The 72089-nt window shown below is 36.7% G+C and overlaps 3 protein-coding genes, 2 long non-coding RNA genes and 1 pseudogene across 8 annotated transcripts; all 6 read left to right on the top strand.

Moving 5' to 3' along the window:
* The first annotated feature begins 7822 nt into the window (after positions 1-7822).
* On the top strand, positions 7823-8795 carry LOC137707732 (uncharacterized). Its single transcript, XM_068446645.1, has 2 exons — positions 7823-8327; positions 8459-8795. The coding sequence occupies exons 1-2, from the start codon at positions 7940-7942 to the stop codon at positions 8536-8538; spliced, it is 468 nt and encodes a 155-aa protein (XP_068302746.1). The 5' UTR covers positions 7823-7939; the 3' UTR covers positions 8539-8795.
* Positions 8796-27531: 18736 nt separating this feature from the next.
* On the top strand, positions 27532-29592 carry LOC137715632 (uncharacterized). Of its 2 annotated transcripts, XR_011065578.1 has the most exons (5): positions 27532-28218; positions 28304-28540; positions 28648-28771; positions 28975-29085; positions 29223-29592. It is a non-coding gene; the product is annotated as an uncharacterized lncRNA (long non-coding RNA). The 2 variants fall into 2 exon arrangements; XR_011065577.1 differs by having other exon boundaries at positions 28648-29085.
* An 11834-nt stretch (positions 29593-41426) lies between these two features.
* LOC137744570 (uncharacterized) lies at positions 41427-44026 on the top strand. Of its 3 annotated transcripts, XR_011069608.1 has the most exons (5): positions 41427-41822; positions 42176-42282; positions 42861-42915; positions 43362-43571; positions 43694-44026. It is a non-coding gene; the product is annotated as an uncharacterized lncRNA (long non-coding RNA). The 3 variants fall into 3 exon arrangements; XR_011069606.1 differs by having other exon boundaries at positions 41427-42282; XR_011069607.1 differs by having other exon boundaries at positions 41427-42282; positions 43681-44026.
* Positions 44027-47206: 3180 nt separating this feature from the next.
* Positions 47207-50091, top strand: LOC137736028 (heat stress transcription factor B-1). Its single transcript, XM_068475376.1, has 2 exons — positions 47207-47785; positions 48839-50091. Exons 1-2 carry the CDS (start codon positions 47582-47584, stop codon positions 49523-49525), a joined length of 891 nt encoding a protein of 296 aa, XP_068331477.1. The 5' UTR covers positions 47207-47581; the 3' UTR covers positions 49526-50091.
* Positions 50092-52028: 1937 nt separating this feature from the next.
* Positions 52029-53984, top strand: LOC137709909 (red chlorophyll catabolite reductase, chloroplastic). Its single transcript, XM_068448894.1, has 2 exons — positions 52029-52436; positions 53259-53984. The coding sequence occupies exons 1-2, from the start codon at positions 52089-52091 to the stop codon at positions 53871-53873; spliced, it is 963 nt and encodes a 320-aa protein (XP_068304995.1). The 5' UTR covers positions 52029-52088; the 3' UTR covers positions 53874-53984.
* Positions 53985-63569: 9585 nt separating this feature from the next.
* LOC137718028 (abscisic acid 8'-hydroxylase 4-like) overlaps positions 63570-72089 on the top strand; it is an 8903-nt pseudogene continuing 383 nt past the window's right edge.

The raw sequence follows: 72089 nt of genomic DNA, 5'->3' as shown, positions 1-72089 counted from the left end.
GTTTTTAATTTTCAGGGACCGAATCTAAACATTTGAACATTTAGTTTGCCGAATGATTTCAAAATGAATGATTCGAAAATTGTTTAGATTAGAGAAAAAAGGTAAGAGTTTTATGGGACTAGTGCAATGGTAATGTTCTGGATGGGTTGTCTAGAAAGAAATACCAGGATGTTTAAGTATAAATTTGGAGACTAAATTAAAAAATAAAGGATAAGTATTGGGAATTGTTTTGGGTCTCGGTTTCTAATGACTTAAAGAATGCCCTTTCTTGTTGAATGTGAACGTTTTCTTCGATTTCTCTTGGCTAGAGGGTTATGTGTCTTTTAACTGCATTTCACATTCTTTGACACTGTCTAACATTCAATTGAAATAGATTCCTATAGTTGCTACCCTTTTTCTCAAGGGTGGCCACATAAAATGTTGCCTTTTTTAATCGCTAAACTTTTCTTTTTGGGATGACAAGGCGGGTTTTCCCAGACATATGTTGTCATTCATATACTGAAGAATTAGGTCTCCATCTTTCTAATACAAATAACATAAAAGAACCAACAAATTTGATGGGGATTGGCACCAAATGATTCCATTAGACTTTCAAAATTACCTTTTCTCAATACATGTGGAAGGTACATCGATTTCGTGTTCCATTCATCAAAAATGATTTTTCTCAATCAACATGTTTGTAGTTTCATTGGTTAGAGTTTCGTTCAACAATAGAGTGTGGAAGGGGTTTTGCTAGTTGAATAAGAGAAATAATACGCTAAAAGTGATTTGGGGTGTATTTAGATTTTTTTTTTTTTTTTTTGAACCTAATAATGTCAAAATTGACATTGCATAGTTGGGCAAATAAGTTATTTAATATTAAATTTTAATGTGGGGTGCTAATATAAAAAGCCTCAGAATTAACCATAGTTTCCTAACCAAAATAAAATAATAATTACTTACGTACTATTTTAATTTCTTTACATGCAAATGTAGCTAAAATTTGAGCAACCCTTGTTACCCACTCCATCAACATGAAAATGATATAGAACTAAATTGCAAGATGAACTACATTGAAAATGAAACAAAACTAAACTGATTAGCAAGTTACTTAATTAATGTCATAAATGAATGTACCAATTGAGGCATGTTCCATCATGTATCGTGTGTGTCAAGTTATCTTCATTGTGAATCCAACCCCAGCTCAAGCTCAATCTACCCTGCAGCTTTACAACAATTTCAGCTTCACCAGTTATTAGGTTTTCAGTGTGGTTACCTAAACATCCATCCCAAGCCAACCAACTTTGCGTAGGTAGATTTGTCATGCATACATATGCGTAACTTCATCTTAAGTATTATTAATTAATTTTTACAACATTAATCATTTGAACCTAATCATGATATTTTCGAGTCTACTCTAACTAGCACAGGACCTTAAGATTTTCTATAAAACCATAAACCCTAATTATAATAGTAATTTCCACACTCAAAATTTTTCCCGAGTACTTCTTTAATTATCCCTTGATTTTGGAAATTAGAGTCTAATCCTTGAATAAGATCAACTTTTGATTAATACATGGTATAAGATTAAGAATTGAATTTAGTCATTTGATCCGCTTTACATGTCATCATGCATATTCACTACTACAAATTTTGACTTTACCTACAAAATTAGTTTGTCGGCAAAAGCCAAAATTTGTCGGCCATTTTGTCTTGCAAAGCATATCGTCTAAGAGTTTTCCCGACAAATTTTGGTATTTTGTTAGCTAAGGTTCAAATTTTACCGACAAACTCTTTTTTGTCGGCATTTCCACATGTCCCGACAAATATTTTCGTCGATAAAGGGCATTTTAGCAGACAAATAGTACTTTTCAGCCAATAAAATATCTTTGTCACCATCGATATTTCGTCAGCATAGTCTTCTCTGTCTCAACAAAACTAGTTTTGTCGGGAAGGACATTTAATTTATGAAATATGTTACACAATTAAATTATCCTACTCTCATTCCTCAAAATTGGCTGCCATGTAGCATCACAAAACATCCCGCACCTGCAAAAAAAAATTTGTTACAAAACATAAACATAACCAAATAGGTACAAATTGACAATACAATTAGCGATAGACTCATAATCAATTTTAACAATGAATCTAAATCCTTTCTATGTATTCCTACATTAGTCTTAATACCAAAATATTTGAAAATTATTACACTACATGCCAAATTGAGCAGTTGAAATAAGTTGTTGGACCAAAAGGGAGGTGGCTTATAATCAAACCATTTGGTACACCACGACGTTTCAATAATTTCATAAATAACCTGCAAGATTTGAAAAAAAATAGAAATCAGTAAATGCTCAACTATGGAAAAGAACCAAAGCATCAGAACATTCATGGTAGGCACATTCTTAAATGTCATCATGTTCTCAAGTGAAGAGGTCAATCTAGACATAATTGTAAACAAAAAATGATGACCAATGTAAAAACATAAAAATTCACTCAAAATACTAACTAAATTAAACACACAAACTATCTTCCCACAACTCAACGGTTGGGTAATGCATGTTGATTCATAAGAAGTGATCAAGCAGCATCAATTTAGAGTACTACTCTATCTATCTTCTAGTGTCTCTAGTTAGATGGAAAAAGGCAGAGGTTTTAACACAGTCAATGATCATTAATAGTTAGAAGGCTTATTGAAAAAGTGCACCAACCTGGCCACCACTATTTATTTGTAGCACATTGAGAAAAAAGAGTTTCACTTCTTGCACCAGTGTGATTCAACGACAATCAATAATCAACACCCGCGTTGTATAATATCACCAAAATGGACACAAGTGCAACAAAAACGACAATCAATAACCAACACAGCATGATACCACCGAAATGAACACAAGAGTGAATCAAAACTGATTTGAATAATGTGATAAGTATCGAAAAAGGCTAGGTCAACCTTTGCAAATTGTAATAGTGGAGCACTCGGGTCCCAGGAGGTAGTCATAAAAAATTTTCGGGTCTCTTTAAGATGCGTTTGTATACGTATTGTTAATGTGAGCTTGGGAGTAAGATTCAAAAATGAAAGCCATGAAGAATCAACAACATAACTAAATGAAAACCTAAACAATTACATGTTCAAATTACCACGCGATTACACAAGAACTTAAAGACAGTGATACAAAAAAAGGAACTTTCATATATAATTGATCATATATACATTATAGACTAGAGAGATAACAAACCTTCTAGAGCTTCTTTGATCGTGCGCTTCTTGCATAGAGCAAGCATTGTTTGCCTCCCAAGCTCTTTCTGTACAAGTACTATTTTTATAGAAGATTAAATAATGCCAAAGAAACACCAGTGAAAAATGAATCCAAATCACCAAACTGAATGTATGCCGTTACTAAACATTTCTACAGATACTGGGATTAAAATCTAACTAGTTAATGATGAAAGAAAATTAAATAGTTACTAAACATTTATTGACTAGAAAATGAATCATGTACCAGATGACTGGTGTAACATCCCACATCGTATAGGGAAGTGATCCTTATATGTATATTCCCATCTTTATCTAGCACGAGGCCTTTTGGGAGCTCACTGGCTTCGGGTTCCATGGGAACTCCGAAGTTAAGCGAGTAACGCGAGAGCATTCCCAGGATGGGTGACCTGTCGGAAGTTCTCGTATGAGTTCCCAAAAATAAAACCGTGAGGGCGTGGTTGGGACCCAAAGCGGACAATATCGTGCTACGGTGGAGTCGGGCCGGGAAGTGGTCCCGCCCCAGGTCAGGATGCGACAATTTGGTATCAGAGCCTAACCTTGGCCGCGTGTGTGCCGACGAGGACGTTGGGCCCCTAAGGGAGGTGGATTGTAACATTCCACATCGCCCAAGGGAGTGATCCTTATATGTATATTCCCAGTTCTATCTAGCACGAGACCTTTTGAGAGCTCACTGGCTTCGGATTCCATGGGAACTCCGAAGTTAAGCAAGTAGCGCGCGAGAGCATTCCCAGGATGGGTGACCAATCGGAAAGTTCTCGTGTGAGTTCTCAAAAACAAAACCGTGAGGGCGTGGTTGGGGCTCAAAACGGACAATATCGTGCTACGGTGGAGTTGGACCCGGGAAGTGGTCCCGCCCGGGCCGGGATGTGACAACTGGTGGTTGTCAAAACAACGAGAACAATATACCCGAGAACAATAAAGGATTGCAACAGAAGAATTAGACCACATATCAAATTTTTCATGAAATATACAGCCCAGTTGTAGAGATATCTACTACTAGAATATTAATTCGATTAAATATTGGAACTTTAAAAGCAATAAAAACCAGGGAGAGTAATGGGAAAATGACTGATTTCTCATAACCTTAACCCGACAATTTAATTAGTAACATGACCCTAATTTCAATTCATTAAACATAGGAATTGACTGATGTGGTGCAAAGACTCACAATCGATTATGACTATAAAACCATAACTGCATTTTGATTGCAGTTTCTCAGAAATAAAAGTTAAAAGTAATTAAAATTCAAAAAGTGGATTAATCATCCTCAAACTCAGGCAGGCTAGAAAGAAATTACAAACCTAACTTAGATTCTCAACCAAATTCATTACCTAAAATCCCTCAAAATTACAGTGGAAGAACAAATCTAAGAAAAGCACCATAAAATTGAAACTATACAAAAAGCTACGGGGAAAGAATAGGGTAGATAAAGATTGAGAACTTACCCAAAGTTTTAGAGAACGAAATGCAAAGAAGCACCCTGCATTAGAAATTTTGGAGTTAGAATGGTCGGGCACTTTGACGATGACGCGATTAGACGAATCGACGGCGATGTCAACCACACGGAGCGATGGCGATGGCGATGTCGAGCCTACGGAGTGACGATGAGCAAATGGAGCGAGATCGGAGAGCAGAGAGTTACGATTTCAAAGAGAAACAGAAGGTTGGGCTATCGACAGTTAAGATTAGTGTTCAATGAAAATACAATGATTTTTAAAGGGGGAATTTTTCGATAACAAAAGAAGAAGCGGGTGAATCAAAAAGACCAAAAGACAAAAGGCGCGAGAATAAATTAGTCTGTGCCCCTCTTCTGATTGTTAGAGATGACAAACTTGCATGCTTTCTCGAGTGTCATTTTATTTGTCGGTATAAATATTTTTCGCCAACGAAAATATTGTCAGCACAAATTCAACGACTATGAGCTTACAAATTAAAAATTTTGTCGGGGAAGGTGTTTTGTGGCAATAAAATTTTACTTTGTCAACTTAGAATTTGTCTGCAAAATGATATTTTCTAGTAGTGATTCCACATCATATGTACCCATTTTACAATGATTTTATGGTCTTTCTTCCAATTCTATCCTCGTGAACAATAATTGTTTTTATGAGAGATGTTGCAAAATTTATTACTCATTTGAAATTCAAATATTTGCATTTAATTTATTACTCATTTGAGAATTTTTGTAGAATTTATTACTCATTTGATATAAGGTGATGATCCTCTCAATCTCTCTCTCACTCTCTTCCTCCCTCCCTCCTACAAGCTAGCCACCCATACTGCTCCACAGTGAATCGGTGACCACAACTTCATGAATTTTGATTTTGCATCTTCTAGTTTGAATTGCCTCAAAAAATTCTATTAATATGAATGGAACTTTCCATTTAGTGATTGTTATACCTAAATATATGAAGGGTTTTTTCCATTTTTCATAACAATAGTGATCTCAACAAGAAGACTTTTTTCGTATAGAACTATACATGTACATACATTTTGATACATATACTTCGTACAATGTTTCGGTACACATATTTAGGTACTATATTTCAGTACATTTATATACTTCGGTGCTAATCATTTTATCATTGTTTGGTATATACTCTTTACTTTGCAACTTGCGTAACGTCAAACTTTATGTATTTTGCATTTTATTTCTTAACATTTCATTAATATCTTTTTGTTACGGTTTTCCATTCAGGTGCATTTATTAATAGAGGAGGTCAAGGATGGTGGCAAAAAATCTGGATCAAATTAATCAAAAATTTAGTTTGACAAAAAAAAATCAAATGTTTAATATGGCCATTTTGGGAATGAAAAAAACGAATTTAAGTATCTAATAACAATTAATTATGAATTTAAATATAAATGCTTATGTGGATATCTAGTCAATGGACTATAATTAATATTTGATCTTACCTTAGGTTTTAATTGAATTTCAATCTTATCAAATGATTAATATTCAATTGCCCCATTAGACCATCTCTGACACACCCCGACCTGGAACGTCCACCTAGACTCCAAATCGAGCTATAATGGCCGACATCTGGAGGGTGACGAAGTCATAAAGTGTTGTGATGTGGAAATATGAATAAATTTAAACATAAAAGTGCCTAAATACAAGAGTGCTCTGTGAGTGGGAATGAACCCAATTCACACATGATGACATAACATAAATACAGTACAATAAAATAAGGTGAGAAAGTATACTATCGAAGGTAACTGTCTACCTCAAGATTTGCCAAGAATCCTCGTCGATATGAAAGCTCAGCTACTAAAACTTGGAGGGGCGAAAAACAAGGGTGAGTGAGCCTGAAAATAAAGTTTTAATAAAAACCTTTGAAAATGTTTTAACCCCTCGCCGTAAAACATGTATAGTTTCCAAAATATAAATACTACGTATAATACGAAAATACTTACCGTAGCCTGCAAAACGTAAATAAGGATGACATCCCAAAATCACAAAATCTCAATAGTAATATAACTAAAATCAGGTGCTCAACAACCTATGCTAGCACATTAGTCGGAGTCGCCTAATTCGACCTATACAACTGCACCTATTGCTCATCAATATATGCTAGCACACGAGTCGGAGTCACTTAATGCGACCTGTATGACAGGACTGGGTATAATCATAATATACGCAGTAGTGCTATAATCATGTGAAGACTGGGGATAATCATGGTCACCTACGAGTCGGAGTCGCCTAATACGACCTATACGACAGGACTGAAACCTATTTGGATCCAAAGTGAGCGTGTGGTGCAGGGGTGAACATACACATGAAGGACTGACCCTAGCCGGGGGCGAGCACTAACAATAGGGTGCAGCAATGATGAGTAGACTACATGAATATAAGCATGCCACAGTGATTGGATAGTTCTAATCAACATACTAACATTCATAGTCGTAGATATAATTATGGCATCAAAGATTATAAGCATACTTGTGCGTCAAAGCCAGGCGTACGTAAGGAATACTTTTTCAAATGCATAAATGGAAACTATCAATCTCACACACACACACACACACACACTATAAAAAGGAAAAGACTCACTCAACTGAAATCTGTGCTACAACTTCCTAGCACGAATATTGAGGCGTCACGAATGATCGGCACCTAGAATTTAGCTTTTAGCTTAGAATTGGGTTTGGTCTTATTCTATTGTACGAATATAAAATTGGAAAGAGAGTGTTAGAGCATGTATAATCACACTCATTAATCCCTCATGCATATCGTAATTACCTTAAAACTAAAATACAAGGTGGTGGGTATAACCACAAAAACCAATATTCACTCATGTGAAGCATCAATGACGAACACAACCCCACCCTAACACACAAACCCCCCTTCCCCGCCGAACATTTTTCCGCGAATCAAACAGAAAATACATATACCAAAACACGCAAACAAAGGGAAAAAAAAAAAAAGAAAAAAAAAGAGAAGTTTCCAAAAACTAGTGAAAAATCAGCAAAGGGTACAGGTCATGATGACGAGGACCAACCCAAGCAAAGTCTCCACCGGGCCCTACTATCTACCTCCCCTCCTATTAAACCCTCCTCCTTCGTAACAAACCCAAAAACGCCAACCAAGCCATAAGCGCTCTCAAAGAGCCCCCAGCGCGCGAGGTCCTCCGACCTCCGCCGCAAATCCCCCCACCCACCACGCCAGGGGCGGTGGATGCGCCTATGTCTGAACCCCACGCGCCGCCTCCTCCACCGCTCTACAAGCAGCGGTCGTGGTCCCCGGACGCATACCGCGACGAGGCATGGCACCGCCGCAAGAAAATCAACGGCAGATCGAACCTCCAGCGGAGCAAGAGCGTCACCGACGAAGATCTCGACGAGTTGAAAGCCTGCATCGAGCTAGGGTTCGGGTTTGACTCGCCCGAGTCCGATCAGCGACTCGCTAACACTTTTCCCGCGTTGGGACTCTACTACGCGGTTAACAAGAGTTACTGTGACTCGGTTTCTAATAAGTCTACTAGGACTCCAACGTCGCTGTTTTCGCCGACGCCGTCTGAGTGCGACTCGGTGCCCTCCCCCATCGGCAGCCCCCATACCATTTTCGGACCCGGTATGTATATTTCATTTTTCACGTGATTTTAAAAACTTGGTTTTGTTTCTTCTTCAAGTATTCATCATGTTTATGAATCAAGTTCCTGACTTTCTGTTTGTTTCTCGGGAAAATTGGAATGTTGGGTGAAGGAGATACGCCGCAGACGGTGAAGACGCGGCTGAGGCAGTGGGCACAGGTGGTTGCTTGCACGGTGAGGCAGAGTTCGTGAGGTGATTAATGTACCGAACCAGAGTTAAGAACGTAACCAAAACGTCAACGTCAAACTTGTCAATGATTGTTGTTTATGATTCCAAATTCCCCACCCCCACCCCCACCGACTTTGCTTGCATGGATTAAAAATTAATAACCAGAGGGATTAAAATTCTAAAAAGTAGTTGTTAATGTGAACCAACTTGTATTGGGAATGGATTGACTTTTTGCTTTTGGTTTTTCTTTAGTATGTAATCTGGCAATGTTCTCATTCTATTTGTCTGCTCTCTTTTTTTCTCCTTTAGTTGAATTAGTGTCTGAAGGCAAAAAAAAGTCACAATTCGATGTTTGTTTGAATGTTTATGTCCGACACTTTGATTCTGTTTGATTGTAATAACAAATTATAATACACAAAACACTCCTACAACATGTCTTCTTTTCCTTTATTTTTGTTTTGTTTTTCAACTAATGCACGCCAACTCTAGCTCAAATAGCACTTCCAGAATCTGGTTTAGATTTCTAAAACATCTTCTCTCTTTTTTTCTGTGAGCTTTCATGTTTTAGACAATAAATAAATAAATTTTAGGTTAACTACATTTCACATCCTTTAATTTAGAATCATTTTCAAAATGAGCCACAAAGTTCTAAAATTTTCATATTGCATCATATGTTATTGTAATTGAATCAATTCATATTGACCCTTCAACAAATTAATGACATGATGAGCATGAGACTATATATGGGATAACGTGTAAATCACATTAACAAAACAAAATTCATTAATTTATTGGAGGATCAAATGTTCAAACAAATAAAAAGTATATATTGATAAAATTTCAAAACCTCACAATGTAATGTGAAAAAATTGGACCTCGTGATCTATTTTAAAAATCATCTCTAAATTAGAGGGTATAAAATTTAGTTAGCCTTAAAATATATGTAAATTCCATGGACACTTATAACCCCAAGGGATATTAAATTTGTTTTTTACTTTTGCATGGTATACTAGAGAAACTGAACAAGAAGGCTCTACCTCTCATACTTTTTATTAATGGATACAGCTCTACTCATATTCTTTCCTGAAGAGGAAGGCAATGGAAGTAGAACTGTAGAAGATTAATTATGTTCATATATACTTTCATCTTAATCCTTAAAGTTTAAGATACCTTCAACAAATCATTTTAATTGGGATGATATAGCGTCTACTGTATGGATATTTTAGCTTTACTTGTCGTGGATTTTACATTAATTTACTCAACAATGCTTAAAAAGCCATTCACTTCAACAATGTCATCAAAATTGAAAGTGATTTTTAACTTAGTTGATTAAAAATTGTATTTTTGCACTTGAGGTTTTATTGAAATCCTTTCTTATATAATATAATTAAATTTAATGTAACTTATCTTATCATTCGTAAATAAAAGAAAAATTAGAAAGCAAAAAAAAAAATAATGTCAATGAACTGAGTTTGAAGTGTTTGATTTGAATTTGAATCTAAATGGTAACATGTGCATGCTGCATTGGCCTTTTATTATAACTAATGAATTTAGGGGTGGATTGAAATCAAAGTGCAAAAAACAAGCTGGCTCCAACAAGCACCACTAAAAGCACTAAGCGTGGCCTTGATCCTTGCCAGTAGTATGAGAATTTAAAAATATGCATCATGTCATTTAGTACTACAAATTATTGGTATTTTTTATTATTTATAAATGAGAGGTTTTAGGTTCAATTCTCATCAACGGTAAATTCGAACAAAATTATTATAACTAGCTCATTGTAAGGTTTAGCTTACTTCCCCATTCATTAGTGTTGATAATATCATATGCATTAAAAAAACATGAACCATGCAAATTGTCGATGCAAATTTCTGCCATCTTCAGTCTTAAAGAAAATGCACCTGCAAAACAATCAACACCTTTGATCAAAGACCTAAGTCTCACGCGCCCACAAGGTAGGAGGCAGGGTTAGGTCAACGGATTTCCAATGCCTAAGTTAATTTATCTGAGAGAGTAAAGTGTTTAGGCTTTTTAGGGTTGCAAAAGCCCTCTAAAATTGGTAGAATATGGGGTATTTATAGGACTAGGGCCGGCCATATAGGGTTTAATGGAGAAATATTCTCTAAATATTCCCAAGATATTTAATAGGAGATAATATCTTGAGATAATAGGGTAATAATCCTTAATTTATTTAAATTAGGATTACTTACTTGATTGAAGTCAATCTTCAATTAGGAATGTATTAAAGATAGGATTTGGGCAATTAATCATTATCTTTAATTCCTTGCCAAGGGCAAGTGAGCTGTGGGCAGCTGTGTTCAGCTGCTGAGTCCTCCGGGGATGTGAGCTGCAAGTGGGAGCATATGAGAAGCTTGCCCATTTATTGAGGGCAATCTTGTCTTTCTCAAATAAAAGTTCACGTGTCGCCTCTAGAATTTCCAGGATTATTTTAGACTCCACAAATGCCCCCACACCTACTATGCTGCATGCATGGAAATGGCAGTAGGTGTAGTAATCACAAGCTGCTTGGGTTTGTAGATTTGTTACCCAATTTGAACTTGATCTTCTTTCTTGATTTAGAGATAGACTTCTTCTAGGAAAAGGAAATAATTGCCCCAAATACCTATTTAATTCTACCTTAAGCAGGGGATTAAATAAATTTGGAGAACAATCATTATCCCAACAAGAAAAAAAGGCCAGAGAATATTTTTTTTCTTCCCCCTCCCATAACATTCTTCTTTTCTTGCCTTTGCGAATAGTCGTTTCTCATTGTTCTTTTTCTTCTCTGTGCCGCACCAAGGTAAGAAAAATTTGAATTTTCTTCTTCTTGAACCTTTTTGGGAGTCTTGGGACTTGAAAAATCGACTTGGCAGGGGCTGTGAGTGTGGGTAACACGGCATGGGAGCCTTAGGGCTGCTTGGTGGCGTGGCACGGGTCGGTTGGAGTGGGCCAGGTGGACGACTCAAATCAGGCAAAGGGGATTGGCGCACTAGGGCTCGGGGAGACCAGCTTGGGCAGGGTCTTCAAGGTTGCTGGGCACGGAAGAAAGATGGGAAGGAGGTGCGGGCCTTCCCCCATGCTGCGTGTTATCCAATAGGTGATTTGCTCCTTGAAATACGCACCTGCTTAATGTTCCCCAAATGCAGTTCATGCGATGGTGGGGTTCTTGAACTTGAGCAGGTTCTTTGATCTTGGCTTAACCATAAATGTGTTATGGTACTTCCTTGAGATCGGCCACAAGGAAGGTGTGGGGCAGCTGAGGTTTCGCCATAAGCTGTTCAATGCTTCTAGAAAAGACGATCATGGTTGGGTGAGAGACACCTTGGAGGTGAGCGGAGAGTGGGAGTCTGACTCTTCTCTTGATTTGCGTGTCCCGACTACCTTTATCAGTGGTAAATGAACTGCTTCATTCTTGTCCTGCTTGAATTTTTGTTGAGCTGCTCCATGACTTCAATTTATTGATCGTTTTTCTTACTTTGTGTAGATTTGAAGTTTGGCTCAACTCCAAGGACTTCGGCAGATATGAAGAAAATGCACGTTGCCTTGGGCATTCTAGTTAAGTACCGTAAATAGCGTTGGCTGCTCAGCCCTCTTCGCCGGGAGAAAGGTAGCTTGCCCCCGAGGGAAGAGATAAAGCGGATAAAGGACGAGGCGTTAGCTCGCCCAATCGTTGTAAAACCTACTGCTAATGGTGGTGAAAAGAAGAGTTCTTACCTACTGCTAATGGTGGTGAAAAGAAGAGTTCTTCCTCACTTACTTGTGAGCCTTCGGTTGAGAAGAAGCCAATGACTTCTTCTGCTACTTGTAGGAGCTCGTCTGATGCCGAGAAGTTTGTCATTGATCTAACTTCCCCCAAGGGGGCGAAGATGACCGTTGAGCCTGAGCCTGTGAAACCTGTTGCTCTGAAGGTGACCACATCTATTTCTGAGAGACTTGCCCAGAGGAAGAGTTTGGTGGTGCCTCCGATATCTGGGTTTGTATCAAAGCGTCCGTCGAGAGCTAAGTCTAGATCGGCCTTTAAGAGGCTCGCTGCTATGAAGAGTCGGAAGGTGGATTCTATTGCTAAAGCAGCACCTGGGCCTACTCATCATTCTGTCGTGACTGACTCGTTTGCTGAAAGGGGGAAATCTGCTCGTACATGCAGTTGTGAAAGATCCACCGAGTCTGAAGCTGGAGAGTTTCCTGAAGTTTGTACGCTACTGAAGGCTGACCTATATGAGGACGCAGATACATGCACCAATTTTGACAATGTTAGGGAAGTTATCATCCGTTCAGACTCATTTTGCGAAGCGTCCTGCATACTCGATGAGGTCCTCCTTGATTGCTACAATGCATAAGACTTTGATCCTGGCAGCTGAGTCTATACGCGTTGATTAGGATGCTGTCAAGTATGCCAAGGAGGCCGAAGTGGCATTGGTGGCTCAGCTTCACTCGGCTGCTGAAAAGATCGAGAAGCTCGAATCTGAACTTTCCATTTTGAAGAGGTCTGATGTCTTTGCCCCCACTTCTTTACAGTTGGAGATTGCTCGTGAGGAAACCGCCCATTTGAATGCTAGGCTTAGTGTGACTCAGGCGATGTTGAAAACTGCAGAGAAGGAAATCTGTCGTGTTTATCTGGTGGTCAAGGACTTTAAGCGTGTCAATTCGAAGCTACGATCTGCTTGTTTTGCCAATGACGATGAGCTTATCTTCATGCATGCTGAAGTGTCTTGTCTCAAGGAGATTGCCAGTAAGCTTGAGTCTAAGGAAGTGGATCTGTAAGGTGCGCTATCTGCTAGCGAGAACATGAAAAATAAGCTGGATGAGCTGCAAGGTGCTCACACTGGGCTTGTTGAGGAGGATGCGCAGCTGAAGAATGAGAAAGCTAGTCACAAAGTGGCGTTTGCTTCCTGTCAGGTCAATTTCTACAAGCTTAGCTATGTAGACTATCTTTAGGTCAAGCCATCGAATTATGAGTTTTCTGAGAAAGACTTCGAGACCTTTTCCATTTCTCCAGTTGATCTGCTTGATTTCTCATTTGAGGCTGCCTTTGGTGGACTAATTGAAAGTCAGGCGGTCTAGGCAGGGACGGCTGAGGATGAGCTGATGGAAGTTTTAACTGCTGGCAATGGCACGGCTGCTGAAGGCATGGCAGTTGAGGAACCAATGGTTGCACATGTTGCCAAGGAGTAGTATTTTGATAGAAATTTGTTAAACAGCTTTCCTTGTTTTTGCCTTATCCTTCCATTTCGCCATGTCTTTTGTGAAACTTTACCGTAGGATGGATGGTTGGGTGAGTTGCTTCAATGAAGCAGTTGATCCTATATCGTCACTTAGGTTTTAGTTTCAACCTTGGAGCTTCGGGATCCTTGCCTGCAAAAGGAAAAAAAGCGAGATTTCTAACTTATAAAGCCAGCGGTCGAACTCGTTGTCTTCATAGGAGGCAGGCAAGTTCGCGTAGCTGCTATAATTGTGAATCTTGGCTTTGGGTAGCTTTGTGAGCTTTAGCCCTCTCGGGGCATATTGCGAGATTTTTTACTTATAGAGCCGTCGGCCGGACTCGCCATTCTTGTAGGAAGCAGAGGAGGTTCGCGTAGCTACTATAGTCGTGACACTCGACTTTAGTGGCTTCTTGAGCCTTGGCCCTCCCGGGGCACGTTGTGAGATTTTTGACTTATACAACCATTGGCCGAACTCGTGTTTCTCACAGGAAGCAGAGGAGGTCCGCGTAGCAATTATAGTTGTGACACTAGACTTTAGTGGCTTTTTGAGCCTTGGCCCTCATGGGGCACGTTGTGAGATTTTTGACCTATAGAGCTGTTGGGCGGACTCGTGCTTCTCGCAGGAAGTAGAGGAGGTCCACGTAGCTACTATAGTCATGACACTCGACTTTGTCCCATCAAAACTTAAACCATAGACTGTCGGCCGAAAGTTTTGCTTGTAAGTAACCAGGCAAGTTTGTGTAGTCATAGTAGGAGTAAGTCTCAGCTTACAGGTTACCTTGGGCTTGTAGTCATAGGGTTAGCGGCTGGGCGTCTTACTTACAGAAGCAGACGACTCGCGTAACCATTTTAGGCGTCATCCCTGGCTCTCGGAGGCATTTTTTGGCATGAGGTGTAGGCGAAGTCGCTCCTCAGAAACCATATCCTTCTGAATCGTAGCTTTGATCCGGTAGGTCACTTAACTAGTAGTGCAACACTTTGAAATCAAGCCACTCATGAAGATTTGGACGTCGAGGACGGACCATCTTGTCACGCAAATTCTTTCATGGGCAGGGGTCTTGCACTTAGCGTCTTTTCTGGTTAGAGACCCGAGATCCCACAAAATTGAATCCTTTAGTTGGCTAAGTCTATTCTGGTGGAATGACTATCGTGGCCAATTCTGGGAGTCGTCCAGCGCAGGTTATTGATGCATTCAGAGGGACCTGAGCAGTCATATAACCCATCCACGTTTGGATATTTCGAAGTGGTTTACCCTCTCGCGCTGCTTACCCTGAAGGGTGTCGGGGAATTAGTTTACCCTCTCGCGTTGGAGAGCTTACCCTGATGGGTGTCGGGGAGTTAATTTACCCTTTCATGCTAGAAAGCTTACCCAGATGGGTGTCGGGGAATTAGTTTACCCTCTCGTGCTGGAGAGTTTGCCCAAATAGAGCTTTGAGCAGTTGTTGTAGGCAACAGTTGAGCCAGGTTTGTGAATAACTTCTTAGATCTTCATTGAGAATAAAGAAACACATCAACTATGCCGGAACGTAGAAATTGCATAATAACTGGGATAATCCTCGGCTTGCGAGGTCTTGTTCGCTGAATTGCTTGAGACTTCAAACTTATTGGGAGAGGTATAAACAGAGTTTAGGAGGTGATGGGAGATTTCTCCAAGCATTCATTCATATTGCTAATTGTGGACCGAGAGTGCTCTGACTTGGCAAATATGCCATTAATCCGCATCATCTTCAATGGGGGTTCAGTGTCAACTTCTGTTACTTGCGTAGACCGAGCAGCTAGCTTATCGAGGTATTCGTCGCACCGGCATTTCTTCGTCAGCTCCTCGAGGTACTATTTCCATTTCAGGCAACCATTGGTAGTGTGACTTGGCCCTCAGTGGAATGTGCAATACTTTGTCTAATCCAGTTTGGTAAGATCATCCTTTATGGGTGGCAGCAATTCGAACCATGGTTTATTCTTAAGATGACGGAGAATCTGACCAACCAAAACTGTCAACTTGGTGAATGCCTTAGGCACTGAGTCATCTCTGTTTTGAGAATGATCCATGCGCTTATTGTTTTGCTCATTCTTGCAGGACTGCTTGGCCTCATCCTACAGTGCGTGCTTTTCTGCCAAAGCGTAAGAGCTTTCCAGGGTCAGGTTCTCGTCCATGATCAATTTTTTGAAAAGTGGGTGATCTGCTAGGAGCCATTTTCGGAATGCTGAGCATGCAATGTTGTCATCGTGTCTGACAATCTTCGCCTTTGTTGCCTTGAATCTTTTGATGTATGTGCGGAATGACTCATTCAGATCATTCTTCATGTTGAAGAGGTGGTCAGACTTCTTTTTGATCGAGCGGTAGGACGAATATTCCTTAGTGAAAACCAAGGAAATTTCGCTGAAATTTCGGATTGAACATGAAGGTAAGGTGTAGAACCCGTCTTATGCCTCGCCTTGGAGTGTCATGGCAAAGATTTTGCACATGAGCGCGTCATTGTTGGTGTAGAAGGTAATGGCACTTCGGTAGTGCATCAAGTGTCTATCCGAATCTCCATCTCATTTGAACAAGGCAAAATATGGCAGATTAAACTTCCGCAGTGGCTCTGTCTGCTCGATCTCGTTTGTAACGGGTAACTTACTCAGGTTGGCCACGTTTCTATGGAGGGCATCGTCGCTAGTGTCAATGCGTTGGAATCCGCACGGCTACTTTGCTATGAGCATTTGTACTTCCTCCTGGATTTACGCCTGGTGAGGGCAGCGGAGCCTCTAACTGCCCCCATTGTTAACATGCCGGTCCATGTTGATCTTCAACTCATCCTGCTCGTCTGTGCCTCGGTTGCTGTGCATGTAGCACATGTTGTGCTGTTTGCTATCGTGCCGGGCGAGGGCTGCCAATAGAACTTGAGCCAGATTGCTCACATACTCTTCTCTGTGCGCCATGCAGCTACCTACTCCATTACCCCTTAGGTCAACGAATCTCCGATACCTAAGTTAGTTTCTCTGAGAGAGTAAAGTGTTTAGGCTTTTTAGGATTGCAAAAAACCTCTAAAATTGGTAGAATATGAGGTATTTATAGGGCTAGGGCCGGCCATATAAGGTTTAATGAAGAAATTCTCTAAATATTCCCAAGATATTTAATAGGAGATAATATCTTGAGATAAAAGGTTAATAATCCTTAATTTATTTAAATTGGGATTACTTACTTGATTGGAGTCAATCTTCAATTAAGAATGTATTAAAGATAAGATTTGGGTAATTAATCCTTATTTCTCTCTCCAAAAGCAAACCCTAAATTTGCAACCAAGCCCAACCGCGGGCCCTTTGTTCTTAGCTCCGCCCTTGCTGGCGTCCCACCCTTTTTCTCCTTTTTCTTCTTAACCTTTATGTATGTATAGCAAAGAAATGCAGAAGAAACGCTTGGAGGAAAAAAGAAAGTTTTAGAGAGAGAGGTAAATGGAATTCTTGTATTTCACTCACTGAATACCAAATGGCATGTATACAATGGTTATATACCTACAATTCATATTACAACAATGACCATAATACCCTCTAACATTTTTACTCCTGACTAACTCCATTTCCAACTAACTCCTGATTACAACTAACTCAACCTCTTACAAATTAACAAGTGTCACCATCTTGTTATATCTAATATGCCCCCCTCAAACACTGTTGGGATCGTCACAGCAGAGTTTGAATAACCAAAGAAGAGTCTGATGGATGAATTGATGACTTAGAATGTTTAGACGATGAACTTGTAAGGTTGATTCCATGGTGACTTTGTGAAGATTGCAAATCAAGAACTCCTATATGAAGACTCCTGCAATGTTTGAGATACACATGGATATGTAAACCTTTAGTAAATACATCTGCAACATGATCTTCTGTTGGTATATATTGAACTGTCAAATCTCATTTCTGGACCATTTCTCGAACAAAGTGATAATCGGTATCCAAATGTTTAATCCAAGAATGAAAAATTGGATTAGAACATAAGGCTAATGCAGATAGGTTATCATAGTGTAATATAGGATGAATAGGTATGAACTGATGAACATCCTTATATAGTGATCAAATCCAGAAAATGTCAGCAGCATAGTGAGCAAGTGCTTTGTATTCAGCTTTTGTGGAACTCCGAGTCACTATTGATTGTTTCTTGGATTCCCATGATATGGGGTTGAATCCCAGATATACAACATATCTAGTGATGAACCTCTTTGTGTTAATATCAACTGCCTAATCAGAATTTGAAAAGACTAATATATGAAACTCATTTGACTTTGTTTATTGTAACCCACAGTCCAATGTACCTTGCAAGTATCGTAGTATTTTCTTCACAAGATGCATATGCAACTTGGTATGACATGTCATATATTAACATACCACATTCACTGCATGAGAGATATCTGGTCTTGTAAAAGTAAGGTATTGTAAAGCACCTACTAAACTGCGATAATGAGATGGGTTTGATAATAAAGTGTCATCAGTCGTAAGTAACTGAAAGTGAGGTTTTGAAGGAGTTGATGTTGGTTTACAATTATCCATGCTAGCTTTCTTCAATAATTCCTTGGCGTATTTTGACTAATTGACAAATAATGAGCTATTTCAATTGTACTGGATTTGAAGCCCCAGAAAGTATGTTAACATTCTCATGTCTTTTAAATCAAAAACTTCTGCAAGCTGTGTAACAATTGATTGAATCTTTGTAACAGATGAACCAGTGAGTATAATGTCATCCACATATAACAAGAGAAGCATCACATCCCCTTTATCAACCTTGACAAACAAATTGGAATCAGATAAAGAAGTTTTGAATCCCAATGCTGGTGAGAAACTTGTAAATTTGGAATTCCATGTTCTTGATGCCTGTTTTAATCCATAAAGTGACTTAATTAATCTACACACATGATTTGGATGTTTGGAATCCACAAAACCCTGAGGTTGCTTCATATAAACTTATTCCTCAAGGTCTCCATGCAAGAATGCATTTTTAACATCAAGTTGTCTTAACTGCCAGTTGAATTGAGCTGCCAAAGATAAAATAAGTCTCACAGTTGTATGTCTAACACCAGGGCTGAATGTCTCTGAATAATCCAAGCCTTGTTCTTGGCTGAAACCTTGTGCAACCAACCTTGCCTTGTACTTAGACACTGTCCCATCAGGATTTCTCTTCACTTTATAGACCCATTTACTTCCAATTACAACCCTATATGAAGGAGGCGGAACTAATTTCCAAGTTCCTTATGATTGTAATGCATTGAACTCATCCTGCATTGCATTCTGCCATTGTATAATACTGGAAACATTTTTAAAATTCTTAGGTTCATCCACATCTTATGTATCAGCAAGAAATGAGAAGCCACATATATTGTTCCCAAATATATCCTCATCATTGTAATCATGTAGTTGCAGTGAAGATAGTTTAGGTATAGTTGTCAAGAAGGCTGAATAATATTTTCTAGTTATAACACATGTCTTCAGTCTCGTTTGAATACCATTGCCTGAGATAGGTGCACTAGATTGTATATCAGAAGTAAAGATAGGAAGAATTACCTGAAGTTGTGTAGGATTGAGGACATGAAGCAAAAGAGAAGTATCATTTGTAAAGGAAAAAGTAGTATTTGAACTTGGCAATAATTGTGCTTTTCTCTATTGACTAGCAAGTGATGATTGTGAGTCCACAACTTGCTCATCTGTAGGTAATGGAGAATTGTCTATATGTTGTTGCATCTCAGAAGACTCTGAATGAACTTGTTGACCATTTGAGGATACTGAATTTACTAATGGATTTTGAGATGAGACATTAGTAGCTGATGAACTACTCAATGGAATTGGAACTGGTACAATTGTGTGTTTAATAGAACCGGTACGTATAGTAAACTATTGATTCTGCAATTTATGCTGAAACTTTGAGAATGGAAAATCACTTTCATAAAAAATGATGTGTCTCGATATTATACCCTTTCTTGTGACTGGATTGTAACAAATGACTCATTTATAACCTCTAGAATATCCCAAAAATACACAGACTTCAAATCTAGGTTGCAATTTATGATCATTATATGGTCTGAGCCAAGGGTAAACTGCAGATCCAAACACTCTTAAGGTTTTCAACTCAGGTGGCTTCTTATAATTGATATATGGAGAGTCCAATGATAATGACTTACATGGCATCCAGTTAATTAGGAACAAAGCATGTGCACATGCATAATACCAGAAAGAACTTAGCAACCTTGTTGTGGTAAGTAATGTAATTGTTGTTTCTACAATGTGTTTGTGTTTACTTTATACTAAGCTATTCTGTTGTAGAGTATATGGACAAGAAATTAACTGTTGTATTCCTTTTGCTTCAAGAAATGACTTGAATGAATGACTAGTGTACTGTCCACCCCCATCAGATTGTAATTTCTTAATAGAGATAGAAGTTCACAAATATTGCAAAGACATTTGATTTATTGCACATGGAAAATATCTAAACATATCTTGTATATTTATCAACAATGGTTACATAGTATTTGTGACCTTCTAGAGATTTTACAGGAGATGGTCCCCAAATATCAGTGTGGACCTTTTCAAAAGGGAAAGAACACTTATTAGTCCTAGCAGGAAATGAAAGCCTAGACATTTTCCCTTTGATACATTAAGTACACAGACTATGTTGACTGTCTATTTCTACTGGTGTACTATACTGCCTTTTCATAGCAGACATTAGTTCATTAGTTGGATGACCTAATCGTTGATGCCATATACTGGATTTTACAAATTGTCCAAGATAAGCAGCTGAACTCTGAACCACATATTGCATTCCCTTCGAGCTCTTGAGTACTGGAATCTAAAACAGTGCTTTGGGCATACTCTTTCCTTGATACAGAACCTCCCTTATCTTTTTGTCCTGCACAAAAAATTGATTTTCATCACAAATAAACCAGCTATGATTATCAGCACATAACTGTTGTACTGATAGTAAACTTCTTGCTATTTTTGGAACATGAAGCACATTTTTAAGAACAAGAACATGTGAATTGGTTTGAAGAGTTGTAGAACCAATATTTGCAATATTTAAACTTGTGCCATTCCCAATTGTGATTCTTTCATAACCTTCAAAAGGTGTAACATTGTTCAAAGCATCCACATCAGCTGTGATATGATGTGATGCACCAGTGTCAACAACCCAAGAATCTTGAGGAACATAGTGAGATGTTTGTTGTGCAACCATAGCATTTAGAGATTGAGGTGGAGATTGACCTTGAAAGACATAATTTCCCATGTGATAACATTCTAGTGCAGAATGTCATCTCTTACCACATATTTAACACTCAAGCATATAACCAGTAGATAAAGTATTGGAATTCCTATGAAAACAATTCACAGTTGTATGCCCTCTTTTTTTGCAGATTTGGCACTCTATAACCATATTAGATCTGTTCTTAGTATTACCAGACCATGTTCCATTACCATTTTGCCTAGAATTCCAAAAAGAAGAACCGTCAGTGAACCCTCCATTGAAATTCTTGCCTTTGAAACCACCATTTGCTCTGTAGTTATTTCCACCATTTGATCTGTAATTGTTACTACCATTTGATCTGTAGTTATTGCCTCTATTATAATTATTGCCCCCATTTTGACCAAACTGTTGTCTTGCATTTGTATGAGAGGCATTCTCTAGGAAACCAAAACCAAATGGTGGATGTGGATAGATAGGAAGCTGTGGAACATGAAACTGTTGTGGCAATTGAGAATTATAGGGCTCAGATGGAAACTGAAGTTGAGATGGATTGAGGTATGAGGATGGAGCAATTACACCACCTGTAGTGGATAGCAAATGACAATGTCCTAGAGGATTAGAACCAGAAGTAAAAGATGACCCCTGTGAACTACTTGAACCTTAAATATACAATGCATATAGATTCTGAGATAATACATTTGTTTCCCCTTCTATCTATTTTTCAGCACCCAACAATTGAGCTCTAAATTCCTTTAGAGTTATAAATGATTCTCTAGCCAAAATTACAGTTGGAATTATGGCATATTCTTTTGGTAAACCAGCAAGCCCTGCAATGATCACATCATTATCTGACATAGATTCTCCAACTGCAATTAATTGTTCCTTGATACTCTTCAGTCTTAACAAGTACTTATCAACATAATGACTTCCTTTTTGTATAGTATGCAATTCAGTCTTTAAATGGTTCACTCTGGATTTAGACATAGATGCATATCTATCAACAAGATTGGACCAAGCTTCAAATGCAGTTTTGCAACCAAGAACATACTCAATTGCTTCATCAAAAAGTGCAGTAATCAACAAACTCAGCAATGCCATATCCATAGATTCCCATTCAATATATGCAACACTAATTTCATCAGTCACTCCTTTCTCAGTATCAATTACAAATTTAGGTGGACAAGCAGTATCCCCATCAAAATGACTAAACGTCTTAAACCCTTTCAAGACTGACTGAAATTGAAATGCCTATTTGGCAAAGTTATCATCCTTGAACTTTATAGTCAGCATCCCTAAAATATTCTCAACTTTTATATTTGTATTAGCCATGATCAACAAAATTCAAGAAAGACTAAAACTTTCATAGAGAATTGCAGAAATCACAAAAGATTGACACTTTCATATTCAAGAAAGATTGAAACTTTCTTCCAAGTAACTTTTATGCAGAAATCACGAAAGATTGACACTTTCGTATTCAAGAAAGACTGGAACTTTCTTCCAATCAAACTGTAAACTATTCACGAAAGATTGACACTTTCGGATTCACCAAGAAAGATTGACACTTTCTTATATTCCAAGAAAGAATGACACTTCCTTGTAGATATCTCCTTCACAATCCAACTTTTAAGCAGAAATCAACCAATTATCATGTAGATAAATTGAAATAGAAGGAAAAATGCAGAAAACCCTAAATTTGCATATCACATAAGCTAACACCTTGAATCTGTAAATCAATCAGCTACACAGAAAGTGAATAACACTGGAACAAAATCACCTGAAAAATTTCTTCGCTAGAACAACAAAACTTCTGCCCAATTTCAGCTTCCATCCTTCCAAGAATTTCCGATAAATCCTCGTTGAAGAAATTACAGAACCCACGATCGCTAACACGAACACGAACACCGACCGCAACCCATGTACATTGGAAGAACTCCTAGAATCGAAATCAGCGATGAACCTTTCCCAGTGATGATACCATCTTAACCTTTATGTATGTATAGCAGAGAAATGCAAAAGAAACGGTTGGAGGAAAAGAGAAAGTTTTAGAGAGAGAAGTAAATGGAATTCTTGTATTTCACTCACTGAATACCAAATGGCACGTATACAATGGTTATGTACCTACCATTCATATTACAACAATGACCACAATACCTTCTACTCCTAACTAACTCCATTTCCAACTAACTCCCAATTACAACTAACTCAACCTCTTGTCAAATTAACAAGTGTCACCATCTTGCTATATCTAATATTTCTTTCACCCCATTGGTGTTGCCCAACATTTACATTCTCCCCTACCACTTTGGCAGCTATTTTTTCTTGTTGGAGCCTTCACTCCAATTTCGTGATTTGCCCACCCAGCTGGATTTGTGAACTTGGGCTGGTTTTTTGGTTATCGGTGGGTAAGAATCCCCTCATATGGTTTGATTTTTCAAGTTGGAAATATTCTTCTTAATCAAATTGTGGCGACACTGCTTTACCTGGCCAGATCATGGCGGCTTCGCTTTGCTTGGCTTGCGGTTCCGGCCAATCTCACAGAAGCAATAAAGTCACAAGTTAAGATGAACGAACCTGTGGAGATGAGCAGATGGGTGGATTCCATTTTCGGATTACGGTAGGTTTTGTTTGTACCGCGTCTAATGGGTGATGTCTTACTTAGCAAGTGATAAGGCCTCGCTTACCAACTATGATTTGATGTGGTCTCACTTGTTGCCGATGACATTGTGTGTGCTTGGTTTGCGTTCGTTGAGTCTGTCGTATTTGTAGTGGATCTAAACCAGTGGCTTGTGCTAATACAAGTAGTGCTTGTGGTAGCAATTAAAGATTACTTTGTATACTTATTTGTGCTAATTCTTTCCGGATCATTGAATTGATCACTAAAAAATATAGCCATGTGGTAACTTTTGTAATTTGTTTATTTATTAATGAAACTATTATCACTTCTAGTCAAGAAAATGGGATCTCCAATTCTAAATGCATGATGACTATTGAATAAAATTTGGAAAATTTACCATTCTATTATTAAGTTATAAGGCGCAACTTCCTTGGAGAATTAAGTATTTTATGTTGAAGACATCATCACCTCAAGGGTAAATTTTGCAAGTTTCATTCAGACATATCTTCCGAGAATCAAACATGATGGCAGAAGTGGTTGCTGATCTTGGATATTAATATCATATTTGTATTTGGTTTTTACGATTTTCTAGTTCCATTGCAAGATACATGTACTATGATTATGTCTATAAAGATCACTCGAGGATCCTTACTATAATTACAGTTTGTTTGAAAAAAAGAGAGGGCCTAATTGGATTATTAGTTCCCGTGGTGATAAGGTAGTTGGAAGATAACTCATATGGTAAAAAAAAAAAAAACCTAGATTTAAGCTCTTGTGGTGAAGTTTGTTAGGATTTATGCCCAAAATTGAAAATTTCGCCAACTTTCTATTAATTATTAGCACGTGAGCCACACATATTAGGCTCAAACGGAACTCTCTATTAGTTGTTAGCACATGGGGCTGGCTCACGTGCTAATAATTAACCGAAAATTTACAGAATTTTTAATTGTGGGCATAAATCCTAATAAACTTCACCACATGGGCTTAAATCTTAGTTGTTTTTTAGGACAAGGGCTATCTTCCAACTACCGTGTCATCATGGAAAATATTAATCCAATTAAGCCACAAATAAAATAAAATAAAATAAAATAAAAGCAACTAATTGCCTCTTAACCCTCTTGAAACCCATATCCATGTATATAGTTGGTCGTCATGATTTTGCCTACTTCTCAAGTCTCTGCAACACAATAACGTTGTACACTAAAACTTGGAACCGCATGTTGAGTTCCTGCTGTGGCGGTTGCAGACTTGCAGTGATCATTTTGAACACATGCGACATGCGTTTGATTATAAGATCATATATATGAATGCCCATGGCCATCTGTGTTCTGGCTCAGGTGACATGAAAAGATCTAGGGTTTGGTTCTTAATTAGCGATCGATGGTACTAATTAAGTTCTATCCTCTGCGAAACAAATATCATTCCCACCTTTTTTTATGTGTCTTATTACTGTGTTCATAATATTTTTTCAAGTAATAGATTCACCCTATTGAATTTGATCTTCCTCTTGCGCCCCCAACTTATATTTTCTTTTTTGATATAATTAATGGGAAGGGGCATAAAAATTTGAGCAAAGTGTAAGTACAACTGAGAAGCACACATATTTTTAGGTCAGTGAGGACCAGACCTAATTAAGCCGAGCAACTCAACTCAAAGACGGTAAGCGTGTGCGGGTCGTGTGTAACTGTATATAGCAGCTCATCTTTCTGCCCTTTAAGATTCATGCTTCATTAATCATAGTTGACTAAAATTATACATACATTCACATATATAGAGTTCCATTTCGTTGAGAGATCCCTCAACACATTACGGTGCTCATTCTTTAGCTTTTTCAACGATCTAAATCGTCTATATTTTAACGCATATTATCTTTACAAAAAATTAGACAAATCTAAAATCACTAAGCCATCCAACTGTAGTTAAGAATATAAATGAATACGATTTTTCAATGTTGACAATTTGACAATAATATAATTGACAATTTAACAATACATACGTGACTCTCTACGATTGAACTTAGCTACCAATTTCACACTTGTATTGTTTTATTTACAAATCAACGGATAGATTCAAAGTTGTGCAAGAAAGTTTTCTTTTCCTCGTATAAAATTGCTCAAGTTGTTATAAAAATAACCCTTACTGCTAATTTTAGAGGCTTAAATCATTTTCCAAAACTTTCAAAGTTGGTGCGAGTTGACATTCTCTCCTCGGTTTCCTAATTTATTCCTTTGGTTGGAACCAATACATGGTACCAAAATTTACTTCAACAAAGTTTCAAATAGTTGATCAGGACATCCTTGACAATTATGCTATTACTAAATGACACACGCATCCTCAAACACAAATTTTTCCCAAAATATTTGAGAAACTACTATAGTCTACAAAGTTGAACTTGTTGTCGATCCTAATAATTAGGATAGATATCTTTGAACCTTCATCCCAATTTTTGGCTCTCTTATAGACTGATTCAGATTGCCTCTGTTTTCTCCTGTTTATCACACAGCGTACTAAAAAGGAAGGCAGATTGTCTGCCCTCCTGTTTGGGTGTCTTTCCCATCATTTCCTATTTGTGCGGTCATGGTTAAGTCACGTCAACATTTTATATTCAAATTGCTTTTTGTTTTATTATCTCTATAAAAAAAATCAATATAAAATATTAACGTGACTTAACCGTGGCAGCACAAAATAGAAGGGGATGAAAATGATACTCAAATAGGAGGGCAGACAATCTGCCTCCACTAAAAAGATGATCAAATTTTTTAAAAGTGTTTTCTCCTGGTCGTTTTTGTTCTTAATGAAGGCTAATAATTTGTTGTTCCGAGACGCGTCTAACCATGTGTTTTTGGAATTTCTACATATCTAACAGTTTGCAGCTCGCTACAAGAATTCATTCAACTAATTACTAATTAAATATGAAAAATCTGTCTATACCATGGCCTAAAAGTATATTTTGTTTATACACTTAATTAAAGAAGTGATTTCTGTTATCTCAAGGCACGTCGATCGGTCTCCACAAGACCGTTTCAGCAGTCATAGGTCTGTTCTTGATTTTCGGCCTTTTTCTTGTTATCTCCGTCCATCCATCTCTAGATAGATCTCATTTCCATCAACAAAAATGGTTGGGGTGAGTCAAACAAATGTTTTTAGTACGTAATTAGGATTTTTTAATGAGTAATGTTATTCATATCATGTTTTTATATCATATTTCTATACTACTTTAGGTGTAAACAGTCATATTATTTAAAGAATTTGTAAAACCCATGGAGAGGAAGGACCACTATTATCATTTAATTAACTAGTTTTCTTAATTATTAGTTTATTAAATAATGAACTAATTTTAAAAATCTGATTAATTCAAATGTGTGGCTGTCCACATCAAGTGTCACCTAAGGTGGTATGAAAATGTGGTACAAAAACATGGTATGAATAACATTACTCTTCTTTAATTTATGAGTAATGTTATTCATATCATCTTTTTATACCACATTTCTATATCACCTTAGTTGACATTTGAGATGGACAACCACATCATTTGAAAAATTTGCAAAACTCAAGGAAGGAGAAAAACTCCTCGTATACCACAATTGTCATTTAATTAACTAGTTTTTTTTTTAATTATTAGTTTATTAAATAATAAACTAAATTTAAAATTTTGATTAATTCAAATAATGTAGTTGTCCACATCAAATATCACGTATAAAAATGTGGTAAAAAATAATAATATGAATAACATTACTCTTAATTTATCAGAATTCTTTAATTGTCTCTTATTCTTTAAGTTATGTGAAGCCTGGTATATATTGCCTCCGATAAAGAGAAATGTACAACAACAAATTATATACATATACTAAAACTCAAGAAAAAAACGTTGTTCATCAACAGTGAACGGGCGAAAATGACCTCCGATTCCATTGTATTCTGATATTTTTCCCTTGTTTGTACAGTGAAATGATGAACTTGACCCTGCTGTCCACGCGTCCGTGTGCTTCTACAGGATGTTGACGCGTTGGTCTGCTTTTAGAAATTCTGGATTCTTCCTTCCATCCATTTCGATCTCTCTCACAAACCCTTCTGTTGCTAAAGCTTGCCTTCTCTAGCTCTCCGATCGCGACTCCTCTCTCTCTCTCTTTCCTGCTGAAAAAAACCAACCGAGTATAAATTTTTCCAGTTCTTTCTCTTAAAAACTACAAATCACAACTGCCAAACTCCAAAAAAAAAAAAAATTGAATTAGAAAAGCCATTTACTTTTCCTTGGATTTGGGTTTTGCTTCAATTCCTACACTGTCCAAAACATTGCCGGCTGTAGTGGAGGGGTTTAGTCATTCATTCTTAAAGTTTTTGAGTTCCATATGTTATATCTGTGATGACTGGGTATTTTCCGATATGGGTTGCTGTTTTTCAATCCGTTAAGTCCAGAATATTTCGCGGTTTTTGCGTTTGTTTATGTCTAATTTGCACCGATTTTGGTCAGATCTATTACTGGGAAGTTAATTTTCCGAACTGAAGTATGTTTTCTAATTGCTATGTTTTGGTTAATTTTGGATGGAATTGTAACCATTTGGTTTTGGGTTGCCTCTGATCCTGTTCTAGGGTTCTCTTGGCTAAGAGGATATTTTGCGGTTTGGTTCCTCGCTTGGTCAGTCACAGATTTACCGACAGTTCCGGCGGTCCTGTTATTTTTTGGGTAAGTTTTTTCTCTTTTTGTTTTTTCCTGGTTTGATAACTCCTTTGTTGGTGTTAGATAAAATGTGTGTGTAATTTTTTCGAAGAGATGAGGGGGGTGATTGGAATGTTTGGAACATTAGAGTTGCAACAAAAGACCAGTGAGTTGGAACATTAGAGTTGCAACCCCGATGGTACTCTATTTGGTAAGCTTGAATACGATCCACGGTAGCTTTTTCTAGGAAACTTTGCAATTGTTCTTTCAAACGGGAGTTGCATGTTCTAAACACATTATCCAATTATGCGCTTATTTTGGTGGGAATGAGATTCACCAGCATTTGGTGGTAGGTTCTGCATCTTTTACCTTTTCAGTATATTTCATTTTGCTGTTCTCTTTTCTAATACTTTTATCAATTTCCAACGTTTCATAATCTTTCTTATTCACTTGCAGTGTGGAAAGGTTGTTCATTATCTCATGACCCTGGCCTTTGTTGCTGCTACAAGTGATACACATTTCAATTCACTTTCTGCGAGTAATGTGTCAATCATTGTTCATATTTCACACTAAATTATTAGTAAGAATTCATTCTGCTAAGCTTTTTTACACGTGCAAAAGTGTTGCATGCATAATATTAATATCTCATTAGCATGGCCAAGATCCGCTTTTAGTTTGTTTGCACCACAATTTTCTATTAGCTGAACCTGAAACTCAAGTTAACTGCTCCAATTTGTTTCTAAATTGTTTAAACTATTGTTCTCATGTTTTGGATCTTTACAGAGGGCTATTACATAAGAGATGATCAAAGAGGCAGTGGCAAGTACATTACAAATGATCAAGGCATATGACAGTCATTGTATTCTAAGTCATATGTTTCAGCTCCCTGGTTTGGTAAGGAAAAAATTTATATTCTCTTTACATTTAACTCAGTTTAAATTTAGGTGATTGTGTTTTCAAATGTTGCCTGCTCTTACTTACATATATGTCAAAATAACAATGATTGTTTTGTATCTTTTGTAAATTTGTAGTTATTGTAGAAGAAATTTCAATGGTGAAGAGGAACAAACATAAAACCAGTGCTATTCTACCAAAAGACCTTATTCTCACGACATTGGGTATGATTGCTTAAATTTTCAATTCATTGTAGTAGCTAGATTGAAACAATATTTCCTTACATTTTTTACATGTAAATAGTCTAATTTTTTTATAAATGATATTAATCTTCTATGACACAATCTTTTATATATTTGAAGCATAAATTTTCATACGATTTGTAATCTCACAGCAACGCGCGGGTACTGTTTTCTAGTTAAACTCTAAAAATTATCTTGACATCAAAGCAGTTTCGGCCACTCTCTTTTTCTAAACTATAGCCGACAACTTGAAACCCTTGTGGACACCAAACCTAAAACTGAATCCTAGTTAGTCTTGGAGACAAGAGACTCATACCCAACACCAAACCCTAGATCTTTGTTAGTTTTATTTGACTCAGTAAAACAATATAAACCACCTATAATCCACCTAAATAGGGGGTGGATTATGATTTGGTAAAATCTTTTTGTTTTTTTGTTTTTTTAACAAACTATATTATTTACACAAGGAGTGGGTTTAGTCTCACAATGGGCTAGTAATAATATAGTTCAAATTCGCCTTTGTGAAGAATCGAACCTAAGGCTTCTCATTTACAAGTGAAAAAGAATATCACTAGACCGTAGTACTAAATGACAGTAAAATCTTTAATTATTTATCCATCAAAGGATAGGGAATATGCTTGGTTTAGTGGCTTTGGCTTAGAGTCCAAAGCCTCCAACCTAATTGTAACTAGACCACTATAAATAGAGGTCTTAAGGAGAGGGTTAGAGCAATCTGCAACATCCAAATCCAGAGCCATAGCCGAAATTCCTCTAGGAAAATAGCTGAAATTCCTCTAGGAAATTTACTCCTCACTCACTGAACCTTCCTAAATACTCGGTATACCAAGGTGGAGGCAGAGACTCAAAAGGAAACTCTTTAGAAGCAATTATAAGTAGCCAACCCACAACCCATGCCCCAAACTTGTACACGAAAGCCCCAATTTGTTGCTGCAATGGCTGAGGACAAGGCTGTTACCCCGATCTTGGGTCAGACCTTTGCATCAAACAAGTTTACATGCTCCGATTTCAGTGTCCGAAGGACAACGCGATGGCCATGTGTCGGCTGACACCCGAGGGTGACGTAAGCTATTTTATGAATGCATATGTTGAGAACATGTAAAACATGCATAATAAAGTTTGCGCTTAACAATGCAATATAGTTATCAATTACAAACCTTAATAAAATATAATATTCAACTGCCAACAATTAAAGAGTGATAATGCATGACATGTTCAAAGCATACAACTAATTAGGAGTACAAACGGAAGGAATAATAGAAAGTGCTATTACAAGAGATGTCCTACGTAGAGAGGAGGACACAAATTCACTAATATGGGAATGCCTCGTAGCTCGGGTCGTATGCCTCATTCCTAGGTCTTGAGGAGGAGCAAAACAAAAAAAGAGTGGACCAAATTTATATGTATGTAATACTAAAACAGTTATTTTTCAACGTACTAACCCTCAGTTTAGAAAACTCATATAGCATAATAAGTAATATATTTTCCGAAAACCCTAGCATGCGATAAAACCTTTCATAAAACATATATCATATAAAGTGTGCTTAGTAGTGGTATCACAATCGCCTGAAGGCCCTACATCGCCCGACCAAAGCCATATATAAATATCTTCTAACCGAAGCTATATATAAATATCATTCGCCCGTAGGCACATAGTAGGAATAACCACTAAGTAAGCACAAAAAATAATGAACATAATCTTTCCAAAATATATCTCATCGGAGCTAAATATCTCAAACATCATATTATAAATCCATGTTCATAAATATCTCAGTAAACGTAAAATCAATAAAACATGATGTTTCATAAAGTGTAAATACGATTTACTCATAAATGTTTCATAAAACGTAATCTTAAAATCATGTTTTTCATGTATGCATTTCTAGTAATAAAATCATGCATTTTGGTAGGGTCCACTTACAGAACTCCGTCGTCGAAGAGCTGTTCGAATAGAGAGGACGGAAATGCTGCTAACAAACACACATAAGCACATAAAGGGACCAATTAATTAAACTCTACTAAAACGATTGAATTTGGAAAAACGGAGGTCATAAACGGATTTAGGACGTCGGAAAACCTAAGAGGGGACCTTGGGTTCCCTCACGCGCCATGATTGGTCGCCAAAAGAGTCGTTGGCATGGTGGCAAAGCATAGTACCTCCAGTAGAGGCATGTGTGCTCCATGCGCGAACCATGGAATCTGGGAATTGGTACGAGTCAAATCTGGGTTTTAAGTTGCTGGGTTGGATTGGATTATTGGGTTGGGCCTGGTTTGTTGGGTTGGGCTCGGTTCTGGGTTAGATCCGGTTTTAGGGTTATGGGTCAAGTCAACTCGATTTCAGGTTGTGGGTCTGGCAGAATCTAGGTAGAAGTTCTAGAGCTCCGTTCGAGCTCATTTCTTCACCATTTTCAATGTTCTAGCTATTGAAATGAAGCTTAGGATGAAAGGAAGAGATTTGTACCAATTTGGAGACATGTCGTGGCCAGAGTTGGCCAAAAAATGGGCCTGGAAGACTAGGGTTCTCGCAAAAAACTAGGGAAAGCTTCCTCCGAGCTATTTATGCGTCCAACAAACATATACAACTTAAAACATGCCTTGATCTAACCTTAAAACACAACCAAAAGGTTTCAAGGAACTTACTCAAGTCGGAAAAGTCACAAAATCTGTCGAAGTTCGTCGGGGAAGGGAATGAACAGTGGCTCTGTCACTGTTGGAGTACCCATGCCTTGGCTCAGAGGTTTCAAGATCACGACGTCCAGGTGGTAGACATTGTCGTGTAAGTGAAGCTTGGAGAGAAAGGGAGAGAAAGAGAACATAGAAGAAGGAGTCGGGAGAGCTAAATAGAAAGAGAGAAAAGTAAAGGTGAGAGATAAGAGAAAGCTGAGAGATTTTCAGAATAAAAGGGGATGGGGCGACTCACGGATAGGGAAAGGGATAAGGGGGCAAGAATCCCAAATGGGTCCCATTGGCTTGCAAATTAAGATCGTTAAAAACGAAACACAAAATATCCAAAAAACGTTCGACGTTTCAAAACTTAAAAACTTTGCTATAACTCAAATTTCAAATCCGTTCGTACCTACGCGTTTGTGGTGACGAGTACAATAAGAATAAACTAAGAAAGGTAATCATACGCATTTCGATAAGACGGTCAATCAAAGTCAACGTTCATGCCTTAAGGGCAATTTTGTAATTTCATATGTTCGATAACAACAAAATACTACAAATTTAGGACGAGGTATCACAATGTACCCCCATAAGAGAATTTCGTCCCTAAAATTTACTACCTCAAGTAAACAGGTGCAGATATTGACTCCTCATCAGTTCTTCTGTTTCGCACGTTGCCTCTTCGACTGCGTGGTTCCTCCATAACACATTCACCAACGGAATGACCTTGTTTCTCAACATTTTATCTTGTCGGTCAATAATCGCCATTGGTTCCATAACCCATGTACTCCTGACTCACTTCCAACAGTTGCGGCTGCAAAGCGTGAGATGGATCTGGTACATACTTTTGAAGCATGGAAACCTGAAATACATCATGTATTTGTGACAATTCTGGTGGTAACTCCAATCTATAAGCAACCACGCCAATTCTCTTTGTGATTTTGTAGAGACTAACATATCGAGGACTCAACTACCCTTACTTACCAAAACGAACCACACATTTCCAGGGCGATAACTTTAGAAAGACAAAATCACCATGTTCCGTAAAATTCGGGACGGGTCGTTACATGAGTTTTCCAACATCCATGGCTTATTGTTTGGGTTCAAGGTGAATGATACGAACTACGAACTACAAGGTATGGTCGAGGATGATGGAGATTCATGTTGCGGGCTTAAACAAGCTTGGATACTTGATTAATGGACACATTGCGATGGTTGATGAGACGAAACATGGTTACTTGAAGTGGCTTACCAAGGCCATAATTGTAGGAGCTTGGTTGCTGAAAACCATAGATCTATATCCACTTAGGATGTTCATCGAATTGCGGACAACCAAGAACATTTGGGATAGTGTCACCCAAATGTTTTATGACGGGGTTGATCAATCTCAATATTACAAGTTCTGATGCAAGGCAACGAGGACAAAGCAAAACAGGCGTCCAGTAAATCATTATTTAGTAGAGTTGAAAAACAAGTGGTAGGAGATGGATAAACGGCGTCCAAATAAGATGGTGTATGTTGCTGATTTGGAGACCTTGAAAGACGATCTTAAAAAAGATTGGGTGTATGATTTTCTCGTAGAACTTGATGACGTGTTCGTTCCAATTTAGAGCAACATTCCTCCTATGAAGTCGGTCCTGGTAATAGAATAGTGCTTCAACACCATTTAGCGTGAAGCACAACGACAAACTACTATGCTCGGCGGTAAAAATGCTAACAGTAGTTCTTCTATGACCATGGTTAGTAAGTCTCCCTCAACGGGACCTCTGCATTCTCTGCGGGATTTGGATGAAGTTGAAAATGATAAGCTATGGTGCAGCCACTACAATGGAATTCGTCACATGAAAGAAACATGTTTCGAAATCCATGGTTATCTAGATTAGTTCATGGAGAGAAGAAAGTAGAACAACAGAAAGGCTCACAAAAATCCCGCATATGCCAAACTTGCAAAAATTGGGCCAAGAGTTGTAGTCGTAGCTGCTAGCCATGTTGGGCCCAATGTTGACCTAACTCACCAAGCTGGAGTGCTGTCCGAACTCCATTAGCGGGACAGGTGCAAGAAGTGCATCGAGATGATTTAACTGAACAACTTTCACTTCTCAACATGATCTCTTCAAATAATTTTGTTTAAAGATACAGGTAATATGATCACTTCTTTAATTGCATATGCAAATCGAGATATGGGCTGGATCATTGATTCGGGTGCTAGAAACCTTATAACCTATGACCAAATCCTCAATAAATCTATAACATCCTCACCATGGGGCAGTGTTGTCACGACTAATTAGGGTATTGTTCCAATTACTTGATTGGATTCTAAAGCACTCACCTCTACTCTCTCTTTACATAACTATACACTTGTTCCCGCACTCTCGAATAATTTATTGTCAATGGCCAAGTCATCGAGTAGTTAGATTATGTTGTGCTAATGTTCCCTTTTTTATTGATTCAGGATATTCGAAGTCAGGTGATCATTAGGCGTGGTACTAAAAGGACGGGATTTTACTATGTGGATAATGTAGCCCTTGACCCGTGTTAATCAAGTCGAAGTAGTGATAATAGCAAGGTGAGGCTATTCAGTTATGACATTGTCAATTAGGTCATGCATCTTTTGGTTATTTGAGAAAGTTACTTCCCTTTTTATTTCATAATATTTTAGACTCTTCCCTAAAGCATAATATTTGCACATTAGCTAAAACCCATAGAGCTTCATATTCCTTGAGTTTTAATAAAAAAATTGTTCCTTTCGAGTTGATTCATTATGATGTGCGGGGGTCATCTCATATTACTACTCAGTATGGAATCCACTGGTATATAACGTTTGTGGATGATTGCCCTACCATGACTAAAAGTGATATGAGGGCAATTTTCAAAACATTTTATTGCATGATCTACAATCAATATTCACTTCTAGATAATGTCTTCAAATCCAAAAAGGTTGGCGAATATCGTAATTCTCAACATTCCCAATTTTTCAAAATAAAAAATAAAAAATTGCATTCTTCGTGGGACAACTTGTCTCCAAACTCTGCAACAAAATGGAGTGACCAAAAGAAAGAACTTGCACATTCTAAAGATTACTCGTCTTTTTCTGATTGGGGTTTGTGCGTCCAAAACATTCTGAGATGATGCAGTAACTTATGTCATTCACCTTCTGAACTGCATGGCATCACGAGTTCTTTCTTTTCGAACTTCTTTGGTAGCACTTGCAGATCATGTCACACTGTCTTCATCCCTACAATTAGAACCCAAAGTTTTTTGTTGCGTAACCTATATCTACCTCCATAAATTCAACAAAACAAACTTGACCCGTGTGCAATGCAGTGTGTTTGTCCTAACTTTAGTCCCCAACAAAAACGGTATCAGTGTTACCATCCACCAACACAGCATATGTATGTTACAATGGACGTAACTTTATCTGATGAACTATTGTAATCAACCCATCCATATTCCTCAAATAGAGATGACCATGCGTGAAGACCATGGCTGGTTTGATATACCAGCTCTGGATGTAACCACAGCGATGTGACTGAAGTAGGCCAGGAGCGCTGATAGTGTGACGTGGGCTCAGAGACGCCGCCAAGCCCAAATTGGCTTATTGAAGAAGTGGGAGACACCGGCCCAAAATAACTTGATGCAAGTGAATCATGCACCACTGAAGCCTATCCCCCTCACGCCTCACGCCACACGCTTCACGCTCATTTAGTACTCACCCATTGATCAACGGATATTCTTGATATAAGTGCATTGGAAAGAAGTGTTGGTATCAACTCTGAAATTGCTAAACAAACTTATGTGTTACCTCCTAGACAGAACCATGGAAAACCACCTGATAGGTACTCTCTAGAAGGAAATGTACCATATTAAAAAATGAGTAATGTTATTCATACCATGTTTTTATATCATATTTCTATACCACATTAGATGGCATCTAATGTGGACAGCCACATCATTTGAAAAATTTGCAAAACCCAAAGAAATGAAGGAGAAAGACTCCTCGTATACCACAATCATCATTTAATTAACTAGTTTTTCTTGATTATTAGTTTATTAAATAATGGACTAAATTTAAAAATCTGATTAATTCAAACAATGTGGTTATCCACATCAAATGTCACCTAAGGTGGTATGAAAATATGGTATAAAAATATGGTATGAATAGCATTACTCTTAAAAAATAGACAACGACTCGGCTGGACACAGTTGAGACTTCAGAAGAAAAAAAGCAGATTATTTCTATACCACCTTAGATGGTATCTGATGTGGACAACAACATCATTTGAAAAATTTACAAAACCCAAGGAAATGAAGGAGAAAAACTCCTCGTATACCACAATCATCATTTAATTAATTAGTTTTTCTTAATTATTAGTTTATTAAATAATGAACTAAATTTAAAAATCTGATTAATTCAAACAATGTGGTTATCCACATCAAATGTCACCTAAGGTGATATGAAAATATGGTACAAAAACATGGTATGAATAGCATTACTCTTAAAAAATAGACAACGACTCGGCTGGACGCGGTTGAGACTTCAGAAAAAAAAGCAGATTCAATTTTTTTTTAAACAACAAAACTCTAACTACTACAAGGTAGCCAAACCAAGAAAATAGACTACGACTAATAGATACAAAACGACAAACGGACAAATAAATTGATACCCATCCAGAGCAGGTTAAATTCAAAATGATCGAACTTGCTCTAATATACCAAGTTAAAAATCAAAGTACGCATAACAAACGAACAATTACTATGAAACTATGAAATATTGTTTATAATGAAGAATGCCGAAGACGACTACAAATTAAGATCTACATCTTGACTGACTTAACCTCTCAAACTAAACTACAAGTTATATTTATAAAGACCAAAACCTAAGAAACCCTAACGTGCAAAATACCAATTAGATCCTAATACAAATTCAAATCAAACCTCTAATTAAATATCTAAATAAATTAATAAACTCCAACCGAAAATAAAATAGGAAAAAACTAGTGTCCACGGAAGCTATGACAGTTTGAATAATAACACGCTGATTAAATTGGAAACAACTAGTTCCTCGAAAAAGTTTGGACGTTTGACATAGAGAAATTTTTAGAAACCTAATATGTAGGGGTGGTTCGGTATGGGATACCATACCGAAACTAGTATCCCGAATCCCAAACCAAAATTTTTTGGGACGGGAATTTGAAGACCAATCCCAAACCAAATTTTCGGGAATCCCGAAATATTTTCGGGATTTTAGGACAAATCGGGAATCCCAAATTGAAATATGAAATTATGAATTGTTCTTCAAATATATAATTTAAGAACACATTCATGAACTAGGAATTTCATTTCATTCACACTACCATTTAATTGAACACTGGCATGTCTGACTGGTTTTATCATAGTCAAAATTCAAATTAATTAAACCATTTTTGCAATCTGTTGAGAGACAAAAGAATCAAGTCTTCTGAAATCATCAACCATGGCAGCAGCAATAATAAAATCCACATGAATATCAAACAGAACATGAAAAATATGCAAGGTGTAGGGCATTCCAGGTTGCAGAGCATGAATTAGAAACTACTAGCATCAATTATAAAAGAATAATATATATGTATAAATATATATATAATAATTAACATTATATTTTTTCGGTTCGGTATGGGATTCCCGAAATATTGAGAAGCCAATCCCGAATCCCATACCGAAATTTTGGGATCGGTTCGGGATAGCATCCCAAAAATTTCGGGAATTTCGGTTTGGGAAATTTTTGGTTTGAGATTGGGATTTTTTCGGTTCGGTTCGGGATTTTTGGGAAAATTTTCCACCCCCACTGTATTTTCACAATTTAAATCCTATTAATTCTTGCTTATTCTTTGTGCTTTTGATAAATCTTCGAAAGTACTTAAGGGGTCGATATTGTTTGACTCGAACCCAAAATAATTAGCTTTACCAATTAGGTGTAAACGCACCAAGAGATAATAAAGTGTTAACACAAGGAAAGGCACAGCATGCTTTTCCCACAACATGTCATTGTTAAGAAAAAAAGAGAGAGAAGAAAAGATGGAGAATGGAAGAAAGTTGAGAGAGGTAGATGAACAATGAGAGACGTGAAATTGAAAAGAAGTTGAGCACATTCTTCACATCCACACACACACTTCTTGACGCGTTGTGAGCAATATACATAAACAATATATTGAATGACATGAAAGGCATGTGACATTTACGCTTCATACACGAGTTAACCTGTAATACCATAAAAAAAATTGTTATTTCACCATAAAATCAATTGACAATATATTTTTTATCCTATTTTCCTCCAAAAATAATCTCATTTGTGATTTCTATTAAGCTCTTATTTAAAGTAGATATAGAAATGTTCAGATATGTCCTTCCTTTAAACTTTGTCATTTGTCCTTTGGTCAAAGAGAAGATAGATGCAAATTAATATTATCTGATTAAATTCCAATGGTATAAGCACGAAAATATGAATATGGGACGCTTCGTCCACGTCACGTTAGCCTACCCTGGAAAACGAAAGCTGGGCTGCTTCTTCATTTCTAATTAAGTTGTGACAGCTACTTAACTTTGTTGTGATTCACAGAGCAACATGGCTGTCATTTTCATCAACCTTCTCCCCGAAAAAATTCTAATTTTGCTACTTAATACATTTCATTGAAGAAAACTTCTTTAAATGATGATTTTTTTTGCTCGTGATTGATACCGGAAATAAAGTGAAGTGTTGAAAATTTGTTCTTAATTAGAATTCAAATGTTTACACCAATTTTAAATTTTGGACTTATCCTAACAATTTTGGTTTTTTTTTTTTTTTTTTTTTAATGGTTCTGGCAATCATGTAACTTAACTTGTATTCCTTCAAACGGAGAAGAGAAATACAATACAGAACATTTCCCCATAGTGGGCAGAGTTTCATTGAAAGACCAAAAGTTGGAAGAGAAAAACACGTAAAAGAGACCAGTTACACAAAAGAGACCCTCCTCTTGAGCAAATGATCTGCTAAGAGATCAGAAGGTTCTTCAGACCAAGAACAAAAACTATTACAAAGAAGTGATGTGCGGGCAAAGATTCTGAACTTCATTCTTTTAGCGGTACATATGGTTGCATCCTAGTTATTAGAAAGAGAATAAGAGAAAGAAAGGATACATTGAAGTACAAAAAGTTGCTTTTAGCGGAACACAACAAAGTTACGCTATTACAATTAGATACTGAACTTATATAATATATCATCCTTGAATTTTATGTAAATCAAACATTGGAGACAACTGTCAGTTGATCAAAGATTAGTTAGTATATGTATAGTTATTTTAAATTTTAATTCCGCAAATCCATTTCTATTTTATTTCGTACTGGTTTAAGATTAAAAAAAAATATATATCCGTTGCATTCTAACTTGGTAATGAAGTTACTTAGGCTCTTGATAAGGTTGTTTGCACCCAGTACACACTCAAATCAATTTGAGACAGATGAACCTGATAAAGATCAGTATCTATCTATCTAATCATGATAAAATTCCTTACTTATAGTGACGTGTCAGCATTTATTTAACTTAAGAAAGAAGATGTCTCACTAATACTCCGATAATTAATTATCAAATTGCATGGTTCAAGAGGTCAAAGGTATTTGGTAATCTATTTGATATAAAGATAATATTAGGAAGACAACTTTGTAAACCGAATGATGTAGTTATTGATAATCGAATTATTATTTAAATATTGATTAAAATTCTTAATTCTTGACATAATTTTATACTCTAGCTAGTGAATTAACTATCTGAAATATTCAGATTAACTTTTAAGTCTCTCGTCCTTGTAGTTTGGGCCGGATTGTTATAAAATCCATTTCTCAACAATGCGTGGCAACACTGTAACTGTGTAATATGTATTTGTTTTCTGACAAAAAAAAAAAAAAAACAAAGGAAAGAAGAAAGAGAATATAGGTAGCGATATATTAGTCTAAGACCATAAATTTTTAATTGATAGGGAGGATTAGGAACTAACAAATTAAGCGAAGCGATTGTAACCACTGTTTCAAATGAATAGGTAGAGAACTTATATGAGGCAATAATAATGTAAGACAATAATTTATAAAAACATTAGCAATGATGAGTTATAGGCAGAATTTATTCAACAAGCATCAAAGATGCTTACGGGACAAAAACAAATAGGAGAGTGCATGAAGAGATAGGATTTGTGAAATCATTTTCCTAGTCGAGATAATTAAATGTACATATTTTTATTACACAGATAGTTTTAGACCTAATAAACAGGTTGCGTTTATCGTGATCATGTATCAAACTTGTTATCTTAATGGGTTATATCGTGTTAAAACCATTATCTTAACAGGTTAACCTGATAACGACCAAACCCGCTAACGGGTGACTAGGAACCCATTATTTTAATGTTGTTTCATGTGGGTTAACTTGTCGTGCAAAAAAATCTTCAGGCCTAATGGGTAAACCTGAGAAACGGGCCTTTTATGTCGTGTTAGTGTTGCTTTCGTGTCAACCCCGTTATTTTAACCGATCGTGTCAAACATGTTACCTTAACTAGTTGACTCGTTAACATCGCAATCCAATAACAACCCGATCTGTTAACAAGTTGACCCTACACTACTAGAATTATGCTCATTAAACACCATATTTTGCCCACCCTTTGCAATTGGTGGCCATAGATATAAAGTTGCTACTCTTACTATTTTTTGGTGGCTTTACAATGGGATGCCACTGATATCAGTGGCCGTAAAAAATCAACCACCAATGATTGGTATCTGTTAACTAACTTTATTTCTTAAAATTACTTTTCTTCTACTTTTTAATTTCATTATTTATTTTGTTGGCGCCTAAGTGATGTTGGTTAATATTTTTGTTTTCAAAGTTGGGACATATATTGCTTCTCAGGATCTACGAATGCAAGTCAAATACAAAAGGGAGACAGAGAGGCCAAAACCCATAGAAGGACAGAGCCTTGGACCCTAATCGCATCTCTTGGCCATTATTGCATTGATCAGTGATGAAGTCGAGCGGTTCCGCGAATGATTGGTGTCTGTTAAATAGCTTTATTTCTTAAAAATACTTTTTTGTGCATTTGTGAATTAAATTGTCACCATTGTCAAATTTTGGTGGCTTTAACCTTTCTAACATCCTTTATTGGTGGCTTTAACCTTTATAACACCTCTCAAACTATAAATTTTTTGACACCAAAGACTTTTTACATGTTTTTTTTAACTTTGGGACCTGTTTTCTTATTTCTTTTTCAGTCTTCTTCTCCTTATTTTTTTGTCAAAAATATTATTTTTCTCATTTAATAATCTTATTCTACATTACTTTCACCCCCAAATAAATACAAAGTAGGACAACCCTATTTTCGACCCAGCCGTTCTCTCTCTCTCTCTCTCTCTCTCTCTCTCTCTCTCTCTCTCTCTCTCTCTCTCTCTCTCTCCTCCCTGAGCTCAACTCCTCGCCTCCTCCCTAACCCTTTCGATGGGATCGACGGCTCAGTGTGGGATTTGGTGAAGGGAAGGCATGCGGCTTACAGAGAGTAAGAGAGATAGTGGGCGAGGGAGAGAGAAAGATAGGCATTCGATGAAGGGAAGGCATGCGGTTTGTAGAGAGGGCGGAGGGAGGGAGGAGAAGACGAAAATCAACTGCAACAAGTTCATGGATAGGGTCGCAACAATGAAGACCCCTCGGCAGCAGATTCAAGTCAATCTTGGTTTTCTGGCTGATTTGGAGTAGGTTTACACTAAAATTGAGAAAGCACATATGAACGCAAAGGCTTGAGGATGTACGACAACTTGGAAAAGGTAACTCTCAAAGATGTCAGGTTTAAGAGGGAAAAGGTAAAGTTTCGTACTTTAGTGTTTGATCCTGAAATTAATTTGTGTGTGAGTTTTGATCTCTGTAATTTTGTGTAAAATTCAATGACTTTACCTTTTCTAATGCCTTTTTATTTTCTATTTTCTATTTTTTTCTTTGAGCTTCTGCATTTTGGGTTCTATTTTTCGATTTCACAGTCGACTGGAAATATTGAGGGGAGAGAGAGAGAAATTGCTCTGTTATAACTACGCTTCTATATTTCCTACTGGTTGGTATAATTGATAATTAGAAATGATAGCTTTACTTGATTGATGTTTTATTTTTCTGTATTCAATTTAAGGTACTATGAATTGGGACCCGACAATCCACCATACGCTGCCAAGTTCTACAACTATTGTGGGGCTGCACGACTAGTTTCCATGTTTCGTATGATGACGATTGATCCATGTAATATCTCTCTTTTAAGTTTCATCATTTCATTCAGTCTTGCTCCTGCACTCTAACCAAGCTTCTGTATCTCCAATAATTTCATCTCTTTTATATAAAAATGAAGTTGATGCGTAATTGGATTTTTTTTCTTTCTTAAGTTATGTTTTTTTTTCATTATCGAATTAATCTTTCCTGCTGTTGTTTATATAATTATGAGGGAAGAGAGTTAATGGAATGGGGGCAACAAAAGAGGGGAAGGAAAGGGAGTGCACGGGTTGGCCTGAGTTTTTTTTAATTGGTTTGAGATTTTGTTTACGTTTGGGGTTCTTTAGCCCTAACACAATTTTGAATTCATATAGAATTTTGTTTATGTTTGGGGTTGTCATGTTCGTGTATTTAATTTGGTGTTTGGTAGTTTACGTTACAGTTGTTGTCGGTTTTCTTAAAGGATAAATCCAAGCGATAATGCCCTTTCTGATGTATGTGCAAATGTTAACACTTTGTAGTCATCAATTCTTCGTTGTGTTTATGTATTCTTTGAGTTGGTTGATACAATTAAATTTATCTCTGAATCAGTTTTGATAAATGTTTGCTAGATGCTCTAAATGCTTGAGGAAAAATGAGAGTACTACAGAAGGCTGCTGCAAAAGGGTAAGAATAGCTGCCGAGAGCTACTACAATTTTTGTTAATTAAGGGTCGGCAACTTACTTTGGCATTTGTAATCATCAATTCTTGACTCGAGCATTACGTATGAAGAATGGAGTTGTATAACTTTTGGAGTTAACATTTTGAGAAATAGCTTTAAATTTTTGTTTTCATTTTGCTGGTACGTGTGTGTGTTGTGCTGAGGTTGAATTTGAATTTTGCTGATTGGTTTCTTATCGGCTCACTTCACCCATCTCTTGGTTATTTGAATTCTTTAGAGATGCTTGTATTGATTTGTGATTTTGTTGGATTTACTCTGGTGAAATTTGTTCATCTGCACTGGCTGATTTTAGGCCACGACTCCATTCTTGTTTATTACTAAGTCTTAATGGTGTAGGGTATATGTAAATGAATTCAATTAGAACTTACTTTTTAATTTTCTGTTTTGCAGCTGCCTTGATCATTAGTTGGTGATGTTTGGGAGATTGAGAGTAGGATAGGATAATTTGTTCATCTGCGCTGGCACTGACTTCTATCCATTTTGAGAGGAAAGCAGATTTGGGTTCCAACTAATCCTCGAGGGACTGAAAGCCTAGCGCCTGGTATCATTGCATCTGAGTCGGATTTCTATCTTCGCCGACTATGGGGTTTGCCCAGTGAGGTGTGCATCTACAACTCTTAACTTTAGTATGAATAACACGTCCTGTTTTGTTTAAGAATTGGATTATTTTTTCAAACCTGTTCTCTAATCTTAGCCTTTTCTTTTTGAGGTGGAACTTGTAGGACTTACTTGTCAAGCCAAAGTATCTTGTAACCTTTACCGTAGGTTGTGCTCAGAAAAATAACGTTGATGCAGCAGTTAAATGGGTCAGTTCTCTCAACAATAGCGAAGTTCACATGTAAGATTGGCATGACATGTTTAAGCTCTTTGGAAATAGTGTTCAAACACTTTTCAAAGTTTGAGTCCCAACATTTGTTCAAAATTGTATAAAAGATCAGTTATGCAAATTTGTAGTATATTCTTATATCAAAGATATTACAATTTGTTTCCTCACCAAAAAAAAAGAAAAATATTATATTCAAATCTGGGTGCCCCTAGAGGCATCCTTTTTTTTTTTTTTAATATTATTTTTGAACTTTGCCACCAATGTGAATTAGGGTGGCATTGTTAGTCTCAAATCTAGCCACTAATAAGAGGGACAATGAGAATTTTAGAAATAATAATAAAATATAAAACAGTTGTACTATTCACATACCCACCAATGCAATATTGGTAGCCATTGTTACAATAGAGTCCTCTACATAGGCCACACTCTAGTTTAGTGGGTGCTTGGTGGCCATAGAGGTTTGCCACCAATTTGAGTGGCAACACTTGACAATAGCCACCAAATGAAAGGGGTGGCTTATAGCCAAATTTCTAGTAGTGCTATACATATTATATTTGTCTCGTTCTTACGTTAATGGCTCTTGCAAGAAATTGCTAGGCCTAAATTTATGTGTATTATTAAGGTCAAAGTAATAAGTCTATGTAGTTGACATTTGGTGCATATGATTGACCAAATATTTTCCTAATTTTATAGATTATTACCGAGTATATTTTTTCTTGAGAAAATCAAGGTTAATGAAAAAAGGAAAAAGAAATAAGTATTGAAGAATAGAAGCAATTAATCAAGTTTTGCTTATCAAAAAAAATAAATACAAAATTAATCAAAGTCTCAAAGCAGTAGGTGAGGAAAGACAAGGCTCTTGAGGTGGCCAATAATTAGTCTAATGTTTGAACATGTTCTTCGTGTCCGTCCTTCTCGGCAAAATGCTTCTTTCTTCTTCCACAGCTTACACAAAGAAAAAAAAAGAAAGGAAGACCCACACTCTAAGAAATGTAGTAGAAGCTTCCCTCAAAAAGAACTCCCACCCATTTCCCATTAGAAAAAAATATTAAAATCAAACTCCCTCAAACTCTCTTTCATCATTTTCTTCAAGAAAGAAAAGGTCCCTTTGTCCCAATCTCGATCTCATCTTTGAACACGACTAAAGTGGGGTTCATGTGGTGGGTTTTGTTTAATGTATGGACCTCTTCGCACAATGCTATGTCATAGGACTTTTTAAATAACAAACCAAAAAATTATATAAGTTAACAAAAATACCACCGTTTTTAGCTGATTAACAATGAATTCACTCGGTTGTGAATAACCTTATATTTTTTATTTCTCGATTTGAATAAGATAACTAAGACTCACTCGGACATTAAGTTTTAAGCTTGTAATATCATCTTATTCAAATTATAATCTGGCACACTAAATTTGATGTAAACAAGACAGATAAAATGCAATCCAACACTAAATATGTCATTCTTGTTCTGCATATAACCTCGTAACAATCGAGTCATGTTTTTGTAGTTTGTATTGTGTAATAATTAGTTCATCGAACACGACTCTCTAATTGAACAAAGTGGAAAGAAAATGAGCACAAAAACTATTCACGAAACCGTTACATTAGAACATTCAAAGAACGTAGAATATTCTCGTCTATGACTTTCCTATTAATTAAAGAATAGACATTACTTTCGAGAAAATCTCGTTTATAAAATTTACATTTAGATTTGTTCTTAGTTTGGATAAAGTTCATGGAATAGTCCTTTAGATCTTTGACGTTTTAAGTATCGCATATCAAATTGGACACATAAAACTATTTTTAGAAAAGAAGTACGATACTTTATTTATTGAATAAGGAACATTACATAAACTTATTCATCAACAATTCAACCCTACAACAGTACTTGCAAATTAGATTCAAAAGTAATACAATAATCATGACTAATTAATTGCAAACCAATAAGTCGACTTCAAGCACTTTGTTGAAAGCCCAGCTCACTGGATACCCCAGGATTACAAGGATCAATGGAATTGTTAATTCTCATATTTCATAGATATTATGTGAAATAAAAAAAATAAATAAAATAAATAAAAAAATAAAATCTCTGAAATGCATTGGGATAAGATTACAATATCCATAGGTCTAGCCGTATCATCTAATTTCTGTCATGACTCCATAACACCAAGTGAAGTAGATCCAATAAATCAAACAACTTCACTTCTATTATACATAAATCTAACCTGAAAATAAAAAGAAACACCTCTCCTAAAGAGAAAAATCAAAACCAGCAACTCCTAGTGAGAATCTAGGAATTATTAAACATAATCAAAATTAAAAGAACAAAATAGTGTCACGGAATCTACATCCTCCCGGAAGCTCGAAGAGAATGTACCAAACTGGCTAAACTCTAACCCGGAGCAACCTGACTAATTCCATGCCCTGTGGCTCCAAACTTATATCAAAAGTGCAAATGGGAGTAAAAAAAAAAATAGTGTTAGTTATGTGCGCGGGTCAAAAGATAACAACTATTTGGCAACAACAACGTTTCACGGAAGCAATTCGACACAAAATAAAAGTAAACGAAAGGTGTAAGAAGAGACCAAGAAAGATTTTTAAGAAGGGTTGTCGCCAACTCCAAACCTGAAAGCAGCGGACGGCGGCGAAGGATGAGCTCCTTTTTGCTTTTCTCTATGGACGTATTGGGTTTCTAGTTATTCCAACTGATCTTTAAGTAGGTTTAAGAGAATTAACATAATTTTTCCTTATATGAGTGACACATAACTTAAAATTAAAGCGTCTTAGCAATACGAAACTAGAACTCAAAAATATAAACACAAGATGTTGATTCTACCTAAACCAATAAATCATATGAATGAATCAAATCAGAAAAAGCCGAGTACAATTGAAGTTTAGAGTAAATGTTTTGTAAATAAGAAAGATAGAACTAATTTGTTTTTTAACGAGTCAATAACATATTTAACGGGTTAACAAAAACATGACTCATGTTTTAACCTGAATCTCATGGGTTAGTAAAAACACGACATGTTTTAGACAAGTTAACTCTATTTGAGTAAAACAATTATCGCTTATTAGGATATTAAATTTTTCAAGCATAGAGCGTGAGAGGTTAGTTAGATTTATAGTTTGACACATACTGTTCACAATACAAATAAAAAGACAGCTAAAATGCAATTCAAAAATTAATTTTTTTGTTAATGTTGAGCATGTACCCCGAATTGGTCTGACAAGATAAGTTCGTAACGCTGACAAAAGCCAAAAATGAAAAATAATTAATTACCATATATATTTTATATTTTATAATGAAAAAGAAAGAGTTTTGTTTCTACGAATTTCTAGATGCCACGTCACTTTCAATTTTTCTGTGGGTTCTTCTCCTTTATAAAGCCATGCCCACGAACGCGCTAGAAAGAAGTTGCACTTCTGTTTGTTTTGAGTCTTGAGGAAGGGATTGAAAGAAGAGAATTATGATCTTGGTCTTTCTTCCACCTCCAAACAACCACAACCACCGCCATGGAAGCTGGTAGAGGCAAAGCTCGAACCAACACTCTTCTCTCTCGCTTCTTTCTTTCCGGTTTTTACTGCTGGGGTTGGGAGTTCCTCACTGCCCTTCTCCTTTTTAGTTGCCCTAATACCTCCTCCTAAATCCTAATTAACTAACCCATAATTTAGTTAAATCCCAAAACCAAAAAAAGGGGGTGGGGTTTGTAGATCAGTTACATAGTGTTATAGCGAAAGTTTTTTTGGTTTCTTTTTTCTGGTTTTTTCCGATCGGAAATAATGGCGCAAAGGTCTGTTCCGGCGCCGTTTCTGATGAAAACGTATCAACTTGTGGATGATCCGAGCTCGGATGACGTGATATCGTGGAATGAAAGTGGGACGACGTTTGTGGTTTGGAAGACAGTGGATTTTGCGAGGGACATGTTACCTAAATATTTCAAGCACAACAATTTCTCAAGCTTCGTCCGCCAGCTTAATACCTATGTAAGTTTTTTCGAAATTATATTTTCTTTTGCTTGTATTTTTACTTATATTTATTTTCAAATTATATCACTTGCATGTTTACTTATATTTATTTTCAAATTATATTAGCATAAAAAATGTCTTATTAATTAGTTCATAAATTACTTGAAACCCTTGGAGGGCAGAAGATAATCCCAAAGTGTAGGAAAAATTATTTTTATGATTTCGAAAAACAAAGTATAGGACAAAACTGAAGATCATTGGAAATATGGAATCATTTCCATAGAGATTCTCGTTTTCTTTTCCTTTTTTATTTTTTTCTTCAATGGTTGGTGAAGTTTGCTTGAAAATTAATAAAAAGGCTTCCATGTCAACCCATAGAAAAAACGAGAGTTCTCGTCACTTAGTATTAAATGATTACAGTCTATGTATATTTCTTTTTATTTGTAAGAGAAAAATTTTAGAATTGATTTTTATCAAAGCGTTTGAACCACATTATTATTAGTTCATTTTGAGAATAAGTAAATCTCTCATTTTTTAATGTAAATAATATTATTTGTTAGATAAAAAAAGAGGAAATCGTTCAAATGTTCCAATAGTAAATAAATTACCATTTCCTTTTCAAAAAAAAAGGAAAAAAACACTTTTATCATCGGCGAATTGTGACAAGGAATAAACTAAAATAATGATGAGCCTATTTACCTGGAAACTGCAGCTAATAATTCTTTTTGAGAAAAGAAAATTTTGTAGTTGAGTTTTTGTTCAACAAAAAAAAAAAAAAGGTTGATGGGTGTCAAAGAAATATATATTAATCAAAGATAAAGTCACAATGGAAGCATCCAAACATCACACCCCATTTTAGAACTCTAAATCGTCGCTTGTGGCCGCAACCCAACGTCAAAGTTTTTTATTTTTTTGTCGAAATGGCTAAGTTTTGCAGTCCGGGCCCTTCTGTCTCCAATTTTCCAAATCCGAGGGCGGAAAATTAAACTTTCTAAACTTAACTCAATTATTTCATAAAAAAATATATCTAGTTAATAATTACCAAATATTTTTCTTTTGCTTTAATTTCAGGGATTTCGAAAGACCGTGCCGGACAAATGGGAGTTCGCGAACGACAACTTCCAGCGAGGGCAAAAGGAGCTCCTGTCCCAGATCCGCCGCCGGAAATCTGTGACGTCAACGGCGGCGCACGCACCCCCCGGCGAAAAATCCGGAGTACCATCGACACCGTCGAACTCGGGGGAGGAGATGGCGTCGACGTCGACGTCGTCGCCGGACTCGAAGAACCCGGGGTCGGTGGAGACGGCGGCGCCGAGCCAGGTGTCGGATTTATCCGACGAGAACGAGAAGCTGAAGCGGGAGAACGAGAATCTGAACTCGGAGCTGGCGCAGACGAAGAAGCAGTGCGACGAGCTGGTGGGGTTTCTGGTGGAGCACATGAAGATGAAGCCCGATCAGATCAACCGCATCATTGGGCAGGGAATCTGTGGGCCTAGCGGCGATGATTTTGAAGCGGACGATCATGGTCTTGATCTGGATATGGAGGGTGGCGATGATGAGGAAGAAGAGGAGGAGGGATTGAAGCTGTTTGGCGTTTGGATGAAAGGGGAGGAGAAAATGAAGGGGAAGAAAACGGGGCGATATGAGAAATTGGGGGTTGGTGGTGGTGGCGGCGCCGGCGGGCCCCGCGCGAAGAGAATGAAGGGAGGGGTGGAATTTCACGCGCCGATGATGAGGACCGGGAAGGTGTGCAACTAGGCTAGCTGAGCAAGCCGAGCTAAGCGGAGCTAGCGGGAAGGTTGGGGAGGTGTGCATGGTAACTACTGTGCACATACCCGCATGCAGTTTGAAAAATTTGTAGAAAATGCTTTTAATTTTGCATAAAATATGGAGCAATACCAAAGTGCTTAGGTGGTATGCTAGAAGGGTTGCAAATTTGCAATAGAAGGACAAAGAATATGGCGGTGTTATTATGTAGCTATAATAAGGAATAGGGTTTTTGAACCTTGTTAGGTATGGAGGATCCGGATTCAATGCTCTGAGCTGGTGAGTCTGCTTGACTGTGATCACGGGTAGGATGAAATTCTCTAGATCCAGAAGAGATGGATAACTGTGGCTTGTCACCCGTTGTTCTTTCTTTTTTTTTTTGAAAAAATTTAAAAAAAAAAAACTTGTTTTGTATGGACAATGCTGGAAAATGAGACTTTGAAATGGTCTCCTTTTTTTATTTACATCGCTTAGGAAAATTTAATATTTGCAATTTTACATTTTGTGTACAATCATTATTAACTTGCTTGATCATAAACTACGGTAAGTTTGGGGAAGGATTCTGTCTCATTCTCTCAATTCTTTAAATTATGAATACCTGTTGTCCCAAACTTTTGATCTTCTAATTTTTCAGCAAGTAATCTTATAGTCGTGTTGAAAAGTTAAGACATCGTTTATGCTTACAACGGAAGGAGGTGGGGTGTCATTGTAAAAGGTAATTTTAGGTCCAAGTGCTGACAAGAACTATCGTGAGAATTTATCTGGTGCTCATGAGGCAATTTGCCGAGTACCGTCGAGATATGTTTAGGAAGCATTTCATTAAACACTTTGTGAGCATAAAAGGAACAATACCAAACATTCAAAGAATTCTTTGAACACTTTTACATGTATATTTCCTAAACTCTGGGTGGTCCTGTGACCACCTTGGTCCCAATGTACATATGTCAAGTATTTTCTTCAAGTTTCTTTAGCTTGAGTTGTGCTATCTTCCTAACTCACTCACGCAACATGGGGGTTTAATCAAGATGACAATTTTAACCGTTAAACCCGATAACCGTAGATAACCGTCCAAATAGAATGGATTTGGGTATATTTTGGATATGGAAAAAAACCGTGAATATTATTTGGTTATAATTTTGGATATGGTTATAGGAGTCCTAAATCCGTACCCGTACCCAAATCCGATCCGAATAATAAATAATATAATACATACATACATATATATATATATATAATATAGTAGTATTATATATATATGTATGTATGTATGTATGTATGTATGTATGTATGTATGTATGTGTGTGTGTGTGTGTGTTCATTATTCACCCAACCCATTACCTTGATGTAGGAGCCAAAAATAACACTTCCACTAAATAAGCCACTAGCACACCAAACATGAGGAGTGGAGCTACAATCAAGTAACATAATACCCACTCCATGGAACATGGAGAAATAGAAGGAAAGTGGGACTTGGAGCCCAAGACTTGAATGCCTATAAAAGGCCAAGAATCCCACCAACCTAGGGGAAAAAAAGGGGAAGTATCTGATAGCTTGACAATGTCTTGCAATTATTTTAAACAATGAATGACTTGAGCGTCGGAGTGTTTTCTTGCAGGTCCCCCCGCTCGCATTGTTGGCAAGTGAAGATGGTGTCCAAGGCTTCTCAACGTGTTCAAGATTACTTGTTGGTGGAGAATTGGAGTATCCGAAATTTTCCTCTCCAACACTTGAGAACAAAAAAGTTGCACTTTGTCGGAAGGTTGAAAAGTTTTGAATCAAAATCTATGAGAATTCAATGGTGCTTATTGGAGATATCAAAGACCAACCAACATCATCAATGTTTTAAATTCAATGCTTTAATTTTTATACCCAACAAGATCCATTAATTGAATCATTGTAAACATCAAATGTTTAATGACGAAATTAATATCTAGTAAACTATAATGCGTCAACTGAACGAATATATTTTTTATATTAACAAGGATGGATATAACTGTTAAGCGATGGAGAATCCGTTATCCAACGGCTATGGTTATGGATAATCCCAGATGGTTAATTTGCGGTTATGGATATGGTTCATTTTTGTGGTTATGAGGATGAATATAGCATTTCCATCCCCAAACCGAAATGTTGCCATCCCTAGGGTTCAACACTAACTGCTTCGAGTTGTGTGGCTTATGCGAGTTGCACGTGTTGCATTCTTTACACTAGCTGCACGAGTTCCATGAGTGACACAATAACATAATCCACGCCGAACTAATTAACTTAGCCCTTGAAACTAATCTAGTATGAGACAATCTCTTTGTAATAAACAACACCAAAGTGTAATTTCACCATGTAGCGTCTCGGGATTGAAATTTATTTCAGCCCACAAGAACCCGTTTTCATTTATGCGTAAGTGCATTTGGATCAACGATTCCATAGTGGTGAAGCCCGTATGAAAATACAAACTGGGTTTTAAGTATATGAGCCCACTATGCCCAATGGCTGTCAGAAATATCACAGGAGAAGATGATGGCGTCGGTTAGTGACTGTTATGCTGCCCAGTGAATGAATGGCTGTTATCTTCCCCCACGTCTTACACTCCTCCGCTTTCCCTCGCCCTCCTCTTCCTCCCTTGTCTTCTCCACCTCTCTCCCCGTCCTGCATCCGCGCCTCCTCCGCATCAGCATCATCTCCCATGGACCCGCACAGCCAAGGGAGCAAAACAAAGTTCATAGACTTCCCCTACGTGTCGGCCCCACACAGGAACCTCATGGTCGATCTTGTATTGACGTTAGAGACGCGCCTTGGCTCGCAGCTCTTGCCTTGTACTCTCCCTCCCGACGTGCAGTACTACCAGAACGAGAGTGGTACCAACCATGCATCCCTCCACATCAGATCAGGCCTCTCCTCCGCCCCTGTAATTTTCTCGAACCCCTGTTTCTTCTTTATAATTTTCACTTGATTAATATAAAAGTGTGGATATTAATGGTTTGATGCCAATTGGGATTTTAGCTTTTGATTTCAAACTCCCAATGGATTGTTGGTTGGAGGTAGAAATTTATAGGAGTAAATTGGGTTCGTTTCTTTTATTGTTTGTTACATTTTTTATTGGGGAAGAAAGTGGACTTGCTCTAAATATAATTAAATTCTAAATGTGTGGTAAAAGAATCGTACCTATTTACTTGCTCTTGAATTTTTTTTTTTTATGAGTGTTAGAAGGACTTGATTGCCAATTTACAGTATCTGATAAATTATTGATACAATATCGTAATAATATTGACTTAGTGGGATTATAGCATCAACAAAATATCGATCAATTGTCGACATGTATTGCATGTTGGTGTGATGTCAACAAAATATCGATCAATCTGAAACTCGTTTGATAATTATTTTGTTTTTCCTTTACTGTGTTCTAGATGGGAAAGTTTGTGGGAGAAAGGGTATTGAAAAAAGAAAGGAGGAGGATGGAAGATGGAAGGATATTGAAGAAATGTATATGGAATGATATACAAAATGAAAACGAAAAACGAAAAATACGAAAGCAATTTTCACTTTCGCGTTTTTGTTTTCGTATATTATCCTTCATTTCTATCTCCATCATCATTGTTCATTCATGTTTCTCCCCTACACTTTCCCTCCATTTCTAACATAATAAATTAAAACCAAAGTTTTGAAAACGAAATAGTTATCAAATGGGCTCTTACATGTTTTACTCTTCATTGACATTTGTATATTTCAGGTTGATTTCATGTTAGGAAGTTGGCTGCACTGTGAGCTACCAACAGGTGGAGCACTGAACATTACAAGTCTGTCATCCTATCTCAATCCAACCACAGATGCACCAAATTTCCTACTTGAGCTCATCCAGAGCAGCCCAACATCCCTAGTCCTCATCCTTGACCTTCCTCCAAGAAAAGACCTAGTTCTCCACCCTGACTACCTCCAAACATTTTATCAAGACACCCAATTGGACACACCCAGGCAAAAGCTTGAGAAACTTGCTGAGGTTAAACCCTACTTCTCTTCATCGTTATACATCCGAAGCGTAGTGTCTCCAACTGCAATTTTGGTTCGGATCGAAGCAGGGAGTGGCGGGGAGGGAAAAGGCTTGGAGGACATTATAGCAAATGATGTGAGTCCCATTGCAAAGGAGGTGCTGAGAATCTGGTTGGATCAATGTGCTTGTGGGGAGAGAGAAGTGGGAGAGGATGAGAGGGAATATTTGAAGAGGAGGGATGATTTGATCAAGAGGAAGACTATTGAGATAGATTTGGGGTCTAATTTTCCAAGATTATTTGGGGCTGATGCTGCAGATAGAGTATTGGGTGCCATTAGAGAAGTTTATAAGGTATGATTAGTGATGGAATGAGTGCTAATTTGATCACTGTAAAAGATGATAAATAAAATAATTGTACAAGATTTTGTATAAATTTAAGCTTCAAAATTTTAGATCACCTTTATTTGATCACTGTAACCAGTAATGTTTGATGGAATAAAAGATTCTAATTCAAAACTAATAGTGTGTTGAGAAACAATATTAGTTGTCCATGTAACAAATTTTTAATGTAAAATCAATATGACTCCAAGCGGGTCAAAGTTGACAAGATCCTCTCCAGATCCTCTTTATGGGGATTCGGAAATCAATCAATCGTATCCGTTTATCATACATCGTGCGATTAGTTTTCGTTAGGTACTATTTATATTTAATTTTAAATTAAAATTTTAAAATGATTTTTAACCGCACGATGTACTATAAACGGACACAATTGATTGATCATCCAGATCCCCACAAAGATGATCCTATTCTGGCCAAGGTATAGGACAATTGAGTGTTACATCGTATAAATAAAGTTAAATCGACAGGTAGACTGATAGATGAGTCAGTATATGGGAGCGCTCAATTCGTGGATGGCTTGCCACCCCCATTTTCCTTTGATTCATTTGTTTCGTTGGTTTGATCTCTTGGTGGTGGCCTTGCGATGGAGGTGCATTTGGTGGTTGTTGGTTCCATTCAATTTTAGGGTCTTTTGGTTGTTATTAACCTGGCCACTTTTGGGCATACCTACTGTATTTTAATTTTGTTGTTGGGCTTGTTCGGAAGTAGTGGGCTGCCATTTGGACTCTCTTTTTCCCTGTACTTGTCTTTTTATTTGATGAAAGTAAACTAGTTTGATGAAAAAAAATAAAAAAATAAAAAGGAAGGTGAAGTATCAATTTAAAAAACCAAGGATCAAAATATCAATTACCATAAACTAGAGAAGTGCAAAGTATAATTAAAAATCTCATAAGCATTGTGGATTGAGCTTCTTTACGAGCTTGAGAGGGTGAGAGAAATGGCTATCTTGAGCAAAGCCAACTCCGTTTATCAAATATAAGTAATATTGGACAAGTTACGTAATAAGCGTTACATGAACATGCTCGTGAATATTTTGCATCTCAACTTTTTTGGAAGTGTTTCATGGTTTGTATGCATGGCCTGCTATAAAATTTGTATCCATCTCAATGGTGTTAAATTGACATGCGGTCCAAAAGCTCTTTGGCTCTTAGCTAGAAGAACCATAATTCGAGTTTTCCAGCACTACAATGAAGGATACTTCATTTTAAAATCAGACGGGGACGGGCACCTGATGTACCTAAACCTTAGAGATTGATATCTCGAGCTTATCAGGGACCGTCCAGCTGGAATGGGCTCACATTCTGCTACTTTCCTTGTCTGCAGCACCGACTTAACGCCCTCCGATGAGACTTGTCGGAAACCGCCATATTATGTCCAACCTGCTGCGGTCGGCGCCCAACGTATAATGTTTGGAACTGCTTTTTTATTTTTAATAACACAAATCAATTAAACTTTATAATGGACTAATCATAATAGTTTTGTTCAAATTTGTTTTTAATGAAAGTTAGACTTAATATTTTTCGCTTATAAGTGAAGAGAAACACTATTAAATCATAATACTAAGCAGCGTATAAATTTTTAAATGCTGCTAAACCTACCTCATCATATTTTTTTCACTCTCTTAGAGCAACTCCAGCGTTGGAGCCCTCCCCCCTGGCAATACACTATTCAATCCACCTAATGAACAGTAAGTAGCCCTGGCAATAGAATTTGCATCTCCACCGTTACACTTCAATAGCCCTGGCAATAGGCAATAAAATATTAGTATTTTTTTTTTATTATAAAATAATACAAAATAATTTTAATTGTAATATCGGATAAGAATTTTAATCGTTCTCGTTGCGCCACGTGTCATTATCCGAAGTATTATTAAATAATACAAAATAATACAAAATAATACAATTATTGGTGATGGATTTCTGATAAGATTATTAACCAATCACGTCGCGCCACGTGTCATAATCGGTTCACAATCTTTGAGGATAGATTTCCATCAGATTTTTAACGAATGACGGCATGCCACGTGTCATAATCCGTTCACAATCTTTGAGGATAGATTTCCATCAGATTTGTAACGAATGACGACATGCCACGTGGCATTATGCAGAACCTAATCATTTCTGAATCCTCTATATAATCCACCATCCATCCTCACAAATCTCACACCAAAATTCTCAAGATCTCTATCATTATTCATAGTTTTTGCTTCCTTATTCACAAAAATTTGTATCATTATTCATAGTTTCTGTTTCTTTCTTTCAATGTCGTCTTCTTCTTCCTCAAGGATGATGTGGGAATACAATCAGGAAGAGGAAGAATTGTTTAACGAATCTGAAGCAATCTTCAATCACCAGAGGGTAAGAAATGAGAGGGAAGAGGATGATGAGCATCAAATGAGAAATGACGAAGTAAGAAGGGGCAGAGCCTCACATTCCCGTCGAGTCATCCAAGCTGCGGCTCAGATCTGCAGGCCCAGCCGTTCCGGAAACCTTGATAGAAGCAGGCAACGACGAGGTATGGAACTCTTGGATGATTATTTTGTTCCTAATAGTGCATTCCCTGATACGTACTTTAGACGTCGTTTTAGAATGGAACGACATTTGTTCAACAAAATCATGATTGCTGTTTGCAACCATGATTCTTATTTTGTGCAAAAAAAAGATGCTTTTGGTGCTATGGGTCTACTGCCTGAGCAAAAAATTACTGCTGCCTTGCGGATGCTTGCATATGGAGCATCTGCAGACCAAGTGGATGAGATAACGAGGATGGGGCAATCAACCATTCTTGAGTCCCTGATGAGGTTTTGCGGAGCAATCGAATCTATCTACACCGCTGAGTACCTCCGCAAACCTACACACATGGACTTGGAGCGGCTGTTGAAGAAGGCGGAGATGCGTGGCTTTCCGGGGATGATTGGAAGCATTGATTGTATGCACTGGACGTGGAAAAACTGTCCAAGTGCATGGCAAGGTGCTTACGAGGACAGAAAAGGAGCAAAAAGTATCATTCTGGAGGCGGTGGCATCTTTTGATACATGGATTTGGCACGCCTTTTTCGGGGTCCCGGGAGCTCAAAATGACATCAACGTCCTTGCCCAATCCCCAGTGTTCAACGATGTCCTACAAGGAAAGGCACCAAAAGTTACGTATGAGGTCAACGGACGTATGTACGACGGGCCATACTACCTAGCTGACGGCATCTACCCACGTTGGTCAACCTTTGTCAAAACAGTGCCACATCCGCGAAGTGCAAAGGAAAAACACTTTGCAAGCTGTCAAGAGGGGTGCAGGAAGGATGTGGAGCGTTGTTTCGGTATCCTCCAAGCTCGCTGGGCGATCGTCAGGGGTGCTGCCAGATTGTTTGATGTAGAGTCGCTTCGATCCATCATGATGACGTGCATCATTCTTCACAACATGATTGTGGAAGATGAGTACGATTATGAAGCCGTTGATGAATATGAGCCAGACCCGATGAACAATTCAAGAACACGTATATATTGTGCTCATGACGCCACCGATGAGCCCGTGCAACATGAGCCATTACAAAGGGATGGACGTTACAATGAAAGGCTCATTCAACGATATACTGCATTTCAAATGCCAGACATGCACAATGCCCGACAAATTGACTTGATAGAGCACCAGTGGGCATTGAAACAAGCTGAAGATAATTAAGTTCATTTAGTGTGTTTTTTTTTTTAATTTGGTATGTTTATGTTATTTTATTTGGTGTGTTTTATTATTTGGTATGTTTATGTAATTTTTTTATGTTTATGTTTATGTAATTCTTAGTATATGTAATTCTTAGTATGTTTATGTTTATGTTTATGTATTTTTTTTATGTTTATGTTTATGTAAAGGACTTTTAATTAGAACGATGGACTTTTAATTATTTTATACAAGGACTTTTAATTTGAACAATGGACTTTTAATAAATAACTTACCAAATTAATTTGAATAAATATTCAAGAAATTGGAAACAACATAAATAATACAAACAATAAATAATAAATTACAACCCAAAGTGATTGGAAAATTATGGGCTCCGATTACAAAAAGTACTCTATTCATCATCACTTAACCAATTTGTGGTGCTAGGATGATCTTCTCTTGCGGTGCTAGAACCACATTGACTTGCTATTGCTTCTCTTGCATGCCTCCTTCGCACAACGTCCGCTTTCTCTGACTTCCAAAAAAATTTAGAATTTGGAGACTTCCCTTCTAAAGACATGTTCATAATCTCACGATCTTGTTGAGTCCGTCTTTCTTCTCTAACATGTTCCCTTTCTTGCCTAAGTAGCTCTCTTTCTCTCTCATTAGCATAAAATTCTCTCTCAACAGCTGCTTGTTTTGATGCCTCTCTAGCCTTATCAGCCTCATCTTTCGCCAGGTCCCTCGCCAAAGTCAATTCACCTTGGCGAGTAAGTTCTTCCATGAACTTTGCATAATCGTTCTTCGAAGCACTCCCTTTTCTCTTTGAAGCCTTCTTACCTTGAGGCCTAATTGGAAAACGGGTCGAACCCGACGCGCGTTCAGGGAGGGGCGTTTCGGGCACTTCTTCTGCATCATCTTCATGAACATGATCAGGTGTAGAGTGTAGAGGGGTGCTGTTCATGTGCACTTCTGGACCGACTGGCACAACTCTAAATTTAGGACAATCTTTGACAATATTCCAACATTCCCACCGGTTGAATGATTTATTTTTGCTTTTGGTTTTGGCAGCGTACCAAGCTTGTGCTTGAAGTTCCTACACAATAAAAATAAGTAACAAATAAATAATTATAATGAAAATAAGTAACTAGCAAATATATACATATATATATATATATAAGTAACAAATATAATGAAAATAAGTAAGAAAGCTTCAAGTTTAGTAAATAATGAAAATAAGTAACAAATAAATAATTATAATGAAAATAAGTAACTAGCAAATATATACATATATATATATATATATATATATATATATATATATAAGTAACAAATATAATGAAAATAAGTAAGAAGGCTTCAAGTTTAGTAAATAATGAAAATAAGTAACAAATAAATAATTATAATGAAAATAAGTAACTAGCAAATATATACATATATATATATATAAGTAACAAATATAATGAAAATAAGTAAGAAGGCTTCAAGTTTAGTAAATATTGAAAATAAGTAACAAATAAATAATTATAATGAAAATAAGAAACTAGCAAATATATACATATATATATAAGTAACAAATATAATGAAAATAAGTAAGAAGGCTTCAAGTTTAGTAAATATTGAAAATAAGTAACAAATAAATAATTATAATGAAAATAAGTAACTAGCAAATATATACATATATATATATATATATATATATAAGTAACAAATATAATGAAAATAAGTAAGAAGGCTTCAAGTTTAGTAAATAATGAAAATAAGTAACAAATAAATAATTATAATGAAAATAAGTAACTAGCAAATATATACATATATATATATATAAGTAACAAATATAATGAAAATAAGTAAGAAGGCTTCAAGTTTAGTAAATAATGAAAATAAGTAACTAGCAAATATATATATATATATATATGTCATGTTAATCATAACATGGGGCTAGAGTTCCAAGTTTAGTAAATAAATAATACAAACAAACAAATAAATAAATAATACAAACAACATAATTATAATGTAACAAATAAGTAACAATAAATAATAAATTTTGTACGTAACAAATAAATAATACAAACAAATAATTATAATGTAAGTATGTAACAAATAAATAATTCAAACAAATAATTATAATGTAAATTTGGGTATCAAATAAATAATATATTGTTACCTGATCCGAGTAATTTTCCCCACTTCGAATATTACTACTAGCTTGTGCCAAAGCGTCTCTCCACGTACTAAACGATTGGCTAAGTAATTTCCAACGACTGGACATCGATTCTTTGGTTCTTTTCCCACCAATTTTCTCAAGAAAATTGGTATGAATAAGACTCCACATTTCTCGCAACTGCATCTCATTACCCGTAAGCGAACTATGAGTAACTTCAACCCAGCTAGTACACAACGCAACATCTTCAATAAGCGACCAATTCGTACCTGCACCAGTGGTCATTTTGTTGAAAAAAAATGGATTCAAACTTTGAGACAAAGAAAGGAATGTGATTGAAAGTAGTTGAGAAAATATGAAATTGTTGTGTAAGGTAGATGATAATGAGAAGGTATTTATAGAAAAGTAAAAACAATTTTTTTTACAATTTTTTTTCAGATTTTTCAGATATTTTTTTGAATTTTTTTGAATTTTTTACAATTTGTTTTAAATTTTTATTCAATTAATTAATCTCTGCCGTTAGATATAAAAAAATTTGAATTCCAACGCTCCAGATTGTGCCACGTGTCACAACGGTAACTTTTCAAAATTTTAAAACTATTTTTTCATTTATTTTTTAATTTATAAAGCATTTTAATATCCATCGTTGATCTCAGATCGAACGGTGGATATTAAATCTGACTTTTTTTTTTTTTTTTTTACCGTTGAGATCTAACGCACCGTGGGAAGCCACGTGGCTTCCCAACGGTAACTGACAATTGCCTTTTTAAATTTTTTTTGTGTCGGCGACGCGCCCCCACGCGCGGGTGGGGTGCACGCGCCTGACACAAAAAAAATAAAATAATGCGCTGACGCCACCCTGGCGTCAGCCCCAGCTCGGGCTCAAGGCCTGGCAATCCCTCACGGGCCTGGCCCTCGGGCCTCCCTCTGCCTTCGGCCTCCCGCACGCTGGAGCATCTCCACCGGCCCTCGGGCCATTGTTTTGGAGCCCGACCCCCGAGCAAAACCCCACGCTGGGGATGCTCTTATTAAAAAAATTGTTAATGACATATTTATCTCGAAAGAAAAAGACTTTTTACCCTATTTATGAATTAATTCATTATAGCAACTTTTCTCTTGCCCCCACCCTGTGTCTCTCTCCCTCTTAGGCCGTTTTGCTCTCTTCTCCCTCTCCCTTTTCTCTCTCTTTCTTCCTTTTCCTCTCCAATCGAGTTAAAGTTGGCGAACTATTACTAACGTTTCTTCAAAGAATTTAGATATATATAAAAGAAGTTACTTTAGGAATAATAGTGGTTGGAGAAATAGCATTTTAGCTTTTTAACTTTTTATGATGAGTAAGATTATAATGTTGGAAGAAAAATAAGACATTAGGACAGGTTTAGTAGAAATTTTTTTCATGATAAAAGAAAAAAATCTACATTTTAAACCAAATAAAAAAGACATTTACAGCTTATTGGCAAAAAAAGAAAAGAAAAGGAGAAAAAGATAATCGAGAACAAAGTAATTCATCAATTAAAAAGAGAAGACTATAAATTGTCAATAACTAGGTATTTCATTGCGCGTTGCCAAACTATTTCCTCAGTACTGAAAAAACGCCCACTTGTTGTGGATGGAAATGAGCCTTTTGCGTATGTATTTCGACGTCTGTTGTTTTCATGGAACTGTACAGACTTCTTTTGTTCGTAACAAGCTTTGATGTAACTTATGTATGCAACTAGTGTAGTAGTGATTAATTCTTAAACAAGTTGGATAACAATATAAACCAAACCGCACATCAATCATAATTTCTGGGTGGAACAAAGAGTTTTAGTACTTTGGTTCAATCCATCTAATGTTGACCTGACCTTGTTGTAGTATTTGAATTGTCAAAAGGTAAATGTTAATTCTAAATTAAGTTACTAAATTTGTTTGCTAAATAATGTGTGTGTATATATGAGAATTGTTTTCATGATCACTTTGCGACTAAAATTTGTACTCGCGCTTTGTGGTGTGAGCTTATCTTTTTCCAAAAACTTTGTCAAGTAGCCTAGCTTTATCATTTACCGGATGAAGAGATGATGCATTTTCTCTACTCCCCGTTCTTGAAGACTAGAATATAAGTGCCTTGAGAAAATGTCTAAAATATATCTGAATCACATATTAATGAAATTCTCTTTGTCAACTAAAAGATGGTGAAAAGACATTTTTGTCTTTTATCACAACAAAAAAGTTGAAGACAATAACGTAATTTCACAAAACAAAATTTTGCTAGTTTTTATTTAAGTCTCACCTACAGGTGATTGTATTATGTCTAATTTAGGGAGAAAAAAAAAAACCTCTCTTCCCCTTTCTCCACTCCGACGTTCTCTCTCACTATCTTCCTCTCTCCTTCAATTATAAAAACAAAAGTAAAATATTTCACACACACTTTGTGTGTGGGCTTGTACTAGTATACAACTAGTATAAAATTAAGAGCCCAAGAAATAAGGAAAGAAAACTACTTTGCTCTTTAATGCGTGACTAACAAATTTCGTGAAAAAAGTTTAGGTTTCATCATAAAACTAATTGACAAAGGTCATTCCTCCCATCAATGTGGGATTCATTCTCAACACGTCCCCTCACGTGTGGTGAAGTTTCAAGCCTAACACGTGGACAACACAACGGGGTCACGTGTGTCTGTTTGGCTTTACATGTGAGACAACCTGCTCTGATACCATGAAGAAGTTGAGGTTCCACCATAAAACTAGTTGGCAACATGAGGAGTAGCCCAACTTACTTATAAACCCATGTAAGGTTCATCCTCCCATCAATGTGGGATTCCTTCTCAACAACAAAAATTCAACCCATATTTTAACTAGTCAATAGTAAATTCATTCAACGTAAACAATATAGCTTAGTCCAGAAGTTAAATTTTTTTATTCATGTCGTGTCATCTCATCTAGATTTGTAATCTGGTAAAATAAGTGTGTGGTTAGACATTCATAGGTTAACCAAAGGGATGTGCTATCCACATACTCCTTGTTAATTTCTATCTGTTGATTTTCCTCAATTCATCCGATCCGACGGCCGAAAATTAGAAGGATGTGTGAAAAGTAAAATGGGATGTGTGAATATCACACCCCTAACCAAAACACGACTCATTTTTAACTAGTTAACAATGAGTGATCATTTGGCGTGAACAAGACAACTAAGGCTAGCCCTGATATTAAAATTTTGAAGCTTGGATCGTCATGTTGGTTAGATTCGCAATATGACATACTGAACCCCATGTGAAATAGATAACAAATGCGCACTCCGTACATTAAAATTTCACGCGTGTTGTACATGTAACCAAGGCTTGCGATCTGACAAAATAAGTACATGACATGGACATAACTCTAGCAAAAAAGATGTAAAATTTCTTACCCTAAATATTTAACATTTTGTTATAAGGAAGAAATAGTATTTTGTTTCTCAAAATTTCAAGAGTCTAAGTACGTTGTTCTCTTCAGTATTATGTGGCTTCTTCAATTTTTTTTTCTTCTACTTTTATGGCTCATCTCACTAGAATTTTTGTGGCTAGGTCTGTGCCTGATGGTAAATCTCGTACCATCGGCAACCCTTGTGAAAAGGTTAAATAGCGGGTTGGATTGGACGACGAAAAGTTGTGCAACTAGCTAGCTAGGGCAATCAGTCATTGGCCTGGCAAGCTAGCCACTGTCCACTGAAATCGGGTGGCAGAGAATAGTCGAATTAATCACATATTGTCACTACCTGCCTGCAACTCCTGTATAAACAAGCAAAACTATGTTCACAGGCCACAATGTCCTTAATAACTTACTGAATTTAATTTCCTAAGCTATTTCGATCAAAGAGAGCGATATGTATATCGTTTTACCTCTCTACTATTTTCTTCTTATTGCTCTTTTTTCATTCATCTTATTACTTGCAAAACAAATGAGAGCATGGAAACCTACAGCAACTCTACCTCCAGGTTCAATGGGCCCTATGTAGGTGAAACCATGCAACTATACTCTCAAAACCCTAATGTCCTTTTTTCCACTAGGCACAACAGGTAATTAAGTAATTAAATCCACTGCATGCATGATTACCAAGACTGGATTATTTTAATTTAATATCTTAATTAATGTTAGGTATGGAGAAGTTTTCAAGACTCACATACTTGGCAGTCCTTGTGTGATGCTGTCTAGCCCAGAGGTTGTGCGGTTTGTGCTGGTGACTCAGGCACACTTGTTTAAACCTACATACCCTCAAAGCAAAGAGAGATTAATTGGTCCCTCAGCACTTTTCTTCCACCAACATGACTACCATGGACAGATTAGAAGATTAGTCCAAGGATCATTGTCCTTGGATGTTATGAGAAACTTGGTCCCAGATATTGAAGCCGTTACCATTTCTACCTTAGACTCATGGTCTGGCAATGTCGTTAACACCTTTTATGAGTTAAAAAAATGTTGGCTAGTTCAAGTTTTTTTTAATAATGCTTTTTATCAGCTAACAAAACTTAATTGTTTGGATTATATATGTTGTTGATGCACAAATTCGATGAGACTTTGGAACAACATAAAATGTCAAGTTTGTGATCTTCGCTGGGTTGCTCCGGTCACTTAGTGATGATAATATGTAAACATATAGAGATAGGGAAGAAAACACAAGATGTATGTGGTTCCCCCTAAGTTTGGCTAGCTACATCCACGGGGTAGAGGAGCTCTCATTAATAGTAAAGAGTTTACACAATACATAGATTCAAGCGTAATCACCATTACTAGGTTCCAATGACGAGTTTAAGTACAATAATGATATTAGGGATTAACAGTAGGAGGATGATCTTCTTTTATAGTTGAGGAGAGTCTCCAGCCTCCACTCGCGGTCGATGTGGGAGTGGGAAGTTTTTTTTTTTCTGATGTTGATACATGTCGTGTTGTGATTGGTCTCCTGGTTGGAGAAAAACTCTTGTGCTTCGATAGGGGTGCCTTAGCACGACTTCTTCAGTGGGTCTCTGAAGGTATGAAGTTGACTGATGTTTGACAGTTTCGGGATTAGTGAAGTATGGTACATACATATGTATATTTCTGTGTTGATATTGTATGCGTATTTGGTCTGTAACAAAGAACTTTAAAATGACATATATTCACATAAGTATAAATCAATAATGGATGCATAAGTTACATTTATGCATGTGTAATAAAATATCTCCTCTACTGCCAAAGTTTTATTTATAAAAGATGTGGTTTTTCCCTTGTACAAAAGTTTTTAAATGATTTTTTTTTTTATTAACATAAGTTTGAGTTTACGTACTAACGGTTATTTTTTTGGGTAACTTATGTATATGAAATTTTAAGCTAGCCTTACTAATTAATGGGTTATAACTTATAAGTATTGATGATGCTTGAACTAATAACCTCTTCAATATCTCTAGGTATTTAATTACTGACCATCTTCATAATCATGGCATGCATGCAGTTCGCATTCGATGTTGCTGTCCTGTTTATCTTTGGTCACTTAAACAATCACTACAAAGAAATGCTCAAGGAAAACTACTACACTCTAGACAAAGGTTACAATTCTTTCCCCACAAAACTCCCCGGCTTGTTGTACAATAAATCGGTTTTGGTAAGCATAATAATTTGCGACGATCAACAATTATCTGTTTACTTATCGTAGTCTGTTCGAGAAGGTACTAATCAAACTAAGTTACTCTCTTTTATTTTAATGTTCAATATTCTTGTACAATATATTTGTGGGCAATGGGAATTTAAATTCATTTGCGAAGGCAAGGAGAAGAATAAGCTTAATTCTTGGTGAGTTAATAAAAGAGAGAAAGAAAAGAGTTTGGTGCATAAAGATCTATTGGGAAGTTTATTGGACTTCAAGGATGAGAAGGGAGAATCCTAACGCAATCAAATCGTCGACAACATCATTGGGGTAATGTTTGCTGGTCAGGATACCACAGCCAGTCTCCTAACTTGGATGATCAAATACGTTCACGATGACTCAAAGCTTCGAGAAGCTATAGAGATCAGAATTTATAACATCAATAATGCTATTTAAACACACAAAATTATAACATTTGCTAATAATGTCTCTAATAGAGGTGGATTTCACCATTATACGTGACACCCACATATTAGATGAAGGAAGAAGGAAGTTTAGGTTTCACCATAAACCAATTAGCAATATGAGGAGTATCCCAACTTACTTATAAACTTATGCAAGATCTCTCCTTCCATCAATGTGAGATTCATTTTCAACATTAGAGAATGTTAACAAGTGCGTCATTTTTGTCTGTCTAAATAGATTACGTACTCTTATTAACATGCATGGCCTCCTGCATAACCTCATGTGTTAATCAGAAGTTACCATATATCGATGGAGCAGAAGACAATCTTTGAATCAAATGGAGGAGGAAACCATTTGCTGAGTTGGTCACAGACTAGAAATATGCCCCTTACCAGCAGGGTAAGACTGTAAGTACATATATACTTTTCGAGAGAATATTAGGTATATATAACATTTTTACCGCGTGGGTGTGTAAATGTTTTGGGTGTGACAGTAACAACGTCATATAATGTTTTGTGTTCTATGTGTTATGTATATGTAATATTATTGTACAACAAGTTTTTAATTTAGGTTACACGTAAAATAATATAAAAGAATTGATAACACTGTAAGAAGAATGAAGTGGAAAATAGTGATCCAAGTGAGAAGGATATCAATGGTTAAAACAATGCCACTTGTCAAGAGATTACAAAGGCTGGTATATTAGTTGGAATCTTAGTTGTTAGAGATATAGTTAGTTGGGATAAGGAGATAGTTGGTTGACATGAGGAGTTAGTTAAAAGGAGGATTACTTACTCTGTAAGATTGGGATTGAAAATACCTATACAAGTGAGGATTGTAAATCAATACAAATAATCTTGATGATGATGATATTATCATCCTTGCGTTGAAAGGTTTACTTGCAGATTTCAACACGTTTCGATGTGTGATCAGAGGAATAGAGAATGACATATCTCTCAAAGATTTCCAGTCTCAACTATTGGCATAAGAAGCTATCATTGAGCAATCTTTTGACAGTTCTTCTGTATTGTCTTTTGGTAGTGCCATGGTTGCTGGTATTCAGTCCGATAAAGGGAAAACTCTTTTTCTCGATCAAGATCAACCAAGGTTTTCTTCTGATCAGTCATTCAAGCCAAATGGAGGTTCAAGTTCTGTTAATCACAGTCATGGAAATGGGTCTTATAACAATTTCAATGGTGGTTATCATAACTATAGAAGCTATAAAGGGAATAATTTCAGAGGCAAAGGCAGAGGGAGATTTCAATACAATATTGGTCTAAGAGTTTCAAATGGTAATCCTAGCATTCTTGGTACTCCCAAACCATGCCAATCTCACTGCCCAGATCATCCATTTGACATTCCTACGTGTCAAATATGCAATAAAAAGGGACATGTTGCTGCATACTGTTTTCAAACACATACTACTCCAACCTCGTGTTCTCCTACTTAATGTCAAATCTGCTGGAAATATGGGCACACAACAGTTCAGTGTTATCACATGGGTAATTTTGCGTATCAAGGAGACCTCCAACTGCTCATCTCTCTGCTACGCATGCAAATCATCAACCATCTCCACTATCTGAACAATTTTGGATTGCAAACACTGGTGCTACATCACATATGACATCTGAGTTGGCAAATTTGGATCTATCTACTCCATATTAGGGCACATACACCATTACCACTGCAAGTGGTGCAGGTTTGAGTATTTCCAATATTGGTACTTCTAAATTAGTAGTTCCCCAACACTCTCTCACACTTAGGAATGTATTACATGTTCCAAAACTTTCACAACATCTGTTATCCATTTATCAACTCTGCAAAGACAATAGGTGTAGATTCATTTGTGATGATGTTTGTTTCTAGGTTTAGGACAAATCCACAAGGAAGATCCTGCTCAAGGGGCTGTGTAGAGCTGTTTATTACCCTATACCATTCAACATGTCACAGAAGAAATCATTTACCCTACCTGCATCACATTCATGTTTTCTTGCAAAACTAGTTCAGTCAAGCATATGGCACAAAAGATTAGGACACACATCAAATGTAATCACTTCTGCAATTCTACATCAATCTCAAGTTTTTGCATTAATAGATCCATGTTCATCAATATGTACACCATGTTTAGAGGGGAAATTTACGAAGTTACCATTTGTTTTCCCTATAAACAAATTTGTAATACCATTAGAAAAAATACACAGTGGGGACCTGCCCCTTTACCTTCATATAAAGGATTTAGGTATTATGTAACCTTCATAGATGATTGTACTCGATACACATGAATTTTTTCATTAAGAAATAAATCAGAAGTGTTTGCAACTTTTAATCATTTTCATGCCTATCTGTGTATATAGTTTTATGCTATAGTTAAAGTCTTCCAATCTAATGGGGGTGGTGAATTTACAAGCACTAAGTTTCAACAATTTCTATCACATCATGGTATTTTACATCAAAAATCATGCCCTTACACACCTGAACAGAATGGTTTGGCAGAAAGAAGACATAGACATCTTGTAGAAACAACAATTACACTTCTTCAAACTGCAAAATTGTCAAATCAATTCTGGTTTCATGCATGTGCTACTGCTTCTTATTTGATTAATGTCATGTGCTTCTTTACTTATGCAGTCACCATTTCAAAAACTATACAGCACAGTTCTTGAAATTAAACATCTCAGAGTCTTTGGGTGTGCATGTTTTCCACTTTTAAAACCTTAAAACACTTCTAAACTTTAGTCTAAAACTGCATATTGTGTGTTTCTGGGGTATGCAGGTCAATATAACGGGTTTATCTATCTCAACATTGCAATTGGTAAAATTCATGTGTCTAGGCATGTATTATTTGATGAAACTAGCTTTCCATATTCCACTTCAAGTATGTTTCAACAGTCAAAATTGGTTTCCGCATCATCTCCATTGAATGTCTCACATACTCCAATCCATTCCTCATATTTCACTCTAGTCATTACATTAACCAATTAGGCATCTATACCTTCATCTCATTCATTGTCATCTCGAACTACAGACTCCTTGACTATGCATTCATTTAGTGCCTCAGATTCATTGTCTGCATCTAAAGCCTCAGATTCTTTGGAAATAGTTGCATCTAGTGCTCCAGAGTTTGTTTCTTTCCCCACAAATAATCTTAATACATCACATATATCTTGTGATCCTGTAATACATCAGTTGCCTCCAACTAGCTCCACAACACAGCACCCTATCCGTATGGATCCTGACTTTCAACAAGAGCAACTAAGTGTTGTTCTACCAATACCAATGAATATACATCCTATGCAAACTCGATCTAAGAATGAGGTGTTCAAAAAAAGAGCTTTTACTGCTACTATTGTTTCAGAACCCAAAACATTCAAAGCCGCATCTCAAGTTTCAGAATGGCCTCTTTACTCTCAAAAGACTTGGTCTTTAGTTCCCTTACCACCTCATAAAAACTTAGTTGGATGTAAATGTATTTACAAAATAAAGAAAAATGCAGATGGATATGTGGCAAGGTATAAGGCAAGACTTGTGGCACAAGGGTATAACCAAGAAAAAGGTGTTGATTATCTGGAGACATTCAGTCATGTTGTCAAACCTACAACTTATTTTTGCCTTGGTTGCTCAATTCCAATGGTCTCTTAGGTAGCTAGATGTAAAAAATGCCTTTTTACATGGCATACTTCAAGAGGAAGTCTATATGGCACAACCTCCAGGATTTGAGAGTGCAGCACATTCTTCAAACTATGTGTGCAAGCTCCAGAAGTCATTATATGGGTTAAAACAGGCTCCCAAAGCCTGGAATGAGAGATTTACCAGTTTTTTACCAAGTCTCAGTTTTCAAGTTTCTCCAGCAGATCCTTCCTTGTTTATGCAACAGTATTCAAAGGGGGACTATGTTATTGCTCTTGTATGTTGATGATGTTATTCTCACCGGTAGTAGTTCACAATTAATCAGTCAAGTTATATAAGCTTTTACTCGAGAATTTGAAATGAAAGACTTGGGACAGTTGAATTTCTTTCTGGGATTGTAGATTCATTATACATCAGAAGGCTTGCTTGTATCACAGACCAAGTATATCACTGAGTTGGTTGATAAAGTGGATTTATAAGACTCTAAACCGTGTAGCACACCATGTCTACCCTATCAGGTTACTCAAGGATGATGGACAACTTTATCACAGCCCTGCATAATATAGGAGTGTTGTTGGTGCACTTCAGTATCTCACTTTTACGAAACCTGACATAGCTTTTGCAGTTAATCAAGCTTGCCAGTTTATGCATAATCCTATGGTCTCTCATGTCATTGTCGTAAAGAGAATCATTCGATATCTCAAAGGAACATCTACCTATGGTATTCATTTCAAACCAGGACCATTGCATCTACAATCTTACAGTGGTGCAGATTGGGCATGTGATCTAAATGATAGGAGATCAACTTTAGATTTTGTTGTGTTTCTTGGTTCAAACCCTATTTCGTGGGAATATAAGAAACAACACACTGTGTCTCGATCTTCCATAGAAGCTAAGTATCGCGCCCTAGCAATTACTGTTGTTGAACTTGACTGAATTCGACAACTATTCTATGATATGCACATACCTTTACATTCATCTCCCATGATATATTGTGATAATATATCAACTATTGCACTATCTACAAATCATGTGTTCCATGCTACATCCAAACATATTGAAATAGACTATCATTTTGTACATGAGAGAGTCACTCATGGAGATCTTCAAGTTCAGCATATGTCCTCAGCAGATCAGTCTGCAGACATACTTACAAAGGGCTTATCTACACCTTTGTTTCAACAGCATTGTGCCAATCTAATGCTCACACCAAAAAAAATCATCATTATTATGCTATAGCTGATGTAGTACCACACAAACCAATAATAAAATGATCATAGGTCGCAGTTGATCATCTGTGGGATCCATATTTGTCACTGATTTTCACTTGATACATTTTTACATTATTGATTAAACATAAAACATTAGTATACAACCGTAGTTCCTATAAGACTTTCTCAAATAAATTCTTCTTCAAAAATGTATCGAAGTCAATGAGAAACTAAACTGGAATTTCTGTCGCAGGCTATGAAGGAGAGCTTGAGGATGGCAAGCATTATTTCATTCACCTTTAGGGAAGCTGTCGAAGATGTTGAATACAAAGGTAGGTTTAATGATCATCTGATTAATTCTTTTACCAAAGGAACTACAAGCAACATAAATACCGCCCTTTTGTATATAAATCTCTCATCACGTCAAAGATGTAGCAATATAGAGGGGTGGTATCCCCACTACGAATAAGTTCTTCTCGGAGCCGTGACAAAGGACAATAGAAGGGCTAGCTTTACTGTTGGAGATTGATAGCACAAACATAAATGATATCGCCTGGAAAGGGAAAGATCCAACTCACTTTGCCCTTTGTATAGTACTGGTAGTGTACACTGACTAGCTAGTGACCCATATTTCAAAGAACCCCACTCTAATAAAAGCCAAACAAACTCAGCTCTTTTCATACCCTGGCTATGAAAATGTTAGTTCCGAAGGGAAACTTAAGTGAACAAATTCACCTTGCAGGAAAAAACAATGAAAATTAAGAAATAAGCCCTAGCTATATATGAAAATGTTAATTTAACTGAGTTGCCTTTGTCATGTCCAACAGGATACTTGATCCCAAAGGGATGGAAAGTACTGCCTTTGTTTCGGAACATTCATCATAATCCTGAAATTTTTGTTGATCCGCATAAATTCGATCCATCAAGATTTGAGGTAATATATGGAAGGGTTCACATAACCCTAATTGCAGTTTACTTTATCAATATACTTCCAGTTCTTCATTGTTTAAACATGTAAAATTTGAAAATCTAATTAGCTTCTAATTAATTAATTGGGTTTGATTTATTGCATCACAGCTTGGAGTAAAACCCAACACGTTCATACCATTTGGAAATGGCCTTCATACCTGTCCAGGAAATGAAGTTGCCAAGCTAGAAGTGCTTATTTTTATCCACCATCTTGTTAACAAGTTCAGGTACGATTGTATGTATATTTTTCTCATCAGTCGGGTTCAATCCCTACTGATCCTCCTACCTTTCATCTTAACAACTAACAATTTAAGTTATTTAACTCAATAACATTATCATTTAAAAAAAAAATAATAATAAAAAAAAAAAAAAAAAAAACTCAAATCTTGAAATTGATAGGGTTTAGGGCTGGTTTGGTATTGCTGTGCTTTGAAAAAAAAGCTGCTTCTGCTGTGCTGTGAGAATAAGCAGCTGTGAAATAAAGCAGCAAAGTGTTTGGTAAAATTTTTTGTAA

The sequence above is a fragment of the Pyrus communis genome, chromosome 1, assembly GCF_963583255.1.
Source record: "Pyrus communis chromosome 1, drPyrComm1.1, whole genome shotgun sequence".
Lineage (NCBI taxonomy): Eukaryota > Viridiplantae > Streptophyta > Magnoliopsida > Rosales > Rosaceae > Pyrus > Pyrus communis.
This window is presented reverse-complemented; position numbering and strand designations above follow the sequence as displayed.

Coding starts and splice junctions, on each gene's coding strand:
- LOC137707732 (XM_068446645.1), top strand. CDS start 7,940: ATGTCTGAACCCCACGCGCCGCCTCCTCCACCGCTCTACAAGCAGCGG. Junction 8,328..8,458: donor CCATACCATTTTCGGACCCG/GTATGTATATTT, acceptor TGTTGGGTGAAG/GAGATACGCCGCAGACGGTG.
- LOC137709909 (XM_068448894.1), top strand. CDS start 52,089: ATGGCTGTTATCTTCCCCCACGTCTTACACTCCTCCGCTTTCCCTCGC. Junction 52,437..53,258: donor CAGGCCTCTCCTCCGCCCCT/GTAATTTTCTCG, acceptor TGTATATTTCAG/GTTGATTTCATGTTAGGAAG.
- LOC137736028 (XM_068475376.1), top strand. CDS start 47,582: ATGGCGCAAAGGTCTGTTCCGGCGCCGTTTCTGATGAAAACGTATCAA. Junction 47,786..48,838: donor TCCGCCAGCTTAATACCTAT/GTAAGTTTTTTC, acceptor CTTTAATTTCAG/GGATTTCGAAAGACCGTGCC.